Source organism: Malus domestica, chromosome 10 (assembly GCF_042453785.1).
Source record: "Malus domestica chromosome 10, GDT2T_hap1".
Lineage (NCBI taxonomy): Eukaryota > Viridiplantae > Streptophyta > Magnoliopsida > Rosales > Rosaceae > Malus > Malus domestica.
Genome location: NC_091670.1, coordinates 12,612,201 through 12,681,047, shown reverse-complemented (window position 1 = coordinate 12,681,047; position 68,847 = coordinate 12,612,201). Strand labels below are relative to the sequence as shown.

At 36.5% G+C, this 68,847-nt stretch overlaps 5 protein-coding genes and 1 long non-coding RNA gene across 14 annotated transcripts; 2 read left to right on the top strand and 4 right to left on the bottom strand.

The window, feature by feature from the left end:
- The first annotated feature begins 18,068 nt into the window (after positions 1 to 18,068).
- On the top strand, positions 18,069 to 20,059 carry LOC114827270 (uncharacterized). Its single transcript, XR_003776469.2, has 4 exons — positions 18,069 to 18,168; positions 18,302 to 18,465; positions 18,914 to 18,980; positions 19,843 to 20,059. It is a non-coding gene; the product is annotated as an uncharacterized lncRNA (long non-coding RNA).
- An 8,924-nt stretch (positions 20,060 to 28,983) lies between these two features.
- On the top strand, positions 28,984 to 34,413 carry LOC114827565 (mediator of RNA polymerase II transcription subunit 11). Of its 9 annotated transcripts, none has more exons than XM_070806768.1 (6): positions 29,007 to 29,262; positions 29,351 to 29,398; positions 31,581 to 31,939; positions 33,011 to 33,242; positions 33,335 to 33,451; positions 34,022 to 34,413. In XM_070806768.1, the coding sequence occupies exons 4-6, from the start codon at positions 33,189 to 33,191 to the stop codon at positions 34,196 to 34,198; spliced, it is 348 nt and encodes a 115-aa protein (XP_070662869.1). In that variant the 5' UTR covers positions 29,007 to 29,262; positions 29,351 to 29,398; positions 31,581 to 31,939; positions 33,011 to 33,188; the 3' UTR covers positions 34,199 to 34,413. The 9 variants fall into 9 exon arrangements, with proteins under 9 accessions (XP_070662867.1, XP_070662866.1, XP_028965442.1 ...); XM_070806767.1 differs by having other exon boundaries at positions 29,033 to 29,262; positions 32,996 to 33,242; XM_070806770.1 differs by having other exon boundaries at positions 29,048 to 29,262; positions 29,356 to 29,398.
- Positions 34,414 to 35,357: 944 nt separating this feature from the next.
- On the bottom strand, positions 35,358 to 36,068 carry LOC139188555 (gibberellin 20 oxidase 2-like). Its single transcript, XM_070806163.1, has 2 exons — positions 35,881 to 36,068; positions 35,358 to 35,721 (listed from the first exon to the last, which is right to left on the bottom strand). The coding sequence occupies exons 1-2, from the start codon at positions 36,066 to 36,068 to the stop codon at positions 35,358 to 35,360; spliced, it is 552 nt and encodes a 183-aa protein (XP_070662264.1).
- Positions 36,069 to 36,701: 633 nt separating this feature from the next.
- LOC114827563 (protein LATERAL BRANCHING OXIDOREDUCTASE 1-like) lies at positions 36,702 to 39,164 on the bottom strand. Its single transcript, XM_029109607.2, has 3 exons — positions 38,433 to 39,164; positions 37,676 to 38,006; positions 36,702 to 37,268 (listed from the first exon to the last, which is right to left on the bottom strand). Exons 1-3 carry the CDS (start codon positions 38,939 to 38,941, stop codon positions 37,008 to 37,010), a joined length of 1,101 nt encoding a protein of 366 aa, XP_028965440.1. The 5' UTR covers positions 38,942 to 39,164; the 3' UTR covers positions 36,702 to 37,007.
- Positions 39,165 to 40,351: 1,187 nt separating this feature from the next.
- LOC114827562 (uncharacterized) lies at positions 40,352 to 44,825 on the bottom strand. The gene is made up of 9 exons (XM_029109606.2): positions 44,396 to 44,825; positions 43,862 to 44,065; positions 43,402 to 43,499; positions 43,071 to 43,152; positions 42,797 to 43,000; positions 42,458 to 42,714; positions 41,526 to 41,616; positions 41,228 to 41,444; positions 40,352 to 40,750 (listed from the first exon to the last, which is right to left on the bottom strand). Exons 1-9 carry the CDS (start codon positions 44,582 to 44,584, stop codon positions 40,539 to 40,541), a joined length of 1,554 nt encoding a protein of 517 aa, XP_028965439.1. The 5' UTR covers positions 44,585 to 44,825; the 3' UTR covers positions 40,352 to 40,538.
- Positions 44,826 to 64,779: 19,954 nt separating this feature from the next.
- LOC139188554 (uncharacterized) lies at positions 64,780 to 68,186 on the bottom strand. Its single transcript, XM_070806162.1, has 7 exons — positions 68,075 to 68,186; positions 67,895 to 67,990; positions 66,830 to 67,074; positions 66,154 to 66,204; positions 65,943 to 66,070; positions 65,544 to 65,852; positions 64,780 to 65,131 (listed from the first exon to the last, which is right to left on the bottom strand). Exons 1-7 carry the CDS (start codon positions 68,184 to 68,186, stop codon positions 64,780 to 64,782), a joined length of 1,293 nt encoding a protein of 430 aa, XP_070662263.1.
- Between the last annotated feature and the right edge of the window lie 661 nt (positions 68,187 to 68,847).

Below are 68,847 nucleotides of genomic sequence, written 5' to 3'. Positions count from 1 at the left end.
ATGATATTTGGCTAATATGTAGATCTAGCATTCACATCGTGTTTTTTGTGTTCGTGTAATACCCGATATCTTAACGGATCGTGTCGTGTAACACCCGTTAAAATAAACGGGTAATATGAATAGGTAATATGACCCGACCCGAAATCGATCCGATAATATTAACAGGTAATATGACCCGACCCATTACCTGTTAAAGAAAATATATTTTAAACCAATAAATAATCAAATGAAAAACATAATACTAAATAAGTATATACATACCATATTGTCACATCTAAAACATAAAAACACAATTTTCTTTTAAGTATATTTTCACTTACCTAAAGTCTTTAATAGTTTTTTAATTAATGTAGAAGTGTAAAAAAATATAGAAAAAATATATAAACGCTCGTATTGACAAGCTTTATAACTTTCATGAAGAGCTTAACTTCGAAATTTGCCACTATAATCATATAAATCATAGATCAAAATTTAACCGTTGATTGTTGTTTACATTTACGCTTCATTGTTCTCATCAAATTTTGTTTTTTCAGATTTTATTTTTTGAAAACTTGATCTATTAGAGGATGCAGGAAGATGAATTGTTTGGATTGTTGATATTATATTCAGAGTTTTACGGTTAGTGAAAATATTGCTTGATGTTTATAAAGTTCTACAAACTATATGACATCGACTCATATTTCAGTTAACCGTAAATATCGAAACGTGATATCAAAGATCTGAACCGTTCATCTTCTTACATCCGCCAGATGATCATGTTTTCAAAAAAGAAAATTTTAAAAATGAAATTTAGTAAGAAGAATAAAGCGTAAATGACAATCGATTGTTAAATATAAATTTAAGGTTTATGAATTATAGTGTTGGATTTCAAAGCTGACCCCTTCATGAAAGTTGTAAAGTTTGTCACTATGAGTGATTATATATATTTTTTACATTTTTTACACTTCTACAATAATGATTATTAATTTTATTAATTTTGCTGTCAAATAAAAAACATTATTCTTGAAGGTTTGGAGGATTTTAAAAATCTAAACGATAATGTAAGTGTAACCATTATCTACTCGTGGATGAATAATGATGAATCACGAGTGTTTATATATTCTTTCCATTTTTCATACTTGTATGTATGTCTTCTTAGTTCTTGCCTATACAAATACTATATTAGCTTATTTTAATTTTGGACGACATGTTAAGTAAAATTTATCCTAGTAATGATAATAAGGAACTCTCATAATAAAAATAAATAAAGACCAAAACTTTTTTTTTAAACCTTATATAGAATAATAATACAAAACTATATATTTAATATAGAATATATTGTATATATTAATATGGCTATTGTATTTTATAATAAATTTTTTAGTAATTAAACTTTAAAATTATCAAAATAATTTTTTTTCTTAACAGGTCGAAACGGGTTACCCACGTGTTACCCGCGTGTATACCCGTTAAGAACCCATCACCCGATAATGACTCGATAAGTTATCGTGTTGACCCAAAACCCGTTATTTTCGTGTCGTGTAAAAAACTGCCGGGTCTACTAATATGTTCGCCTTAATCTAGGAATTGAATCCACTGTAATTTTGTGTCCGTAACTTAGGGATCCACAAATTTAAGCCACATAAATTGAATTCGATAGTTCTTATTAACTTATTTTGATGACTCACTTCCCACAAACCAACAATTTTAATTTTTTCCATACAAATATATGGCTCAAATTTGTGAACCTCTAAGCTCTGAATAATAAGATTCAGAGTAGATTTAATTCCCTTAATCAGGATATTAATCAAGATATCTCCTGTGGGTTTCAGACACTGGGATTACATATATACATATACATTCGGTTGGAGATAGAGAGATACTGGTGTCTTTTTTTTTTTTGGTTGAAAGAACAATTCATAGAAACAAAATGGCACCAGGCCAAACAATAAACAGAGAGCTTCCCTGAAAGCCTAGGGAGCAAAGACGAAGATAAATAGGACACAATGTGACGCCATCCTGCAAGACACCAGCGTCGTCCCATCTACCCGTGCAAAAAGAAACCCCACCCTTACAAAGGAGGACAAGGAATACCGTCTTTGTTCAAAATACCTACAAGCGAAGATGGAGGTCTAACAACCCAACCGAAGGCGCACATCTCCAGAGATATATTCCTCTCGACTAAATCCACCGCCCTATTTGCTGCTCACGGAACCCACGACCAAGAGCATGATTGAAAACTCCTCCCAATCTCCAGAACACAGCTAAGAATTAGGAGAAGGTCCCAATCACAACTCAGAGAAGGAGAATTAAGGGGTAGCATAATAACTTGCACATCCGATTCAATCACCACTTTCTGCAGTTGTAAATTTTTTGCCAGTAAACACTCTTCCAGAACGGCAAGAGCCTTCGCCATCTCAACAAAAGATGCATGCACCCTCACACTTCACACAACGTTACAACCTGAATAGCTGTCTCCGACCACAATCCCAATATTACCGCATAGAGAGTTTCTCTTCCAACAAGTATCAACATTTATCTTCCTCCAGTTAACAGGGGGTGGAGACCACCGAACAGGTTGATACACACCACGAGCAAGGGTGATTCTGTCAGTAGCTGACGGTCGAATAAACGAAGAGGCCAACATAAAATAATCCATGGCAGTGACAATAGCCCGAATAATTCTGAAAACTCATTGAAAATTGCATCACATTTGGCCATCCAGATAAACTAACATGAAAAGACAAGATAGGACATAGTATGTTCGAGGTCCACCTTACTGCCCATATTTTGGTTTCCAACTGAGTACAACAATTCACCCAAAGTTGTGACAAAGCTTTGATCAATCTAGAGGCTTAAAGGACCATTTTTCCACACCCTAGATGCCCACGAGAAAGCAGAAGAAAATGCTCCACAGTTTCCTTGTGTTCTGCGTAAATGGGGCAAAGTAGGGAAATAGCACACCGACGTCGATACAGGTTGAGTTTGGTGGCACAAGCATCACGAAGAGCCCTTTACAAAAAGTTTCTCATTTTTGGAAGGGCTTTACAACTCCAAACCCAAACCCACACCCGAGGATTCATATGATCATTGTTCACCGTAGGGTGGCAGTTGTAACACCACCTATAACCAGACTTTACCGAAAATGAGCCATTCCTTTCAAACGGCCAAATAAGTTTATCCGATCTCCTAGCTGGCCCCATATGAATGTGTGAGATGGCCATCTGCTCATTCACAGAAACAAGATTAGACAGGAGATCAATATTCCACTCCCTTGATATTGGATCAATAAACTCAACAACCATGCACTTTCTGTTTATATCCGTGTAAATGGGAGAGGTAGGGTGCCCTTTAGGGATGCCTGGGACCCAATTATCCATCCAAAACCTAACCTCATGCCCTCCCAAAACCTGCCATTTAACACCCTGTAAAATGATATCCCTCATTTCTAAAAGACTCGCCCACACCCAATAGGCTCTACCGCCTTTCTTTGCTTCAAGGAAAGAAACATTTGGGAAATACCTTGCCTTAAGAACACGCGCCCATAGAGTCGTGGTCATGAATCAATCGCCAACATTGTTTTATGAGCAAGTAAATGTTAAAATCTTTGAAGTTTCGAAATCGCATACCTCCTTCCCTTTTGGATCGACCCAGATCCTTCCAATTAATCCAGTGTATCCCACGAGCCTTGTCAGTCCCTGCCCACCAAAACCTTGCCACAGCCACGTCAATTTCATTGCATAACGTAATCGGCAGTCGAAATACACTCATAGGATACATATGAATAGCCTGAACAACTGCTTTGATAAGAACTTCCTTCCCCGCTTGAGATAAGAATCGCCTTTTCCAGCCATCAATTTTAGCCAAAACCCGATCTTTGATATATTGTAAAGTCTCCTGATTCGATCTCTCCCAAATTATTGGAATTCCCAGATACTTACAAGGATCCTTTACCTTAGGCATATTTAAAATATCACATAGCTCTAACGCCAATTAGGGTGAGATATTTGCTCCAAAATACACAACTAATTTATAGAGACTAACATGTTGACTAAAAACACAACAATACAACTGAAGAAGGGAAGACAAGTTTGTGCAATTTTGCTTAGTAGCCATAAGGAACATCAAGGTATCATCAGCAAACAGAATATGAGAGAGCACAAGTCCTGAATCTGAAATCCTTATTCCTTCTAAATAGCCTTGTTGAACCGCCCTATTAATCACAATAGAGAGAACTTCACTTATAGTGAGGAACAAATAAGGGGATAGGGGATCTCCCTGTCTGAGACCCCTAGTTGGCTTAAAAGTTTTCCCCGGCCTCCCATTGATTAGAATAGCAAACTCCACCGTTTTGACATAGCGCATTACCATATCAATCCATCTTTGTTGGAACCCAAGTTGTCCCATGACAGCCTCAAGGAAATCCCACTCAACCCGGTCATAAGCCTTGTTCATATCAATTTTGATCCCTATTTCGAACTTATGCTTAGTTTTCCTCAACTTAAGAAAATGAAAAATTTTATGGGCCAAAATAATATTATCCTAGATTTGCCGACCTTGAATAAACGCATTTCGACATGGCGAAATTATTTTCTCCAACATAGGTTTCAATCGATTTGCCAAAATCTTAGATGGTACCTTATAGGCATAGTTACAAAGACTAATTGGCCTGAACTGACTAACACTTTTCGGGTTGGGGACCTTGGGGATCAGCGCAATATTGGTGAAATTTATCACAGAAGGGCAGCCATTGTCCTTTAGGCACTCATCGACAATACCATGGACTTCCGCCGCAATAATATCCCAGTACGATTGGAAGAATATGCCTTGGAACCCATCTGGACCAGGTGCCTTTGCCCCTTCCATATTGAACATTGCATCTTTTATCTCAATGTCGAAGATAGGACTGCACATCACTTCATTCATGTCAATAGTAACCACCGGATCCATACATCCGAGAATATCCCCCTAATCGCGAAAACCATTAGATGTAAATAATTTTTTGAAGTGATCTTACACTGTCAATCTAACCCCGGTAGGACCCTTCATCTAGGAACCATCATTATTCCGGATTTGATTTAACTTGTTCCGACGGTGCCTAATGATAGTAGACTGATGAAAAAAGCCCATGTTCGAATCACCGGCCTGTAATCATCTGATTCTTAATCTAGCTGCCCAATATGCTTCCTCTTGAGCTTCAAGAAGGTTAATAGTTTGCGCGAGCACTCCCATTTCAGTACTATTTTCCATCCAATTTCGTTGGAGATGCCCAAGCTGCGAGTTCAACCTTTAAAGCTCAAACTTTCTGTTTTTGAATTTGGCATAGCTCCATTTCATCAGACCTTTTCTAGTGAAGTTCAACTTCAGTTGCCATTTTCTCACTCCCCTCTCGACACAACCCACATTCCAGCACCTTTCGATTGTCTCTCTACATCCCTCCTCCTTGCACTAAAAGGCCTCGAACCGAAATAGTGGTTAATTTTGGAACTAGAGGGTCAATGTTAAGAATCAAAGGGCAATGATCAGACGCCCTAGCACTTTCATGGATAATCACTGAGTTTGGCCATCGAATCTGCCATCCTCCATTAATCAACCCACGATCCAACCTTTCTTGCACCAAACTTCCATTTCTAGTTCCCCTCCAAGTAAATTTAGGCCCTGAGAACCCAAGATCCACCACTTCCATATTGTTCATAAAAGATTGCAGAAATGTAGTCGCTGTATAGTGTATTTGGCTCCCTCAAGATTTCTTATCATCTGTTAGTATTTCATTAAAGTCGCCAACGCAAATCCATGGAACATCCGTCAGACTCAGCTCCTCCAAGATCCATTACCAAAATTCAATTTTCTCATTTCTATAGGGTGTACCGTAAATCCACGAGGCATGAAACCACTCATCACCTGCGATCTGCATCTTTGTATGAATCAAATGCTTAGTAGACGACACCACTTTGACCTTCATACTATCGTCCCACCACAGACTCAGCCCTCCCGCTATTCCAACCGGAGGCACGTCATACCCATTTACAAACCCCAACTGTTTGCGAACTTTAATAATTATGTGGTTCTTCATTTTTGTTTAAGATAAGAAAACCACAGAGGGTCTATATCGTCTAATGAGCCCATGTAAGGCTCGAACTACCGTGTCCAACCCAAGACCACTGAGTTCCACACTATGTGTATCATGGATGATTTGCGGCTGTTCCAGGCCAGCCGCCACCGCCACTGCCACAACATTTATTTGCTAACCTCTGTCCTATCTTTTTTGCCTCTCCGTCCAAAATGTCCTTAAGATAAGGCCAAATGTTTTCTTCCTAAACTAGGACCTCTAACAAATTGTCCTCCAATAGAGCGCTTGCATCTTTCACCAGTTCATTATTCAAACCACTAGTCACAGCAGCATTTCCTCTACATGCCCCCTCCTAGCATGTACACGGGCCCCTGTCGGTCTTTTTGTCCTTTTAGTCGGCCTTTAGGCTCTATTGCTACTCGCATTCCTCTTTAGGCCCATCCTTTGGAAAAGACCATCACCCTCCGTTTGACCCAATGAAAGGTTGCTTGGTTGCTGCACCACAGCTAGATGCTGGCTCATCACCTGCTCTATTCTCACCACAGGGTTTTGTGATGTAGCCCCCTCACTATTGCCCCTCGTCATAACCTTCGTCCCGAACCCCCCACTTCTGCTACCTACCTTTCTCCCACCCATCTGCTCCCATTCACCTTCATTACTCATCCCCGTCATCTGCAATCCCTTAGTGTTGCGATCTCCTGACCCTCCACCCGAAGCATGAAAGGGGATATTTGCCGAAACCGGCATCACTTCAATTGACGACCCTCCCCCACTTCCAATAAAAACCCCCTTCTTCCACTTCCAACCGCCGCCATGCCTTCCTCTCCTATATTGTTGTTTCCCCTCCTAATCTGAGTCATAGTCCCTCCATCTCTACTAACCCCTGCATGTCTCCTCCTTTCTTGAATAACATTTATCACCCTCGGGGTCTCCGGGACATCACGAATCATCCTAGTTCTAGTCCAATCACCATAGCCTGCCACATCTCCATTACCATCATTCCCTACTATTTGACACCCTTTTTTTTAGCCTAACTAACTTTTCTAAGAAAGTACTCAAAATCTAATTGCCTAAATTGATAAACTCTCAATACATACAACTAATCACAAATCATACGGGTCAAGTAATAATGTAATATTATAAATTAAATATTGTTGCAGTCATATTTAGAATAGGAATGTGATGAATATGGATAGGGAAGTTGTATAAGGGGAGAATAGAAAGAGCAAGAAAGAAGCAAAAGTAAAGAGAGAAAAATTGCAAACTTCATGACAAAATACTCAAAAATTCAATTGCTTAAAATAATAAAGTTCTGACTACATACTATTACTCGTAGATTATTCATATCAAATAATAGTATAGATTCTGTGATATAAATTTGGATAATACTTGTTTTTACCCCTTGGAGGGATCAGCTTGTTCCTCCTCTTTGACATGGAGCAATTATATCTTGTTTAATCTTTCAAAATGAAAAAAAAAAAAAAAAAAAAAAAAAAAAAAAAAAAAAAAAAAACTTCCTATCTAAGAGATAGTTTTTATGCCACTTAGTACTACGACTTAGTGATATTCTTCTTCACTTGTAAGTGAGAGTTCTTAGGTTCAATTCTCATTAAAGGCGAATTTGAACCATATTATTGCTAACCTATTGTGAGGCTAAACCCACCCCTCCCCACTTAATGTAGATAATATCGTTTGTTCAAAAAAAAGAAAAAAAAGATAGACTTTAATTCTAATTGAAATGTTTATATCTTCAGCCAAAATATTAAAAAAGAATTCTCGACCAATACGATCCCAGCTAAAAGAACCTCCATTTTTTTGGATAAACCCTGTAATAAAATGTGCCGCTCATTGCCTTCTCGACGAACAAATTAGATAGGAGTTTGAGCGTGAGGAATTTATATAAATTAAGGCTTTTATTTATTCCTTTTCTTTTAAAAAATTAAACACGTTTAAAGATATGATTTATGCATATTAAAGAGAGGAATGATTTCATCCCCTTGGTGAGAACACAAATATTATCTTACAAATTTAGTGATCTATATATATATAATAGATAGCACAAACATTAAGATCTCATAATTCAATGATGTATATTATATATTATATATATCTTTTCTAACAAAAATACTACTCGTACCACTTATTTGTACTATCTTTATATCCACATGCGTTGGCGAGCCCTAATTGACACACCTCGATCCTAGAATCAAGGCGTGCTGGCCGTCACGTGAGCGTGACGTAGCCAAAAGTGCGACACGGAAGCAAGATATAATAGAAATATGAAGGAATTTAAAACAACCACTAGCAGTAATAAGTTATTAAAACAACTACTAGCATAAAAGAGTGAGTTATAAAGTAAGACACACGAATTCAGAGCGTAGGTATCAAGTGCAGTCAAGTAGGACTATAATTAAAAGTGCAACATCCGCAGGTGAGTCCTACATGCAGAACGTTTGTCAGAACGCCGAAAAAGACCTCGTGAGCCACCAACTGCTAACTATAACCTGGAGGGGCGCAAAACAAAGATGAGTGGGTCAGTAAAACCAAAGATTTTCCAAAACATTTCATTTAAAACGTTTCTAACCCCTCACCGTAAAACCTGTATACTTTCCCAGAAATTTATTATAAAACATATATACATATATCATCAAACTCAGCTCACAATCTTTCAACGCTTTTCAGAAAGAATATGCCATGCCATGCCACGCCAAAATATAATATGAATGCATCGATATAAATCAGGTGAAATAATAAATCAACCGGAGACCCTACAGTGGTCCTGTACGGCTGATTCTATAGCTCAATATCCCACTCAGCCGGAGTCACCACAGTGACCTATACGGCCCAACTCTGCACGTCACTCGGAACTACGTAAGGTAGTCTGTACGATGAAAGGTGTAAGAATACGCTCTAGTGCTTCTCTCATCAATCATCGGCGCGCATAACTAAGGTCACCCACTAGTTGGAATCACATCTAGCGATCTATATGACTAGCATGTCGGAACCCTCACATGATCTGTACGACATTCACCTACTTGGATCCAAGGCGAGCGTGTAGTGTGGTGAATAATATAAGCACTAACACCTAGGGTGTAGGTTATGAGCTTTCAATGCAATTCACATAATAAATCGTATGAATAATGTAAAAACTCACCTGTGTGTCCACCGCGCCAATTCATATATATATGCATCAATTATCAATTCAAATATCTCATCGATTGCATGCATGGCACTTTAAAACATATTTTCATATAAATGCATTTTCTGGGAAAAACAGTAGTATATAGGTAATACGAAAACAAACTGCCCACTCACTGGTAAGTTGATGGGTCGTAACCCCCGTGACGTCCCTGGATGCGCTCGTCCTCGGGATAGGTGTCACCTATATGCGAAACAACTATAAAAACGTTAATTAAAACACATAACCAACAATTCGAAATAACTTCTCATACGGTGCTCAATTTGGGTATATGAATATACCACAACGACCTACTCGACGTCACGGACGTCGAGGAATTTTTAGAAAAAATTTTGGGCTTGTCACGTGCCCCCACGCGCCGTGGGTGGCACGGACCTACGCGCCCCCACGCGCGTCTTCTTCCTCAGCCAGTCGTCGGACTGGTTTTTCCGGTGGCCGGATTCTGGCGAATTTTGTAATTGCTTGTTCTCTTTTGTTTCTCAACCGTTTTCTTCGAATTTTATATCAAAATGAAGCCCTAAACATGTAGTTTCACGCTATACTACTTTAAGGCTCTAAAAATCACGAAATCTCACCGGAGAAATCCCACGAAAATCGGCCAACTTTGAACGTGGTGATCCCGACGTCCAAAACTTCCAAATGAACGTCCCCGAGCTTCCTTAGGACCTCACTAAGCTCACTATAAGCTTGGATTGTCCTAAAAATCAACATACACAAAGTTCATGAATAGTGCCACATTCGGTCCTCGAGTTTTCAACGTGAAAACGAAGGATTTCTTACCTGAAAATGGTATCTTTGAGTTCGTAGGACACTCACGAACACGATGATGCTAATCTCCACGTCGATCCATGAAGTTTCAGGGGTTTTTGACGTTGGTCCGTACGTTTCGAGGGTGAGAGAGAGTGAGAGAGTCGTGAGGGAGGAGAGAGAGAGGCACGGGGAAGAGAATGAGAGCAGGGAGTGTGTGTGTGTGTGATTGTGTGGTCCAACACAACCCTCACCATCCGTTTTCATCCTAGCTCCCTAACAACACAAACAATCCAACATACCAATTTTATATCCAACTTAAATAATATTTGCAATAGTTTAGGAAAATATGAAATATTCAAAACATATCACACACACACCTTAGTAACGTCAAGGGTACTTTCGTCCTTTTACGTCCTTAATGAGAAAATCTCAGAATGGGCTGTGACACTAATTCTATTAGAAATATAGTACAAATGATGATATAAATACGTGGTTAGTGTAACATTACTCATTTTCTACTGACGGAAAAGGGTCTTTTCAAAAACTCCATTTTTCTATATATTAATCAAAAAGAAAAGAAAAAGTTAATCATAGAACGTTTATCTATTAATGGTATTTTTATATTCTTCCTAATTAATTAATTTATTTGTAGGATATAAATACAAGTAGGTCTGTCAAGAATATGGATAGGAAAGTGATATAAGGGGAGAACAGAAAGAGCAAAAAAGAAGATAAAGAAAGAGAAAGTCTTTACCTAGCAATACAGCAACATAGCAATGGTGATTCAGAGACTGGAAATGTGCATGGATCTACTGAAACTGGCGTTCGAGCTCGTCCTCGTTATCGCTCAGGCAGTCGAGGTAGCTCTTCAGCACAACTTCTCTCCACAGCTAACAAGTTATTCATCTCACTATTCCACAGCTCCAGTTAATTTCGTTGGTTTTCTTCCTTAAATATATTCACCATTTGATTTCATCTCTTATTTCTGTAAAAAGATTCAGGTTGGCACGATATATATATATATATATATATATTTGTTCTTTTGGTTCATTTAATTGCTCCATTTCCTTTTTCCAGTGGAGGTTTGTAATATTATTAAGATTTTGGCTCACTTTGTTATTAATTAGCCTAATTAAGTTGTGAGAGATGTAATCCATCCGGCCATTTATATATTTGCGATTCTTTTTTCTTTTAAGGCAGAACGATAAAGATTTTTATTCAAGATATCAATATATGCGAATTTAATCAGGAATTTTGTTGGTTATATGATTTATAAACCCAGCTGCTAGCTAGCTCCTGCTGGGAACCTTTAGCGTGATCATACTGTTTGCTTCAATGTTCATATAGTCTTCCTAGTTAATTTGGTTGTTCATAACTCATTCTACCCAAGAGGTGATTCTATTTTCTCTCAACTCTAATTCAAAATTTGTGTCCACTTCATTTTTTTGTTTTTGTTTGGACAAACAATAAGATAATTACATTGAATTCATCGACACGAGGGATTCAAACTTGTGTGAAGAAGCACGTTACTTTAACCAACTGACTCAACCCACATCTGAATTGTATCCCAAGTTGGAATTTGTTATTTTTTCAATTGATAGAAAAGGGGATAATTTAATTGTAAGGTCTTTATAGTTAGTAGTAAAGAGAATAGATGGATAAGTTGAAAAGAATGAATAACTTCTAAGTTAAGTGCCATTACACAACTTGGTGTTATCAAGAATGAGTAACCTTTTTAATTGATGTTGACATCACAATATGGCGGTATCAATTTATTTATCTATGTTAACATTAACCATGAAATTTAACTATGGCGTTCGCTGATATTGTAATATATGAATTAGTAACACTATGAAATAATATAACAGTAATAAAAAATTGGTCAATCATTATAAGCAGACTTGGCAATTTCATGCATAACACGTTAAATCGTCATGAAGTGACGTGAAAAAAAAAAAAGTTTCGAGTTGAGACTTAACAGATCATGTGTTTTATTGTGTCAATCTGTTAAGCACTCGTTAAATAACAAGTTGCTTCAGGTCTACCCACGAGTAACCCGTTTCAACCCGTTTTAACCCGTTAAATTAAAGTCCTAGCTCTATCAGTTTCTCTCTCAATTTATTTTAACCCGTTAATCTAAAGTCCTAACTCTCTATCATTTCTTTCTCAATTTATGTGGCATGTAGATGTAGTGCTTAATGAAATGATTATAGTTGTATTGCTGAATCAAAGGGAACTTATGAATTCATATGTTAATGTTTAGTAATATAGTATGCAGTTTTTTTTCATTAGATTATTTATTGAAGTAAATATTGTCCTCAACGGGTAAAATGGGCGGGTCGAGTAACTTAACAGATCATGTGTTTTATTGTGTCAATCTGTTAAGCACTCGTTAAATAACAAGTTGCTTCAGGTCTACCCACGAGTAACCCATTTCAACCCGTTTTAACCCGTTAAATTAAAGTCCTAGCTCTATCAGTTTCTCTCTCAATTTATTTTAACCCGTTAATCTAAAGTCCTAACTCTCTATCATTTCTTTCTCAATTTATGTGGCATGTAGATGTAGTGCTTAATGAAATGATTATAGTTGTATTGCTGAATCAAAGGGAACTTATGAATTCATATGTTAATGTTTAGTAATATAGTATGCAGTTTTTTTTTCATTAGATTATTTATTGAAGTAAATATTGTCCTCAACGGGTAAAATGGGCGGGTCGAGTAACTTGTCAATTTTAACGGGTCAAATTTGTGTTTGAAGTTTAGAACCTATTAAAATAACAGATTTGACACACACAAAAGAAATGAACACAACTAAATTTAACAAGCATCAACAACTTGGTGTTATAAGAATGGTGCAATTTGTCACAAATGTTATATAATTTAAAAGGTCACACATCCACTAAACTCCAAGGCTTTATTTGTGGAAATGAATAACATTGGATGCTTCTCAATTATTGATTTAAGACAAATGCTTTACCGTCTGGTTGGATATCTTGCAGACAATGAACGTGTTATGTTTTCTGTTACAATACGAGACGTGTTTTGAAGAAAAGAAAGCCCACACAAAGATTCTGGTTCTGGTTTTATCAATTATAATCCAAATTAGTGTAAATTATTACTACGAAATCAGATGCTCAATTTTTTTGTTACTTGCATAAAGTTATATAGTAGTAAATCTGAAAGTAATAATTTGAAGTAAGAAAAAAAATATAGTCTATTTTTATCGGCTTTTAGCCTTCAAAACTTTCAAAGGAATTATGTGTGGTATGAAAGTTTTAGTTTAGTAATATTGGTTAAAATGATGAGCATATTTTATTAACTCATATTGTCCCTAAAAACATCCCTAAGATTCGGTCTTTTCATTTGCTACAAGGGCGATAATTAAAAATCATAAAATAGCACAAATAACTAGTGTTTTTAAGCTTAAAGAATTGAAACCCTCCCTATGCTATAGCCCACTAGAACCTTGTACTTGCCTCCGCCTGTGTTGAAAGTCCTTTCTGACCAAATCTCCGTGGGACATTACGTAAACCTGATTGATCCACGTATTTCTCATTGCTTAGCTTGAGTTCCTTGGACAAATCCTTTTCACTGAAGGAACGTAATGGTCTCATTAACATCTGCCTAATGTTACATCATGCAGCAAATTATGGTACATTACATGAATAAACTGTCGGATCTTGTAGGTTGGTGGCGATCGGATGGTTGAAATTTCACTTAGTCAGTCGGGCGAAGTTGGTAAATTCTTGATGCCAAGTACAACCAGCCAAATATGAGAGTGGTTGGAGGGTTCTTTGGGGTTTGGGGTTTGGGGCTTGGTCGTATGTGCATCGGCTGTCTAATAAAGAATCTTATCTCCAAACGACTTTTTAATTCCAATTCCAATTAGAATACAACAAAGAAAATTAGACAAAAAATAAAAATAATCGGAAAGAAAAGGACAATTAACTCCCTTTTAGTTTTAAAATACAAAAATATCTCATTGTTCTTAAATTAATATGCGAATGAACTTTTCTAGATATTTAATGACCACTTTGTTTAAATATTTCAATCAGTCTGAAGATATTTTCGTTTGGTCAACAATTGGAGAAGATTTTGAGTATTGATAAATATATATTAGCATATGGGCACACATAAAGTGTGTGAGAATTTTTATTTTTATTTTTATTTTTGGTTTTGAAGTAGAAGGAGAGAGGAAGAGAGTGATAGAGAATGTGATAGCCGAAATTTTTTTTATTTTTTTAATTAGAGATATGTTAGGATTACATGTAGGTAAGGTTTTGAAAAAAAAAACAGCAAAATTTGGTTGTGTAAAATTACATTTCTATTCCATATTTCTTATTCATGTTATGTTTTAATTAGAGGGTTAATCTGGTAATATCATAGGATTTTGGTTGACAATGAGTGTTTTATTAATTAGTAGAGATATATATATATTTTTTATTTTTTATTTATTTATTTATTTTTATTTTGTGATATGTACATTATTCTCTACACATCCACATGAGTGAAGGTGTAAAGGAATAAATTTGCAAGGATCATGTCATATCATGCATTTAAGAAATATATTTTGTAGCAAGTCACCATTTACCACAGTAATGAAAAGGTGTTGAGCTCTTACATGATAATATGAGTTCAAATTCTGTTGGTGGCTCACCTAACAAAATTCGTTGTTTGAAGAAAAAAAAATATTTTGTAAAGAAATGCGTATAATTTTTATTTATGTCATATTGTATGTTTACTACAAACCATGGAATAAATAAATAAGCGGATGTTACCATCAGGTCCGGCCCTGAGAATTTAGGGATCATGTGCAAGATTTAGATAGAGGCCTTTCATCTTTTTTAATATTGTATTTTCTTTGTTATTTTTTTTTCAATCTGTATCTATAAAATTTAAATACTACAAATTAGAGCACCAAATTATGATGACACCCCAACCCGGAACGTCCACTAGGACTCCAAATCGAGTTGTGCTAGTCGACACTTGGAAGATGACGAAGCCATAAAGTGTGATGGTGTGGAAAAATGTGAATAAATTTAAACCTAAGAGAGCCTAAATACCAGAATGCGCTGGTGAGTAGGAATGAACCCACTTCACATGTGACATTAGAGCATAAGTAAGTACAGTAGAGTGAATAAGGATCATACCCTCAAAAGTAGCCACCTATTATGAGATTTGCCAAGAATCCTCGTCGATACGAACTTTTAGCAATTAAAACTTGGAGGGCGCAAAACAGAAAGTGTGAGTGGGCAAAGACAAAGTTTTTCTAAAACCATTTCAATTATCAAAAAAAATAACCCCTCGCCATAAAACCTATATACTTCCCAGAAAACAACATGCATATTTATATCTCAAAACCATATTCGAAATAACAATTCCACAAATATACCATGTCAAATCTAAATAAGTAAGTCGGGTAGAATAAACCAATATGAAATAGTATGCCAGCCGGAGTCACCTAAAGTGACCTGTACGACTGGGACCATAACTCATCAATCAAATCCTGCACACGAGTTGGAACCACCTAATGTGGTCTGTACAACAGATTAGGTGTAAATAAATATGCTTAAGTGCTACGATCATGTGAAGGCTATGCGAAGTATCGCAAGTCACCTACGAGTCGGAACCACTTAATGTGGTCTGTACGACAGGTTGGCACCTACCTTGGATCCAAGGAGAACGTGTGGTGCGGGAGGTGAACGATCACGTGAAGGCTAGGCCTTGTCTTTGAGCAGAGCACTAACACCGGGGTGCAGGATAATAAACTCTAAATACATCTCAACACAATTATACTCACTACCATCACTACCATCAATATACTCACCAGAAGCTTACCTGAGCGTCCACAACGTCAAGCAACAATATATATAACCATACTAATGCATAATCGAACATAGAGAGCATTTGACATGGCATTTCAAAATATAAAACCATTTAATTAAGTTTTCTGGGAAAAATACCAAGTATATATATGTATGCATATATACTGAAAACCAAAAGCCCATTCACTAGTATATAGCTAGGTCGTAGTCCCCAAGTCTTGCCTGGCTATGCTCGTCCTCTGGAAACGTCTCACCTATATGTGAAACAACTAATTTAACGTTAATTCGATAGCACATATACAAAACCTATGATCAATTTCTCATACGTCACTCAATTAGGGTGTTTGAATATACCATTGTGGTTTACTCAACCCCACGAACATCCTCATATTTTTAGAATAGTTTTTGGACTTAATCTAGTTTAAGTGTAAAACCCAACTTAAAACTAAATGGACTTAATCCATTTTGAACATAAGGCCTAAACCAATTAAATGGCTTAGGTCCAATTTGAAATGGTTTAAAGGTTTTTTTTTTTTCCTTCTTCCTCCTTGCAAAAATCTGCACTTTTGCAGTTTGGAACGCAAGACTTCTAGAGTTCATTTTGAGCTCGATTCTCAACCAAAATCCATGATTCAAAAGCCTAAGTAAAGTTAGGAATTCAGGGAATAGATATATACCCATTTGGGGTCTTGACATAGACAGGGTTCGCCGGAAAAGTGGTGTAAAAGTGGCCAAATGGTCACGGGTCCAAGAATTCCAGAAAACTGGAATTTTTTTCCTAACTTTCCTACTAGTTTCTAGTTCCATACTAAACCAAACTTGATGATTCAAAAGCCATTTTGAAGTTAGAAATGTAGAGAAGAGAATCATACCCTTAAGAAACCCAACGGAGAACCGGAGTTGGTTGGAAATCTGGTCTGAAAATGGTCAAATGACCACTGTTCACTTTCCACAAATCTGGGAAAATTCTTCCCCGAGATGAAATCTGTATTAAATCACCCACAAACCTTCTATTTAATATTAAAAACATCACTAGGAGTTCAACGTGAGAAGGATTTGAGGTTGGAAATTCCAAACTTACCTTGGTCAAAAGGTTCAAGATTCCGACGAAGTTACCGTACGAAAACTACACAATTCCAAAGGGTGAGAAAGGGTGAGTATGGGGTGTGAGGAAGAAAGGGAGAAATTTTGATAGTTGCAGTAGGTGCAAATATGTATATGCATGTGTGTGATGCCGGGGACGAGATCACCGAGAGGAGGAGAGGTGCGGAAGAGTGTGAGGGAGAAAAGGAATTTTTTGGAATGTGGGGGGAAAAAGCACGGGTTAAGGGAGTAATAAGGCCCTTAATTGGGCCATTGAGTTAAGGCCCTAAAAATGGGTCCAAAGAAGAAATAACCAACCTGAAAAATAGAATTACACCCATACTCGTTATTAATTCATGTCGACATGTTTGTGACGTCGAGCACCACTTAATTTCGTGAGCGAGGGAATAATTTAAAACTATATTGGACATCCACGTCACTAAATCACGAGGGCATTATTGTCATTTTACATGCTTGGTGATAAAATATATATCTTGATTTAGGATAGGTTGTAACATATAACGTATTATTTGAGTGGACAAGAGTGTTTCCTATCTTGAAAGGTCTAGTTCGAAATATGTTGCATGGTTTTTTGTGTAAAACTTATCAACTTTTTAAATTAATAAATTTGCAAAACTTAAAAATTGCAAAATAGTTCTACAAGGACTCAAACCCAATCCATGTACAAGAAGATTAAAGGCCTACACCACCAGGTACAATAAATATCATTATTTTGCACATTTTAATATATAATATATATCTGTTTACATGTAAAGAAAATTTGGGGGCCCTTCCGAATCGAGGGCCCTGTGCGGTGATACCTTTTGCACACCCTCAGGGCCGGCTTTGGTTACCATCAGTTTTAATAGGGGATACTTAGAAAAATGGGATGACCATGTTTATCCCGTACCCATTACGTACACTTCTCATAACTGTCACAGCCTGTCCCGAAATATTTAGTATCGACGGTGTGAACTGACTATTTTGCCTTTGGATGTTTTGTGTGTTTGTGTGGTTTAAGTTGGGAGTGAACTAATTCCTTAAGTCCCTATTATTTGGAACTAATTAAGACTAAAAGTTGTTATGTTTTTGTGGTTGTTAGAAGTAAAAAACTTTGGACCATACACACATACCCCCCAACTCTCTCTCTCTCCTTCCCGTGCACTCTCTCTCTCATCCCTCTCGATTTTCTCCTGTTTCCATCAACTTTGTATGAATGAACTCCAAGCATTCCATTTCAGGCATGGATCGAGGTTTTAACGGTAACATTCAAACTCTTTGTATGTTTAGGAGTTGATTTATACCTTTATTTGGACTTAAAACATTCGAAAACCCGAGAAACCGAAATCCCAGTTTTAGGTACTGTTCATGCACTAATTATTATGAGGTTTTTAGGAGTTTTTAAGGGCATAGGAAGCTTTGAATCATCCTCACGAAGCTCGGAGAAGAAAAACAAAGTGATTTGGACGTCAGAAAGTTGAGTTTTGACGAGTTGCAGGTTTAGCCGGATTATCGAGGGATTTTCCGTCGAGTTCTGTGGATTTTAGGGCTCTTGAAAGGTATAGTTGTATTATATTCATGTCAAGCTTCAAATTGGTTTAAGTTTCATGAAATTTGATTGAGAAATGGACGAGAAATGAAGGTTTGAAAAATTCTCAGTTTTCTGGCAACGGCGACGGTCGCCGGAGTTCTGGGGGATGACGGAATATTCCTAACGGCATTGGTTAGTTTAACAGATTCTGTTACTATTTAATGGAATATTCCTAATGGGGTTAGGAGATTCCGTTAGGGTCCTTGTGCGTGGCCGCGCGTGTTGCCGTGCCTTTGTAAGCATGTGACGGTGCGTGGGACGTCCAAAAATTATTCTAAAAATATAGGGATGTTCATGAGGTTGTATAGATCATGTTGGTATATTCAAACGCCCCATTTGAGCATTGTATGAGAAGTTATTAGCTAGTATTGGTTAGCTGTTTTAAATTAACCTTTTTATAGTTGTTTCGCATATAGGGGAGACTTATCCCAAGGACGAGCACAGTCAAGGATGACTCGAAGGCTACGACCCTTCAACATACCAGTGAGTGGGCTTTTGGTTTTCAATATATATTTATATACTTCATATTTTCCCAGAAAATACGTTTAAATGAAAGTATGCCTTGAAATGCCATGAATATATATTTATATTCCGTATATGAACTGGTATATGATGCATATTATATAATTGCGGTGCTGTGGACGCTCAGGTAAGCCCAGGTGAGTTATGAATTGTGATTGTGATTAAAGTTGTGATTGAGAAATATTGAGCTCATAAACCTGCACCTAAGGTGATTGTGATTTAGCCGGAGATATGACACATGCCTGTTATTATAATGTCACCTCCCGCACCATATGCTCACATTAGATCCAATTTAGGTGCACAGTCTTGTCGTACAGACCATCATACGTGGTTCCGACTCGTAGGTGACTAGCAATATGACCTATACAGCACTACACTGCACATAAGTCGGAACCACTAAAAGGGTTTGTACGACAAGACTAGGTGTAATATAATTATGCTCAATACTACGCTCTTATGATAGCTGGGCGATAAATTGTAGTGACTCCGGCTAAATTGAATAATGAGCTATGAATTCAGCCGTACAGACTTATGTAGGGGTTCTGGCTAATATGTTATTTTCCATGAATTTATTCTCACATGAGTTACTTATTCTACTTTATGTTTTGGCATGGCATACTTATGAATATGATTATGTGAAGCATGATTTGAATTGAAATATACATATATATATATATATATATATATTTATGCATATGTTTATATTCTATTCTGGGAAAATTATACATGTTTTACAGCGAGGGGTTAGACCATTTTAATGATGAAATGGTTCTGAAAAACATTTGTTTTTGCCCACTCACATTTTATTTTTGCGCTCCTCCAGGTTTTAGGTAGACTTGCTGTTGGTGGCTTTGAGGATCTCGGCGGTTCTGACAGAATAAAATAATTGTAGGACGTCTTTTGGTACTGTGTAATTAGTACTTGTCCTATTGGACTGCACCTAGACTTTCTATGCTCTGATTAGGAGTAATTACACTTGTATCTCACTCCTAGCACTTCCTGTTTATTAGTGCACCTTAGTAGCTTTCAGTTTTTATTTATTCGTATATTTCTTATCTTTATTGCTTCTGCACTGTGCACATGGCTACGTCACCCTCATGTGACGGCCAACATGCTTCAATCTCGGTCGGGGTGTGTCAATAACCATTCGTTGTTTCTCCAACTCCAACTAAGTAAACATTTGTTGGCAATCCATTTTTTATTTATTAAATATAACGATAGATGTATAAGGCTTGTTATATTAAATCTCAAATATTATTAAATATACCTTACATTTGATTTTTTAATAAAAAAATATTTTAATATATCCCATATACTTTCTCATAATACCACACCTCAACTCTCACCATACACTTTACATTTTCTACCTACACCCACGCTTTTCACATCTTATGTGCAAATACATAATGTCATTCTAGGTACTTCCGATGTGCAGCTGAAGCCGGTGTATTTTCAAAATTTTTCTAATTTCTCTATTGGTGATATTCCAATACACCTTTGGTCTGATGGATGCCAAGACCGGAGTGAGTCCGGATCTCTTCCATTTCTCTATCCTTTCATATTGTCCTAAATACTATCATCCTACATTAACAATGTGATGCCAGCAATTGTTTGATCCTATTTGCATGTGTTTATCCCTTCATATTTCTCTATCCATTCAATTGTTTGATCCTATTTGCTCCATGGAAAGAGGTGGAGTGCTACGGGTGTTCGACGTTAGTAGATGAGGAATATGATTTTTACTCAAAAGAGGATGGTGCTGGGTTTTGAATAATTAGATCAACTGAAAGGAACTACAATTAAATAATTGAGTATAATAAAACCAATAATTGAAAGGAACTGCTGATGTTGATGTCGTTGAAATAATTAAAAGAACGAAAAATATGAAGTCTTACTTTATGTGAATCTTCCGAAACGTTGATTTTATGTTTTATGTGTTAAAAATAATTTTTATCAATCTACGTGCTTATAGTTTTATTGGTTAGGGTTTTGTCTACAATGAAGGGTGAGTGATTTTGAGAGTTGAAGGGTGAGTGATTTTGAGAGTTGAAGGGTGAGTGATTTGGGGCGTATTTGAGAATTTTATTTTAAAACTTTATAAGGTCAAAAATGTCATTATGTATTAATTAGAGTATATAAGTCATTTAATATTAAATTTTAATGTGGGGTGTATTCAACATTATCTGGGATGCTAATAAAAAAAGGCCTACCTATAATAACGGGTTAGAGATTTGGGTTTAGTCACACAATGATTCTGCATTAAGAATTTAGTTTGAAGTCACCATTTATGGAATTTGATTAAAAGATCTCATACTTATAAGTAGATAAGACTATCACTAAACCCCAAACTTATGTTTCTCTCCCAGTCGTGTCTTCTTTTCTTCAATTTGTATCTTCAATTTAATTAGTAGTATTGTTTTGGTTGGTGAATCGATGCGGATTCGTATGGGAGGTTGGGATTTGATGCTGGAATTCGGAAGGGGCCCCAAATTTTCATTACATGCATATAAAATAGGTCAGATGCGAAAGACAATATTATTTGTGGTTCTAGTGTTAGAGGTTTAGCTCTTCTACCGTACAGCCCCTGGGCTGGGTTCGAATCTCTATGATATTGCTTTGCTATTTATAAACTTAAAAAGGAGATAACAAAAAACACAACCAACATGTATCGAACTCAAGACCTTTGAAGGTAAGGAAAAAAACCTAGGCAATCAAACAACTTATTTTTGTTGCCGTAACTTGTAATATTTTAATGTCATATATAATAAAATTGAAGAACAAAAAATAATAAAGAAATATAACAATAAAAAAATGAAGGGCCGCCATCTAAGTTTTACACAGGGCACCTAAATACTCAAGCATGGCCCTGCTGATATCTTTTATTTATTTTTGGACAAAAAACAGTACTATATGATATCTGAGGTACAGATTAATGTATACGATTGAAATAGTCAGTACAGCCTAACAAACCAAACGAGGCCTTCAGAAATCTTTCATGGCTTAAGAATGGCCAACTCACCAAGACTATGACTAACAAGGATCACCTTTCCATCAATAGCTTCTATGAAATCCCTCACGAGCTTAAAGTAGTTAGAAATTGATCGCAGATCCCAGTAGCTGTTGGGGATCGACCTTAGTAGCTGTTGGGTCTAGAATAGTGACATTGTGACCAGATCACCTAATTAGGGTTACAATCTTGTACCAAGACCAAGCACCAAAGCATGAGCCATGAACCAACATAAAGTGCTTCTTGCTAAGGTTGGTAGGCAGACTCGATTTCATTTGCTACACAGAGAAGAAGAACGATAAGGAAAGTAGAGACTGATGTGATCAAATTTTGATTTCTTTGATCCATATGTGTTTGTGTTTCTGGTTTTATCACCACCAATTTGATTGGAAAGCGTATTCATTGTTTGTATATTTATACTATTGAGTTTGAAAAGTAAAGAGAGTTTGGGTTATACAAGGAGCTTCGTGCGGGCATATTCATTGTTCCGATATGATATTTATATGTTGAATATACATTATTCGTCAGAAGTTGAGATATGTTTATTCCCCCATAGAGAGGGATGAGAGTATTATTCTTTATAGATGATACTGATGTAATAGTCCGTAGTGCGAGCCTCCTTATAGACACTGTTTTTGCTAGGTGGAAACAAAATGCTTTCCCTAAGGATTCTCTTCATATTCTCCCTTTGATACATTTTTATACTAAAAGAGAGCACACTACTTTAACCAATTTGGCCAAGCCTAGGTAGGAGTGGGTTTGAAAACCGAAAATCGAAAACTGAGCCGAAGATGAAAAAATCGAACCAAAAAAAAAAAATCAAACTGAATTAAAAAAAAAATCAAACAAAACCGAAATCTTTTGGTTCAGTTTCAGTGGTTAGAAAACTATATAGAATCAAATTAATTAAATATATATATATATATATATTATTTATTTATTTATGTTAGATATTTTATTTTTCAAACTCAACTTCAAATAAACCATTAACAATTTTAGGCATTTCTCCCTAACCCTTTTCCCTCTAGTTGTCTATACATATGTAAAAAGGGTCTCACACATCCCTTGTTAATTTCTGTTATTTGATCTTCTTTAATTCATCCAATCCGATAACCAAAAATTAGAAAATATGTGAGAAGTAAAAAATAGTGTGGATATCATACCTCATGTAAAAACCAAGCCACAAACATTAATTTCCTTTCTCAAGAAACAAATTAAATGCAATGTCATTAAGATTTTTGAACAACTAACTTAGCGCAAATACGGAAACCGAACCCCATGCAATCAAAATCTAGAACATTATAATATGTATTTCCAACTGATTAAGAACCTACGGATAATGTTAAGGAAACCAAATTTGCAAACCAAATGATGTGTCACCATCCAATGGAAAATACGCATGGTAATCAATACTTAAGTAATAATCCATTCATTAACATCCACTCCATTTGATTTAAGAGTTTGATCTCCCTACCATTACCCAAAATGTTAAAAATCAAAACCATGAACTTGCATTTCAAGATCCAACTTTGGTTTAGCTTCTATTCTGGAACCAGACCTTAATATGCAATTTCCAAACTGTTGGCGGAAGACCTTTGCCTCATTGGATACCATTGCTTGGACTAGTGATGCTCTATCCTGCAATAGAATTTCGTCATGATCAAACAACCCACAATTTCATTTTTTTTAGGGAGAAAAGAGTCCAGCACAAGGGAACTCAATTCGTCAAAAACCGAACCCATTTTTAAGCTTAGTGTTAGGATATTGGAATATTGGACAGCTGTTGGTCCCTCCTTTATGGTATTTTGTCTTTTCCTTGTAGGAGTTGGTTTCATCTAACGGTAGGGTAAATGGAGATGTGTTCCAATCATGAGCATTTCCCCATCTAGGGTTGTATATAAGCTTTCTTTCACCATTTGGGAAATGTATGAATGAAAATCAAATGTCTTAGTTTATTCATTTTCCTTTTTTCTTCATACTCTCTGCATTGTTTCATCCCTGGGTTTTATCATTTGGTATCAGCGATAAGTTGCTACCATCCATGAGTAAAAGCAAAGCCTCCTGGTGGTGGCCGATGGCATGAAGGCCGACCTCGAACTGAAGTACCAACAACACCAAATCTTGGAGTAGCTTAAAAGGTTTCACGACTAGGTGTCCTTGTTAGCCACTCGCCAAGAATCATTCCAGTCAAATCTGACGGACATTCAGGCTTTATTGGCTAACATTAGCCTAGTCCAGAACCACTTAATGGAGGAGATCCGTGCCTCCAAGCAACAACCGCCCCCATCCACCACTCTTTCCTAGATCTCGATCGGTTCCCTTCACATTCCTCTGGGTTCGACATCCACTCTGATGCCCCCACCATCCCAACCCACTTTCACTGCTTCTCCTCCAACATAGGGCACATATTACTCCCGCTTCCCCTCTCTCTCTCATACCCCGGGCACCGGTTACCCACAATCGTCCCCTATCCATTCAACCTCTACCACTACCCTCCATCCCCACCTTCCATCCTCTTCGTTTCACCTTCCCCAACAGTTGCCCTTCTATCAAGGGCCACCACTTACCTTCAACGGCCCGAAACACATGAAGATTGAGCTTTCTCGATTCTCCGATGATGACCTGTAGAATTGGTTAGCCTTAACAGAGGAGTATATGGATTACCACGGGGTTGACGCCGCCAATTGAGTCATAATCACGAGCCTCCATTTCATTAGTGATGCTGCCGTTTGGTTCAAATGGTACAAGTTACATATTGGGTCTAGGCTTTGGGCCACATTTTTCGAATCATTTCTCCAACGATTTGGGCCTGGCGACCATCTTGACTTCAACATGTCATTTTCCCATGTATCTTATAAATGCTCACTAGAGGCCTACATAAATGATTTCATCTGTTTGTTGTGTAAGGCCCAAGGTTGGTCCGATTCCCAACTACTAGGGGTTTTTCTTAGTTGGCTGAAATTTGAACTTCAGGATGATATCTTAGCCCAGGCTCTTTCCTCTTTAGCATGTGCCATTGACCTGGCCCGTATTTACGACAACAAACAACAACGTCGTAGGGGTCATTTCTGCCCATTCCTCACCAGGTCATCCTTTACCACACATGCTTCATCGTCATCTCATCTACCCCATCTCCCAAACCAGCTCCGCCCTCTACGGCCGGTCACCACTACGCATCTCCTCTGTGGAAGTTCGTGAACACCGTGCCTACGGCCAATGCCTTTATTATCTAGATAAATATTACCCAGGCCACTCCCTACCTGCTACTTATAGACACTGCCACAGTCTCCGAGGTCGCTGCCGAGTCACCTCCTGAAGAACTTTTATCGATGCTTGATGAAGTTCTGACGGAGGACCCCATCCACATCACCCTTAACGCGTTGGCTTCTCCTAAACGCACTTGTGGTCGGGCTACGCCTAGTGGGTCACATTGGGACTTTGACTGTTCGGGTTTTTGTGAACTCCGGGGTTGATCTCAACTTTCTCAACCCCTTCGTAAGGCTTCACCTTGGCCTTCACATCGACACCTCTCACAATGTCTCGGTCCTGTTGCAGAACTATGTTTTTTCTTCGGATATACGACTATTGTCCGTTGTGGGGTGCGGCTTGGTTCTGGGGGCTGAATGGTTGGAAACTTTAAGGTATATTGGCTGGTACTTCAAGAACAAGATCATGGAAGTCCAAATCAATGGCACAAACTTTCGACTGGTGGGCCTGCGTACCACAGATACCTCGCCCCCCTCAATATCTTCACGGGTGGACTTGAGTCCCTTGGTAGCCTCCCTGATGCACACTTTTCCCCTCTTGAAGGCACCCCTACTACCCCACTACCTATCAAGTCGATTATACGTACTTATTTGGACCTTTTCGACCCTCTTACGAGTCTCCCTCCCACACAGACAATTGACCATCGCATCACCTTATTGCCTGACACCCATCCAGTGAATATTCGTCTGTATCGCTATGCTTATGCTTAGAAAATGGAGATTGAACATCAGATCGAAGACAAGCAGGCTGTAGGCGTCATTCGCCACAGCTCGAGTCCCTTTTCTTCACTTGCTTTTTTGGTCCACAAGGCTGATGGATCTTGGCAATTTTATGTGGACTACTGCAGACTCAATTAGGTTATTGTCAAGTTCCTATTCCCGTCCTAATAATTGACAAACTGTTATATGAACTCCAGGGCATTATAGTATTCTCCAACTTGGAACCCTACTTGAGTTTTCACCAAATCTAAATGTATGAGCCCGACTTTCTCAAAATAGTGTTTCGAACACACGATGGACACTTCGAATTTTTGGTGATGCCATTTGGGCTTTGCAACGCACTTTTCACTTTTTAGGCCTTAATGAACTCTATCTTTAAGCCTTTTCTCCGGAAGTTTGTCCTGATTTTCTTCGATGATATTCTCGTCTTCAGTTTGACCTTGTAGACCCACCTCACACATTTGGTTTCGGTGTTTGAGGTCATGCATGTTCACAGCTTGAAACTCAAGGCTTCGAAATGCTATTTTGGTCAAACCACAGTAGCCTATATGGGACACATCATCTTGGCCGAATGAGTAGCGGTCGATTCTTAAAAGGTGTAGTGTATTGTAGATTAGCCTCAACCTCGCAACCTCAAAGGATTAAGGGGATTTTTAGGCCTTGCGAGCTACTACCGCAAATGTGTACGTCACTTCGGTTTACTCGCCCACCCACTTACAAAGCTATTGAAGAAAGATAATTTTAAGTGGTCCTCCACAGCAACTGATGCTTTTTCCACTCTTAAGCGTGCCTTGTTCTCCATCCCTGTGTTGGCTCTCCCTGACTTCACCAAGCCCTTCACAATCAAATGTGACGCGTTCGACGCCGGCATTTGGGCTGTCTTCTTAAAAAACCAACACCTCATTACTTTTCTTAGTAAGTCTATGATGGAGAAACACAAAGCCTTGTTTGTCTATGATAAGGAGATGATGGCCATTGTGTTCGCAGTACAAAGTGGCGCTCTTATTTGCTTGGGCATCCATTCAAAATTATGACAGACCACCAAACCTTGAAATACTTTCTCAACCAGCGGATCACCACACCCTTTCAATAGAAATGGCTCCTTAACTTGTTGGCTATAAATATACACTTGAATATCGCTCAGGTTCCACGTACACAGCTGTTGATGCCTTGTCTCAGCAACATGAATGCTTGGCCCTTATAGGTCTTTCCCAACCTATCTTCGATAGCATCTCAAAGATCTAAGCTGAATACACCCATGATTCGGAGGCTTCTGCCATCCACAATGCCATCTTGGTGGTCATTGATCGCCTCTCCAAGTATGCACACCTTCTCACCATCAAACACCCATATTTGATAGCTAAAGTGGTTGATATTTTCCTTCGTGAGGTGTTCCGCCTTCATGGCATGCTCGCAACAATCGTCAGTGATTGAGACCCTATTTTCATCAGCCACTTCTGGGAATCATTCTTCAAACTCCACGGCTCTCAGTTTTGCTGTAGCTCAGCTTACCACCCCTAGTCGGATCACTAAATAGAGGTTTTGAACACTACTTGCGTAGCTTCGTGGGTGACAAACCGAGTTCTTGGGTTGATTGGCTACCATGGGCAGAATAGTGGTATAATACCACCTTTCATTCGGCCACTAAAATGGTCCCCTTTAAAACCGTCTATGGTTATCCCCCTCTGCGAGTTTCCTCATACTTGTTAGGTTCTTCACCAGTCCATCTAGTGGATACAACCCTTTGTGACCGAGATGCCTTACTTCGCCTCATTCTGAAAAATCTGTAGCTTGCTCAAGATGGAATGCGCCACTATGCTAACAAAAATCGCTCAGAGCGCAAGTTCACAGTGGGAGATTAGATCTTCTACCGCCTAAAACCTTATCACCAACCTTCAGTCAATCATAATAACTGCCCCAAATTGGCACCCTGGTTCTACGGTCCTTACAAGATTCTTGCTCGTGTTGGGAAGGCTGGCTACACCTTGGACTTGCCTTCCGACTTTCTCTTCACCCCACCTTCCATGTTTCACTCCTCAAGCCAAAGCTTGACTCTAATGTGGTTGCTTCCTTTACGCTTCCACCTATGTCTGATAAGGGACTTGTGACCCGGATCCTGGAAACAATATTGCAACGAGGCATATTCAAGCGGGGGAACCATGCTGTCATGCGGTGGCTGATCAAATGGATGGCCTTACCGAAACATGATGCCACTTGGGAGGATGTCGACACCATTCTCGAATGATTTCTTGACTTCAACGCTTGAGGACAAGCTTTTTCTTAGGGGGCAATAGTGTTAGGATATTAGAATATTGGACAGCTGGTGGTCCCTCCTTTATGGTATTTTGTCTTTTCCTTGTAAGAGTTGGTTTCATCCAACGGTTGGGTAAGTAGAGATGTGTTCCAATCGTGAACATTTCCCCCTCTAGGGTTGTATATAAGCTTCCTTTCACCATTTGGGAAAGGTATGAATGAAAATCAAATGTCTTAGTTTATTACTGTTTCATCCTTGGGTTCTATCATCTAGGTTAGCAGAATAAATTAGCACAAAATCACTATTTTGATATTATAAAAAAGAGTTGATTTTCAAACTATTTTTAACCTCACATGCATTCCTTTTTATTCGTAAACATTAGATGAATACATTAAAAAAAAAAAATCGACATGATTAAACATGGGTGTATAAGTATTATTTCCTTTTTCAAAACCAATGACATTTCTTAATGTTTTTAGCTGACAACTGGTCACAAAGTTTTATTTTTAGTTTTGGATTACCATAACGTATTTAAATTCAGAGACAAGTTCATGTGAAATGTCTGATAAGGTTTTTATCGAGGCCTGGTGTTCTTGTAAATGTATTTTTTTTGTCAAACTTGTAATTGTATTTTTGGATGATAGTTTTCTTGCTTGAGCGGGACACTCTTTTTCCCTTCGACCGAGTTAAAATCCCCATCAAATTTTTTATCAAGATGTCATCCTAATTTGTACGTTCTTAGATTATGTTATTACGCCTATGCATTGCCTCTTCGGTTCTCCTCCTGCCGCCGCTCTCTCTAAAACCTGAAAACGCTCTCTTTCCATTTTTATCTTCTTCTCTACTCTCGTTGCTTAGCGTCGTTCTTCCTCTCTTTCTCTCGACATCACGATTCAGACGCCCCACACACCCAAGAACCCGGAAACACCCAAAGCCCCCACCATCTCATCCTTTCGACCTCACAAACTGAAGTCCAAGCTCAGTCTCACTCTCTAGGTCAAGATTTATGCCTTGCATGTACCATTTGATTTGTTGTATCTCTATAACTACTTAAATTTTTCCGACGTTTTTGCTTGGATTCTAGAGAAGGCCGGCGTCGAGGTTGGTCTCAAATGATTGCTCAGAACCTCAGGTACCTTCTTGACCTATTGCGTATAAATATCTGATTCAAATTTGTGATTAAATATAATTGGGTTTTAGTAAATTTTTCATCATTTTGTAGATTTTTTTGTTTGAGTTTCTAGGTTTCGGAGAATTATTCGTTAAAATTCTGGGTTTTTTTTGTGTGATTTTCTCTGGAATTTAGTAACTTTTGTAGGCTTTGTACAGTTTGTCGATTAAATTTCTGAATTTGGTAGTGGGTTTTTGTTTTTATTTTGTGTGCAGTTGATTGAATTTGGTAATTGGTTTTTGATTTTATCAGTTGTTTTCCATCAACCTCTCTACTGAAATCCTGGGAAAAGTGAAAAGTTGTTGAAAGTGAAAAGTTGCAGTTTTCTCATAATGTTTACTACATAACTGCTCAAAAGGATTCGTGTGCATAGTTTTTGTGCTTGATCTTTTGGTGGTGTGGAAAATAATGCATTTTAAGGGTTTTGTTTAGAATGTGGAATTGAAATGATTACATTTTAGGCGATATTTGGCTATCTGCGTAGTTGTGGTCATTTCTGCATTCCAGTTGGGTTTATTTCATATGACATTATGCCAGAATTGTGTTAAAAATGATGCGTTTGGTCATTTGATGGTGTGGAAAGCTCTGCATGTAGGAATTTTGTAAAAAGAATCGAATGTAATTGCAATTTTGGGGTGCGCCCGTGCTTTTTAGTATAACACTGCCCATCAGAGTTTGAAATATTTGAGACAGGATGGTGCTTGGTTAAACTTGGAGTCTTAGGTCTGAGACAAGATGGGGAGTTGAAATTGGTTTTATATGTGGTTTGATCACATTGCATGCTAACTATACTTGAAGTAGTAAGTAGTCTCTGAATCTTATGGTTCATATTTGGTGAGTCATTAAGTGTCATTTATACTTGAAGTGGTATGTTCAGCATACATTTTTTCGTGGAACAATGTCTGTTAATATTGACAACCCCAGTTTGGAATGGATGAAGTACATTTATCAATAACCAGTGAATCAGTAGGTTGTTGCAGTTATAGGGGAAAGACCATACATGTACAAAGTCATGTGCTTGACAACTTTGACGTGTAGCCTAGGAAGTGATTTGATAAATGACATCAGAAAGTGTAAACTAATGAAATTATGTGGATTCTCATTCAACCTGACAGATTGGTCTTCAGATGTAAACAATACACGAATTTAAATGAGATCACAAGAATTGCAAGGCTTAGTTAAATATGACATTGAACTACTTTTGATTAAGTGTAATCTTTAATTACTCAGGAAGTGGAAATTCACTGTCAGGAATATCGAAGTAAGTTTAGTTGCGAGGTTAATGTAGACTACTAGCAATATTGTTATTCAATTGGGCGAGTCCCAATTGAATGTGCGTAACTTTCTTTGTTCATTCAAACTGAAGCTGATCTATTGTTTGAGAGAGCTAGGATAGTATGTGTTGTTTGGTTTGTGTGGTTCCCAGAAGAAGCATTATATGATGCACCCAAAAAGGGTTTTGCTTAACTTGGTAGATAGTTCAATAAATAGTGTTAACAAATCATTTCAAACCTCCAACAACTAAAAATTTGTTTTTACTCACTTTGGTTCTTCTTCATGTAAGTATATAGCAATTGCATCATGAGACTAAGTAGAGTTAGTGAGCTCGAATGTTTCAATTTCATCTTTCAAATAAGCATATAGCAATGGCATATGTTGGTTCTTCTTCATATAAGTCCACAGAAATACAAAAGCTGATGTTCTGTAGGCCGGTTTATTATGTTAAAACCATTGAGTTGAAATTTTCTGTAAACTTAAGTTTTCCAGTTCAGTTCATGTGGTTCGTTTAATGTATTATTATTATTTTTACTTTCAACATCATTTAGATATCTTCTAATTTCTTTGTTTTAAATTAAATATACTTAACTACATTTAAGTTACATGTTGCTGACCCAGTTAATTTTTATCCTCTATTTTCCTTCTCCATAACATGCCTTGAACATTGATAAAGAACAAATGGTTGATATGCTGAGAATCTATGAATGCACGAGAACTAAAGGCATGAGCCTTAGAGTATTGTAATATGTTGTACAAACACAAATCCTTGTTTCTTATTGATCATAAAGATGTAAATAGATTTTGATATAGATGTAAATATACTTGATTATATTTCATACATTTAACACAGATTTTAAACCTGCAGCATTGCATGGGCTAAGTTGCTTGTTATATATAACTAAAGCTCAAAATAGCCTAAAACACTGTTTGAACAATGTTCTTCCGTTTTTGACACTGCCAAATCTGTATTATTACAATTCTGCCGCCTTCCTTTGACACATGGGATCACACTCCTCACTTCTTCCTTCCCGGTTGGCTTCGACTGGAATCAAAATCTCTTGCTCCAAATTTCAGGAGGACTTCACTTCTTACTCAAATTGTTCCAGTTCCTCCCTCACTTCATCCTTCCTGATCACACTCGACATCGTTCCAACCTGAATCTCAAAATCTCAAAAAAAAGTTTCCAACCTGAATCTGACGACTACGGCGGCGCCCTGCATCGAGGTTGGTCTCAAACAATTCCTCATCATCTCAAGTACTTTCTAGACCTATTCATGTCAAAATCTTCTTCAAATTTGTGATTTAATATAATTGGGTTTTAGTAAAATTTTCATGGTTTTGTCGAATTACACGTTTAAATTTCTGGGTTTTGAAAAATTCTTCTTTTGATGGCATTTTATTTGAGCAATGTTGAGCAATCTGGATAGCATCGTTTTGATGAAATTTTGCATTTACTAAGACGTGCTCCTGGGGATTGCAATTTCATCTACTCCAAACAAGTAAATTCTTTTTAATCTGAATTTAGAAAACTATATTCGAATTTGTTTTACATCTTATTTAGTTGGATTTAGGGGTTGTGTTTTAGTGTTTCCTGGCCTGAGTTGTATATAAAGAAAAAAGAGTGATTTTTTGTATCCTAAAGAGATCATCGTGATCATAGACACAAGTCTGATATTTATCAAGTATGATGCCGAGTCCTCTTGCATTCATATAATTACATTTGTGAGTTGCTTTTCTGGGTTTTTGTTGATTTGTTTGCTTATCTGGTATATACACGAAGAGATGATGACACCGCCGCAAACATTATCAATATACATGAAAAACCTAACACTTGGGCCAATCTAACCATTTATTTTGAGCACAACACATCCGCAAAATAATAAAACATATGACAGCAGGGTTTTTTCAAACTTAATTTTTGTTGGCATGTTGTTTTTCATATAAGTATTGATTTGATTAATGCAAGTGCTTTTGGCATTTTATGACAAAGAAGAAGAAGAAGAATACTATGTATGCTATAACATTATGAGTCTGAGAGTTGAGACATGTATGGAGGTAAGCAACAATTATGTGAGACATGTGAATTGTATGGAGGTAAGCAACAATTATGTGACTTTTTTTTGCTAAAAAGATTGTGTGACATTTTGATGTATAACACATTACGAAACAACGAAGAATAGGAAGAAAGTGTAATATATGATCTCTAACTATTCGACTTTGTTCCAAGAGTTGTGTTAAGATGGAGAAAATTAAAAATATTTGAAATTCATTTTTGAGTAGGTTCTCATTCTCCAGGTGAAATCTAGATACCAATTCTCAAGATCAGTGGAGCGACAAAGTGGCATATGAAGCAGGCCTCTTGAGTGTAAAATTATAGAGCCCAAAGCCCACTAAAACCTATCACACTATCTCCTTTCTCTCCTTTTCTCATCTGAAAAAAACACTCTCTAAAGCAAAAATTCAAACAAACTCCATGGATTCGCAGACCCAGAACACCTCGTTGCAGAGACTCCAAAACGTGGAGAATGTAAGCAGTCAACTACTCAATTCCAATTCCACATAGGAGTTTGATACCGACGAGAATTTGAATTTTTATTTAATTTTTGGTTGGTTGCACAGAGAATCGTTAAGGTTTTGGAGCTAGCAGGAGGCGTCATGGATGAGCTTGCAAACCCTAGCGGTCCCAGAAAGGAGTACATCAACAACCATTGCCGCGAGTTCATGCAATTGATCAAGGTCTGTTTTTTACAAGCTCAGAGTAGCAGCAGCTAGGGGTATCGACTGCTTCTGTGTGTGTATATACATATATGTTTATATATAACTTAAAATTTGTGTAAGCATGGAGTTTTCATGGAATTTGGGATTTGGGAACTTTAATTGGACCCATGAATTAAATCCTGCCACGAAGTAGATTGCAAATTTGGAACTTACAAATGTTAGGAGGGGGAAATTTTGGGACTAGAGTTTTTGGGGTCTAGAAGGTTCTGGTTTTTATACTATGAATTGAATTAGGTACTCTTTGATCGAGTTGCTTGAAATGCTTTTTGAATTTTGGATGAATAATCGGAATCTAGTCAATAAGAGTAGTATCTAAAGAATTCAGAAACTTTGTGGAAGAATCAACAAAAATGCCTAATTTTATTTTGGTATGGGAATAGTTTTTTGGTGCAAAAAGTGAGAAATTTTAGGTCTGGTTGAGTAGGTTGGTTGCAAGAGTGGATTATGTACTTGCACTTTCTTATTTTGGCTCAACTGTTTTGTGAATCGAGGATGAGGATTTTGGATTATTTTTCTTTTGTGCATCAGGATATTCAAGTGGCACTACGGGATGAAATTAAAAGTGCATGCGATTACCGTCCATTTGAGAAGTGTGATTACAGTTCAAGAATAGCTAATGAGATCTGTTGCAAGAAGCTCGAGTATGTCATGTCACAATTGGATCGAATGAAAGAAACAATTGATGAGTATCATAATGCAGTTTGAAGATGCATGGTAGACTTTTTGCAATCCATTCTCTTCAGTGTTCCAACTTTTTTGTATCAGACTTCTAGAATATAATCACATGTTCAATTTACTAAATTAGATTGTGGGGAGGAATGAGGGAAACTGGGCTGTCAATTTATAAATGGGCAGATGTTTTTGTGGATTCTAATTACCGTTTAAGGTTCATGCTCAATAGATGCACATGTTCTGTGTCACGTTTGTTTGATTGCGTATAATATAACTTGTGTTATCGTTTTCATTTACCATGAATAGCCTTGCAGGTAATATTACTCCAAAGCTTTTCCAGTTTTACAATAAAATTGATGATCTATGTTATATTATTTATATTTGAGACTTTTGTGAACTGCAATTAAGAAGATTGAAGACGTTCTGTTGTGCTGTTTCTAGTTAAGGGCCTAGTAAGGGTTAGAGTTTAGGGTCCATGAGAGCAAAGAAGCTTATACCTTGCAGATCATTCTCAAAAGGAAAACCAATGAAAAGGGTTTGAAAATTTTGAATTTTGAATTTTAACGATAAGGACAAAATAAAAGGTAAAATGATTAGTATCATAATTGAATTTTTAGTGTAAAAATATGGTTTTTCGTTAAAATGAACAGTACCGGGAGCTTTTCATTAAAGTTCCATTTTTCAAAAGGATCTGGATTGCAAAGACCAAAAATATTGAAGGCGTTCTGTAGTGCCGTTTCTAGTTGAGGAGGGTTTAGGGTTCTAGAGCGCGTGGAAGCTGATACCATACACTTTTACGCATCATTACACCCTTTGCAAAAGGTCTTGGGTGCACAGAACCAAAAATATCGAGGACTTTCTGTTGTGTCGTTTTCAGTTGAGGACCTTATTTAGTTGTCTTACAGATATTCTTTAGTTTTTTTCTTTGTGTTTTGGCTGATTAATCGCCCCCTCTGATCACAAAGGTTGTACATCATCTTTGATCTGATCGAAATAGGATTTGGTTTGTTTATATTTAAATAAATTATATATATAATATGTAATTTTTCATCTTTCTTGGAAGACTGACACACGAGCGATCAGTTCGATCAATTTCTTGGACATAACAGCTTTAGCTAATTCAACATGTTTGATTGAGTTCTACCATGGTAGCCATCTATTAGAAAAGGATCCATTTGGAAAACATCAAAACCTAGAAAGTAGCTTTTAGGTTTTGGTTTGTATTGCTTGGATGAGGATCCTGAAGAATGTCACCAACATTGATGATATAGGCATTTGGGGTTATCCACTCTCCGTCTGCTTTTCTCATCACCTCCAGTCCTCCGACATCATCCTGAGACAGCACGGTTAGAGCACCGCTGTCCTTGTGGCGACCAACACCAATAGCTAACTGAGGGGAAGGGCAAGGTGGATAGTGATTGAGCCTGATAAAGCTTGTCCGGTCTTCGAAGTAGCTGTTGAACCTGTTTTCTGGCAAGCCTAGGCTCAAGGCAATAAGTCCCAACAACTTGAGAGCTAGTTTTTCTACTTCTCGAGCGTATTCATCACACAGCACCCTGGTATTAGATCTTACGAGTCCAATTCCAAATTTGTGTCTAAAGTAATTATGTTCACTCTCCTCTTAGTAATCAACTAATCATTGAGTTACCGTGGTTCTGGAAGTTGCTCAGGCCATTGGTTCGTTGTCCTCAGGATCGGCTGAAACAGGCATTAACATAGGTTTCTCCACTGTGAAATCGAACACCTCCTTCCAGTCTCGTACGTTCTTGGTATGCTCAGTATCGTAGTAACCCAACACAGTTTTTTCATCCCTCCAAATTCGCCTTTTCTCCTCCGAAGGCAGATCAAAAAAACTTCCGAGCAGCAGCCTCAGTCTTTCCGAGCGTATCCAGTTGTACTCCATGGTTATCACTTGGAAGAACCCCCTGTCTTTGCATGCTTGCCGATCTCTCTAACAAGTTTTTCAATGGCTTTCGGGTCAGAAGAGTTGTCTGGGGAGTTTACGGGAGACAGGTCAATCAATGGTATGCCATCAGCTTCGATGATTGACAGTTTTGGTCGGTGCTCGGGATCTTGGATGAAAGCTGGATTAATCTCTCCCATGGATGGCGATTTTGATTTGGAAGGACAAGGCGAATAGTGGTTTGAGTCTGATAAAACTGGTCACTTCTGGCAAACCTAGGCTCAATGCAATCTATCCAATCAACTATAGACCTAGCTTTTCGACCTCTCGAACATACTCTTTTCATCCCTTCTAATCTTCCTCTTCTCCTCCAAGGGCAGCGCAAAGAACTTCCGAGCAGCAGCCTCGATCCTCTGGCGCTTCTCCAACAGAACCCTGTGGTTGATCACTTGGAAGAAACCCCAGTCCTTACATGCATTGCCTATTTGTGCGATAAGCCTTTCGATGGCTTTGGGGTCGGAAACGGAGAGTTTTTAATCACGTTTAGCATGAACTTAACAGTGATCATTACAATGCGAAAGGCTTGCAGTTCAAATTGTTAAGCAAGTTTACCTCTACACCTCAGGTCATGTATTCGGTTCATACTCCTTAGTATCGCTTGTATTAAAAGAAAATTGGTGATTGCTATAGTATATTTACTTCAAGGTTTGATTTTCCTTGAAGATTGCACTTAGATATCTGCCCCAGACTTGCAGAGAGATATAGAAGCTTTAAGTAAAAGTAGGCGATTTTACATGCAACTCACTTATTAGCAGTTACTGAAGCAGATTCCAAAGCCTCCAATCCGGTTACATAGCACGGTAATCACAAGAAGCGAAAAGAACTTTGCGTTGCCAGTTGCTACCGGTGATTAAACGTTCATGCTATACCATCTAGTATCTACTCCGGTAACTTGAAATGATGAATTTGGATGTTCTCCACCTCCTGTTTCTTGAAATCACTGCGGTTTCTGGTAGCGTAAAACTTTCCCCAGTTGTATTCCCTGTATTTGGCAGGATTTCCATCACTCAGTAGCTCCTCCAAGGGCTTCACCATCACATGATGGGCTGGGAAGAAGAAGAATGGAATTGAAAATCTCTCTTTCTCAGAATTCACCACCACACGGTGCTCCACGCTCTCATATTTGTCGTTGCTCCAAACCTGCAATTCACAGAGTGAACATACATATTACATCTCGAATAATTGTAATGATTAAAATTCACTTACAGTTCTTCTTCTTGTGCCAACAGAAATGCTTGTCGAAAATCTGGTTGGTCCAACTAAGAAAGGAATGGGAGAATATAGGAGTATTTCATACGCTTAAAAGTTCAAAACTTTTTCTTCATTTCTTTTGTTGTGCAAAAGGGTATTTTACAAGAACATCATTCATGATTAAGACATAGCGGGATGATTTCATTTCATTGAAACAGTTGTTTCACACATCGAGAACTTTAACTTTGTAGTTCAAAATGGTGATTTTCAAGAACAATCTCATTCGTAATTACAGCTCCATAGATACATATTTAAAGTTGTCATTTCACCGAAACTACATGGTTCATGAGTGGTACCTGAACAATGTCACCAACATTGATGATGTAGGCATTTGGGGTGGGCGTGACTGGACTCCACTCTCCATCTGATTTCCGCCTAACTTCTAGTCCTCCAACGTCATCTTGGGCAAGGATGGTTAAGGCGCCAGCATCCTTGTGCGGGCCAACACCTAGAGCTAGGTGAGGGGAAGGGCATGGAGGATAGTGATTGAGTCTGACCAAGCTCGTTTGGTGGTCTTTGAAGTAGTCATCGAACCTGTTTTTGGGCTGGCCTAAGCTCAGAGCAATTAGTCCTAGCAACTTGTATGCTAGTTTTTCGACCGCTCGAGCATACTCTTGGCAGACCTCTCTGCTCAAGGCAGTCAATTCGAGTACATAAACCACATGCCAAGGTGAAGAAAAACAATTAGCATAATGGAGTAAACTGTACATAAACCACAACAAGATATGCTAAAATTTGGTGGAGTTGGTACTAGACAGGCATCACATGCCAATTTCTAATCGCAAATAGTTTAATCTTCATGAATCCGAACTTGTAACACTTGTGAATCAAGTTCAGACTTGTAGAACTTGAACCGCTCGAGGGGACTCGAGCATTATGGAGTGGTGTTCAAGCACTCTTCGAGTGGCTATATTTCTAAATCTTCGAACCAAAGCAAATCCATAATCAGCCAACTTTACGCAAATCATTCTATAGAAGGTGATACTAAAAACTGAAAAAAAACGGAAATGATTATCAAACGGGCCCTAAAATAAACGAAAACAAATAAATTACCTGAACTCAGGAGGGTACTGAGGCCACTGATTCGTCAACACCCTCAGCTCCTCATCACCTGGCTCATGTGAAGCTGCGACAGCCGTCTGATCTTCCACCAAGAAATCAAACACTTCCTTCCAATCTCTAACATTCTTAGTGTGCTCACCATCATGGTACCCCAAAGCATTCACCATGTCCCTCTTCACCTTCCTCTTCTCCTCACCTGGTAGCTCAAAGAATTTCTTGGCCACATCCTCAATCTTCCTGCCCAGTTCCAGTGGAACCCCATGATTCACAACTTGGAAAAACCCCCAGTTTTTGCATGCATGGCCTATTTCTGAAACCAGTTTAGCATGGCCCGAGACGTCACTTGGCGATGAACCTGTTTCGCGTATGTCATCCTCGGGACCGGTGCGTAGAGCTGAGAGGTCAATTGTGGGGATTTCATCAACAAGTGATGAGTTTTTGGGCTTGGGATTCGGCCTCCTGTCGATGGCTTGGATGAAGGCCGGATCAACCTCTCCCATGGGTAAACCTGAGGTTCAAGGAGAGATGATGGTGGAGTTTAGTGAAATTTTGGGTGGGAGAAAGTGGTGGTGGTGTTCTTGGCATGATTTTGTTGTTGTACAATGAACCTAGACGTTTCTTGAGAGGGAAATAATGGAGACAGTATAGTGGGTAGGTGCTGCTGAATTGACAGGTATTCCTGGTAACATGTGGTTCTTTTTGAATTCGGATTCTGGTTGGATCATCTTGTGAGGATCTCGATAAATCATATTCGTTCATCGTACATTATCAGAAGTCATTTTAAATATATATATATATATATATATATATATATTTGTAAAATTAAATGCAAATAATACAAGACAAAAACTGATCACATGATGTACGATAAACGAACACAATTTATGAATTTCCAGAATCCTTACATAAAGAATTCGGAGAGGATCCGATTGGGCTTTTTTTATATAATGTCTAAATCATAATTATTGCCTTATTGGACAATATTGGTAGCTAAATGGAAAAAGATCATCTCTGAATCCCTTCTTCTTAATCCATCAAATTAGAGAATTCGTATTATTGAAATTTGATCAAATGACTACAAATAGGGAACTACTTTAAAAGTTATAATAAACTCAGTCGTTGGATTAAATTTTAATGGGACGAATTCCCTGATTTAGTGGATTAGAAGGAAGGGATCCGACCCTTTCCGTAGCTAAATAGGAGTGCATAGTTTGCAAGGTAATAGGAACCAGTACCACGTATGCTGATCTTCCTCTTTACTTTGTAAGTAAGATTTTATGTTCAACTTATATGAATGATGGGATGTACTAATAATTGACAGATTAATCTGAGTAAAAGTAAGAAGAGGAGGAGTGTGGAGGATACTAGTGGACACGTGCGAATATCGATGCATTGTGAACCTACATACTTATCAAAATCTAAAAATTACCTAAGCGCTTGTGCAACTGGTCTTATTATTTCTTCTAACGTCATGTCAAATTGCACCAAGCATCCTCGTAGTGGGGTCATATGCCAAATTCAATAATGTCGTGTAGAAAAATCAAAATTATACCAAATGGTTTGTCGTTTACATTAGTGAAAAGATCATTTTAGGCATTCAAGTTTATTTGGCCAAATATCGATTACAAATTCAATGAGAGAGCATAATGACTTACATGGCACGGATGCACCACTATTCTGACATACCGTGTCAATGAAATAAAAACGTATAAATTTTTTTTTTACATGTCTTTGTATCAATGGCATGGAACATCATGTGGTGATATAACCACGGTTTTTGCAATCATCTTCATCAAGCTTTCCATTACTACAAACTCTTGCCATCACAAGCAAACCAAACTAATTTGGACTTTCTTGTATCCGGCGAGTTAACAAAATCTCTTTCATGATTGATAGATTCTTACTAGAAATTAAAGCAACAAAACTTTAATTACTGCAAACGTATAATTTCTACCTTATTGTCACAAGTTGCTGATTGTTTTACAGTTCTAAGAACTTCAATTTCGTATAACACTTGAAACGATGTGAAAACTTAAACTCACTCTAAATGCCGACTATTTACAAAACTAAACAGAGAGCTTAAAGATTTGAGGTTTCTCACGCTGCAGGCATAGAGGTTGAAATGACAACGTACGACAAGTAGTGTAGCCCATCCTGGATTTTGCTCAAAGCTGTGGTCTGGTCATCACGAAGGTGTTTAGAGAAAGAACTTGCTTTTTCTTGGATCGATGTACGTGGGAGCACTTCGTGGGAGTCCTCAGAAGCGCCCTTTATGGCTGCTAGATAAGCTTCTGCAACATCAGATATACCTGAAAAGTTCATCAAAACTCAAACTGTCAACAAAAATATATTTGCTACATAAAAAGACATTGAAGGCCTCAGGAGTGCAGGTTATTGATAGGTTTAATTAATACACTATGAAACGGAATAATTAAGAAGTCAGTGTAAAAGCACAGAGAAAAGACATGAAGCTTTAGGAGTTGGGGAACTTAGGAATTAGGCCCCCAAACAATAATATATTCGGGTTCAAATGTTGCTGTATCTATGTGGATTATCTTCCCAATTGTACAACAAACTAGTCACCTAATAGCTAACCACTCTTCTTGACACGAAGAAGAAAAAAGAAAAAAAAAAAAAAAAATCCTAACCATTCTACCATTGAGCAATTAAGTAACAATAAGTGACTAGATCTGAGAGTACATTAATTGTAATGGCATATTTTCAACTAGGAAAGGGTAGTCAATTATGAGCATAAGCAGCACTAAACAAAGTTCAAGGAAATTAACCTGTGACGAAACTGCTAGACACTGCCTCCACATATCCTGTCATTGTTTGTGTTTTTGATCTGATTATCTTTGCTTTCTCAACAGAATCTTCAGGCCAATCGATATTCTCCAGATCGGCATCCACATCTTCTGCCTGAGTTTTGTTTGCACTAGATATGATGGATTTACCAAGCATCAACAGTTGAGATACTGCTGAACAGCACAATTCTGACAGCCTCTGCAAAAATATGATTACTTCAGAACTAATGAACCCATGTCAATAAGAATGCCATGGAATAATACAGTAACAGAAACGTACATGAACCCCCTCTGAGTGAAGACTCTCCAATCTACCAGTTGTTCTTTGAATTATATCGTTAACAGCTTGTCCTGCTAAGGCACTTGTGAACCTAAAAAGAACATAAGAAGAAAAGTTTAAAAGTCATAGTAACAATGCATGGTGTAAAAATAAACAAAACTAAGGAAGCATAGAAGACCACGCATGTTTTTACAGCAATATGTCAGACAAGATCACAAAATCACGAGGAACAAACGACTCCATTTCTTTTAATTGGACGCTGTTGAAATTGCTAAAAAAAATATGTACAGTGAGAAGGCTGATTAAAATGCAATCCAGTTTTGAAATTGGACATATCAGCACCCAGCAATAACTTTTCATAGGACTCCCCTGCTACCAGTCTCACCTTTAAAAGATATTTATTTTCTGAGAGCATCATGCATGTCAAGTCTGATGCAATGTTGGGAGCGATATGATCTATATGCACATGCACACATCTCTATAAGCACACGATTATAAAGAAATTAATTTTGAAATCATTTAGCGCGAAGCCTCAGATCTCCAATCAATTCAGATTGACAAGGACAGTGGGCGGGGAAAGGACACATCATCAACAGTGGCTTGGCAAAATGTTGTCTCAGTGTAACTCAAGACGGATGCGGCAAGTTTTACAATTGCTGAAATCAGATGATGTTGGCTTTAGTGTACACGTAGTTGTTTGTTTGTAAATTGAGTGGATAAACAGAGGGTAATGGAGCAACAAAGGTATGGCAATAAAAGAATATTGATTGGCCAGTAGATTTATACAAGCTTGAAGATCAGTATATAGTATTTACGAAAATCAGATGAAAGTCAATAAATCAATAGAACTAAACAGCCATTCATGGAAGCAAATAATCTATAAAAAGAAAAAGACAAGACAATAAAAATAGAAATTGAACAAAATATAGTACCCAGCCGCCATATCAGCAGCCTTGCTGACGCTTGAATCATGCAAACTCTTCATCTCATTGCTATTTCCATCATCTCCGGTCTTTTTCTTTTTGCCTTTGTCCAACTCTGCACCACTTCCATCCAACTCAGTATTCAGACTGAAAATCTGTTGCACCTGTTTAAGCTTTCCATCATAAATAGACTTCTGTTCTGATGACAACTTTCCTTTTCTCCGATTAAATAATAGCGCATAATGGCTGGACAAAGCCTCCAGTTCCTGACAGTGTTACAAAGGAACAACTTTAATACATTTTATTCCCTACGATAACAATATTTAACCTCAAAATTAAATAACTGACCTCCAACTGTTCTGGACCTCCATATATGTAGAAACACCGATCAAATCCCACTTCCTCATATAACTGATCCTCTTCAGTTTCCTTTTCAGAAAGTGTAGAATCCTTATCAACTTCTATACCAGTCTCTGTGATCAGTAGATCCAAAGTTTCCTTTCCTACAAGCTCAAGCACTTGCATTCCCTTTGATGTAAAAGCTTTTCCAGTCTGTACACGAAACCAAGATAAGCAATGATGTACCATTAGTTAACCAAAAAAGTAGCAAGGGAACGCAAACCTCTAATAAGGATGGCGCGGTAGAACCAGCACCTCCACCTTGCTGGATAGATCCCGCAAGGTTCACAGCAGAATTCTCAATCCTAAAGAACAAGAAGTTGAAAGTCAGGTCAAGTTTGTGTTTCTAATTTGGATTTCACACTTTGCACAAATATATCAACTGCATAATCTATGTTAGAAGTTGGAACTTAGAATCTTGAGCCCAATATTCCACTATCAGATTACTAATTCGTTAGTTTCCTGAGAAACAAGAGAAATCATGTGGACTGTAGCCATCTGCTAATTACTAAATTTTGGTCCAGAGAAAATCCGCAAAAATACTTGTAACATACTTGTGCACTAGGTCGGTACCCCCTTTCAATGCACTTCCTAATGCTTGCCACGCTCCTGTAGCAAAATTCTCCACGGAACTATCAAGCACTTTCAAACCCTGAAAGTAACGAAAATTAGCATGTTAAGTGGAGAACAAATGGAAGGCATCAGCTTTAGAGGATTGAAGCAAAATTTAAGATACAAACACCTCCAATCTAGTGAAACAGAAGTTGGTGTTAAATTATCCTAAATCAATTTGAGACATGTATAGAAATAGATGTGGTTCTTGTAAAATTTGCATTACCCTAGCGATAGCTAGATGTATGATTCAATAAGTACAACATAAGAAACAAACGGAATAAAAACATAAACAAACTCAGCATAACAAACTTCATGAATATATGATTGGCGTGAATGCATTAACACAAAAGACTTGCAGATATAAAAAAGAGATTTCAACTCCATAAATTTACAACTTGCCTGACCGAAAAGCGAATCCTCACTAGCTTTCTCCAATTTATCAAGAGCAGCCTTTCTTTGCTTTTCATGCTCATCTTGGCTCTCAGTGTCATCTTGGGTTTCCTTTTCAGTATCCCCTTCTTCCTCCTTGGAAGATTCTTCTGAGTCCTCAGCAGCTTGCATGTCGGCAAGGCTCTTCGCTGCCGTCTGAGCAGCCGCAGCCGCCTGCATCCAAAAACCGCCACTTCACAAACCGAACCACAAAATGCAGCAACCCTAAATTCTTCCATTTTAACTACATACATAAATCTCTGCATATTTTATAACTTTCAATTGGATAACGTCACTAAACTCTTAATAGCTTAAACCTACTTTCAGATTCGCAGTCGAAACAGTTAATTAACTCCGATATCATCTAAACCCGCCAGAAAGTATATCCACTAATCAACATTTCCCAAACTTATAAACCCTAATTTTCCAAAACACACCAAATCAGGTAAACTTACACTACAAATGCCGATGTAAATACATTTATGAAACGCTGGAGACACTTACATTGCGGGAGATCTCTTCGGCGGCTTTCTGGAGATCTGAGAAGACGGACGAAAACCCCCAACCTCCCCATCCTCCGCCACTTTTCGCCGGCGACACTTGTGCTTCAGCTGCTCCTCCCTTTGGTTCTTCTTTCTCTTCCTGTTGAGGACCCTTGTCCTCCTTGAGCGGCTGTTTGTCTTCTTCCTCCATTGCCGATTGAATCCACGCGCTTTCGGGAGAATGGAAGTTTGAAAGATTGATCGAAATGAAACCTTACCTCGCCATCTCCTTCATCGGCGTGCTTTCGAACTTTCGAAGGGAATCCAGCAGGTACACGACGTCACACGACGTCGTTTTTGGTGGTTTTGAGAATACGACATCCGTTTGGCACTACCAAAATACCCTGGTCTACCAAAACGGGAGAACCTTAGCCATCTAGTACTGCTGAATTGCTTTATTCAAGCACAAGACATTTTTTAAAGGGAAAATTAGATTTACATCATTCTTTTTATTATTCCATTGATTAAAATCTTATTCATTTTTAATTTTTGATCAAGGTCCTTGGATATTAAGAACATCATTAATTATTTGAATAATAAAATATTTTTTATTTTTAAATATATTCCTTTAGTGTCAAAAATGTTACAATTAGTATATTTATATTTATGGCTAAATTTTTTTATCATATATTTTTAGTTTTTAGTTTGTACCTATTTTTAATTTGCAAATATTTTTTAATTTGTACCAATTTTCTTTTCATTTTTAATTTGTACCCATATATTAGTTTCTTTTTGTTCCCATATTTTTTAAAGTTTTATTTGTGTTTGTACCCATGTGTATACTGTCACGTGACATTGTATATTTAATCAATGATAGAAAAATTACATATGGTATACTTATATTTTATGCCTAAACTTGTATCCTATATTTATATTTTGAGTTTGTACCCACTTTTAATTTGCAACATTTTTTTTTAAATTTGTAGTATTTTCTTTTTAGTTTTATTTTGTACCCATGTATTAATTTCTTTTAGCGCCTATATTTTTTTAAAATTCATTTGTAATCATAATTTTTAATCTTTTATCTGTACCCTAATTTATTTATAATGTACCCATTCTTCTTTATTAATATACCACTTTGTTATATGTGAAATGTACCAATTTTTTTAACACTATGGATACATTCTTTTGCCATTTATTATTTCTTATTTTTACATAGTTTTTATCCATTTATTCAATCAAAATGTTTGAATTTTTTTATTGTTACCGTTTCTAATAGTATTATAATGAGAGAATTTAAATTTATAGGATTATAAATATCATAAAATATCAAACAATTAATGTCAAAACTATAAAAATAAAAATATTAATAGTAATATAATGAGGTGTACAAAGTCAAGGGACCTTGATCAAACTTTGAATACAATTAAGGTTTTAATCAAAGAATGTTAATGATTAGGGATCGCATCCAAAATATCATTTTTTTAATTATGGCGTGTTACGCATGACTTAAACATTTTAAATGTATTTATATGAGTAAATTGACAAAAGGAAAGTCAAATATTTGAAGTAAATGAATAATCTTACATCATGCTAGAAGAAATCCCTCATAAATCAATTAAAGCAGCTGAATTCACATAATAAAATCGGTCTATATAGAATTTACATTAAGAATAGAGAAAATAATATTTAATAAACTATTGATTGAATCACATTATTGCTAGCCCATTGTGAGGCTAAGCCCACCCCCTTTCCCTTAGTGTAGATAATATCGTTTGTTAAAAAAAACAATCATTTGACAACTAATTTAATCACATTATTATCTGGTTGTGAAAGACATTTTTATAACCGGCATTACACGCCTCTTAAGATGTTTTGAACGTGTTTAAAAATAGAGAAAATAATATTTAATAAACAACTGATTGAATCACATTATTGCTAGCTTATTGTGAGGCTAAGCCCACCCCCTCCTCTTTAGTGTAAATAATATTGTTTATTAAAAAAACAATAATTTGATAACTAATTTAATGTAATTTAATCACATTATTATTTGCGTGCAAAAGATCTTTTTCATAACCGGCATTACACGCCTCTTAAGATGTTTTGAACGTGTTTAAAAATAGAGAAAATAATATTTAATAAACAATTGATTGAATCACATTATTGCTAGCCCATTGTGAGGCTAAGATGTTTTAAACGTCTCTTAAGATGTTTTAAAAGTGTTTAAAAATAGAGAAATTGAATCCATTATTGCTAGCCTATTGTGAGACACTAATTAAAAAAAAAACAAACAAACCACAAAAAATAAATATAAAAATACTGTTAAAATGACGAAAACAACTTATTGAATCACATTATTGGTAGCCTATTGTGAGGCTAAGCCCACCCCCTCCCCCTTAGTGTAGATAATATTGTTTGTTAAAAAAAAATCATTTGACAACTAATTTAATGTAATTTAATCACATTATTATCCGTGTGCGAAAAACTTTTTTTTATAGCCGGCATTACACGCCTCTTAAGATGTTTTGAACGTGTTTAAAAATAGAGAAAATAATGTTTAATAATTAACTGATTGAATCACATTATTGCTAGCCTATTGTGAGGCTAAGCTCACCCTAAGCTCACCCATTCTCCTTTAGTGTAGATAATATCATTTGCTAAAAAAGAAAAACAATCATTTGACAACGAATTTAATCACATTATTATCCGTGTGCGAAAGACTTTTTTTATAACCGGCATTACATGCCTATTGACACACCCCGACCCGGAATGTCCACTAAGACTTCGAATCGAGCTGCGCTGGCCGACACCTGGAAGGTGACGAAGCCATAAAGTGCGATGATGTGGAAAAATATGAATAAATTTAAACTTAAGAGTGCCTAAATACCAGAGTGCGCTGGTGAGCGGGAAGGAACCCACTTCACGCGCGATACAGAGCATATGTATAGTACAATAAGGTGAGATAATGATTATACCATCATAAGATACATCTGTGCTGAAAAGTGCCACGAATCTTCGTCAATACGGAACTCTACTGCTAGAACCTGGAGGGGTACAAAAAACAGAAAATGTGAGTGAGTGAAATAAAACTCTTCAAACCAATTCCAACTACCAAAGATAGTAGCCCCTCACCGTAATACCTGTTTAATTTCCTAGAAAATAACAGGTGTGACTATAAATCAAAACCATAACCAAAATGATAGTCTTACCGTTATGCTACATCAAATATCTTAACAGGAATGAGTAACCCAGGTGAAATAAACCAATAGGAAATGGCATGTTAGCCAGATCCACCCATCATGTACGGTTGAATCAATATCTCATCCCATATATGCTAGCATCTCATCACATATCTCATCATAAATATATACCAGCATTTCATCATATATCATCACATATATGCTAGCATCTCATCATAAATATATATGTTAGCATCTCATCACATATCTCATTATAAATATATGCTAGCATCTCATCATATATGCTAGCTCATAACATATCTCATCCTATATGCTAGCATCTCATAAGTCGGAGTCACCGGTAGTGACCTGTACGACATATTCATATCTCATCGCATATGCAATTAATATGTCAGCTGGATTCACCTATTGTGGCCTGTACAACTAAGTCCATAGCTCATATCTCAATTTGGCTGAAGTCATTTCTAGTAACCTATACGACACTATGCTTGCACACGAGTCGGAACCACTGTAGTGGTCTGTACGACAGGACTGGGTGAAAATGAATATGCTCAAGTACTACGATCAAGTGAAGAGTCACCTACGAGTCGGAACCACCTATAGTGGTATGTACGACAGGCCTGTGCACTTACCTTGAATTCAAGGTGAGTGTATGGTGCGGGAGGTGAACATTATGTGAAGGACTGTGCCCTGGCCACGGGCGGGAGCACTAACACCGGGGTGCAGGTTTATGAGCTTTAAATGCATCTAACACTACAAAAAAAGTAGTCATTACTGACGAATATTTTCTGAGGGCCCCAAAAAACCGTCGTAAACAACACATTTTGCGACCATAAAATATGGGTCGTCGGTAACATGACATGAAACAAATTTTTATTACCAACGTACATAATGTCCTTGGAAAAAGTCTCAAGTTTCGTCGGAAATGCACTTTTGTTTGGCGGGAAGAATTGGCGCCAATTGTATTAATGACGAGTAAAGTTCTTATCGGAAATAGAATGGTTATTTCCAAAGGTTTACTTATGTTGACGAAATTGATTTAGTATTTTTGAGGGAAAAGAAGTCCTCTCGGTAATGTTTTTATATTTTTGAGGGAAAAATGGTCATCCCAGTAATACTTTTATATTTTCGAGGGTGATTAGTTGTTGTCGAAGTAAACATATTTTTTCCTACAAAATTTTTTCTTTGTCAGAATAAATTTTTAAGGCATATGATTTTGTTGGAATCAATTATTTACCAATGGTCACATGTGTCGTTGGAATATTCTTGAAATAAGTTTGATGCTTAATTTAAATTCTACAATAAATAGATCATATAACTTAGAATACATATGGAGAATATTGGACCATAAAATTAAAATAAAATCGTTGAGCAAAAAGGCATATAATTTAACATAGTATTATATGAGAAAGAAATAATTTGCATGTCTTTGTTAACTCGTAACATTTATCCTGGACACTAAACAAAGTATAACCACATCACTTCCACAACTAAATTGTGAGTTTTTTTTTATAACCGTTGAAAAGTTTTGTCCTGTTACTTAATATTTGAATGTCAGTTTTTTGTGATTTTTATGTATGCGATCTTGGAGCATATACAAAACAGTTTGACGGTTGGATTGTTGAAACTAGTTTTGTAAAATGTGTATTCCTTCAAAACGATAGATTCAACAAACACTTGGAGTTTATTTTATACTTCCATTAGGTAGAACATAATATTGTGTGGTATCCATTAGTGCAAAATTTTTAAATTGAAGATCGAATTGATTCATCGTACTCTTATAGGGTCGAGTTTGATATTACGAGCGATTATATATATTTACATTTTTTGCACTTCTTCAACAACGGTTAAATTTTATTCTATGGTTTATGAGATTATAGTGACAAATTTCGGAATTGACCTCTTCTCAAAAGTTGTCAAGCTTGATATTACGAGTGTTTGTATATTTTTTTTGTACTTCTACATTAATTAAAAACTATTAAAATCTTAACTACAATAATAACCATAAGATTTAATCTTACATATGTGAGATTAAATCCTTACCGTTGAATTTAATCTAGCAATTAAATCATAAAAGTGTTTTTGGCGGGCTGCCAAAATTTTGGCATGGCGCCCAAAAACTAAACTATATTTCCAAAGAGAACGCCATTTAGCGCTCTCCTCATTTTCATTTCTTTCTTACGACTTCTTTGCCTTTCCTCTTTCAGAAACAAAACCCTAGCCTCCATCCTTCATTTCTCAAAGTCTATCGCAACTTCTCTCTCTCCATCGCTCAGTCGCAATCCATGGCATCCTCTCCAAAATCTCACTCCCTGTACATTTTTCTTTGCCTTGTTTGCTTACACTATGTGAACCCTAATTTTTCTATTTCTTTGGGCATCTCAGGTACTCCCAATACTGGATCTTCGTCTTCTTCTCCAACCATGAGATCTCACCAGCGTATGTCTCGGTGGATGAGATTTCAGAGGCGGTGGCGGTTTTGGCATAATTGCCATTGCCAGTCGAAATGGGAATCGATCTCCAAGATCGATTGAATTATGGGGGGCGAATGTCCACCAGTGATGGCGGAAAGAGGATTCATCCAACCTAGATTCTTTTGTTTGATATTTTCCTAATTATCGTATTGATTTATTCATAATGTTTCTGTTCTAGAAATTGGTCGGTGATTTTATAAATTGGTATAAAGAATAACATTTAGTTATGTATGATGATTAAAATTCTGGTTTTTTCTTTCAGCAGGTTCAGTAGTAATTACTAGTTGTTTTGTTTGTTTTACAACCCTTTTTTACTGTTTCATTAGCTAGGAAGAATCAAATGGGTTCCAGTTAATTGACTAATCAATTTACTAAGAGTAATTTCAACTGGGATTTTAATCTAACCATTGGTGGGTGGAAATCCCTGCCAAATATGGTATGTATGTATGCATGATTGTCTTTGGCCAAGCTCAATGGTTTTGTGATGAGATGTTTCAATTCTCTACATTGTTTCAAGTACTAAATCCCCATAGGAGATCTCTGGATTCAACGCTGGACATGTCGATTTTTCTTTTAGGAAACACCGTGAGATGAAATACTGATGTTTGACAATTTTAATATAAATTTTGAGTGATGTTTCATTCTTAAGCTTTGCAGTTTCTAGTTATATTTGAGCAAAGGACTTGCAGACATGGTAAACATTTGATATTAATTTTTGGGCTAATGATTGATTTGGTTTATCGCATTGGTTTGGTTAATTTATATTTGCAAAAATATATGTATTCAGTAGGTTCATAATCTAATCATGTGCTTATCTTTTTTTAAAGTGTTGTCCTTAATATAATTTGTCAAGAGTTCAATTGCAAAGGAATACATGCGTAGAAGGTTTAGAGGCAGAAACTGTACATAAAACGCTAGTTTTAGAGGTAGTGCGGTTGAGAAGAATATCTAGAAACTTGATGATTGTAAGTAAGTTCTTGGCTGCATTTACTCCATTCTCTGCATATGCAATGCTAATTTTGCACTATATGCTCTTGTTGGAGTTAATTTTGTATATCTGTGCAAGTCTTCAATGGTTAATTTTTGGCTTCATGTGTGGACTGTTGGAGACTATGCAGATGCTTATGTTTATGCAGATAGAGAGACAACAATTGCTGAGGCTCAAGCATTAGGTGCAGTATTTCACTCTCAAAATCCTTTCTTTGGAGGTGTTCAACTATGCATATAGTTTAACATTATAATTGTTAAACTGTGCATATAGTTTTACTTTCCTTATATTTTTAGATTCTTTGGATTTATAGCATCCTTTGATCATAGGGTGGTACGAGAAAAATTAAAGAATGTATTGGAGGTGTGTTTAATTTTCACTTTAACCACTCACTTGCATTATTTATGGTATAGATTGGTGGTTGCTATGTTCACACCTTGAGCTAAAATTATGCAAGGCTCTTCATTACAGCTTATGTTTATTTTCAGATTTTCATTGTTTGGGTTTCTTACCAATTGACAATTATATTGTGCTTGATATAAGTTTTTTTTTTCTTGTAGAATAAAGATAATAATTGTGGATCAATGTTCATAGCACTACATTCGAACTCCTTGACAGTTGGTTAAAGTGGACATGAAAAAACTAGTGTTATAAGACATATCATAGGATTGTAACAAGTACATGTAAAAATTTTACATTTATTTTTTTTTGTATATGTAGTTGAATATATGATTATTAATATTAAACAATTCTTTCAATAAAAATTGGCATTGAAAATATTATTAAATTAAAAAAATTGTATTTGTATCCTTTTATTTTTGCTGACGAAGTAGGATCAACGGAAATGTATAATTCCAACGACTCTTGACCCTCACAAATATGTTTTTGTGCGTATTTTCGACAATTCTCAATTGTTGGCAATCGTAATTGCAACGATTGTGCACTCTTGTAAACAACATTTTACTGTTGGAAAATCATTTTTTGACATAATGTTTTGGTCGTAAGAAAATCATCGCAAAAAATAGATGTTGTTTGGAAAGTATATTCGACGACCATACAAGTATTTGCGACCACATAGACATGTCGAAAATAAAATAATTTTTCATTTTGAAAAATCAATTCCGACTAAAAGATAACTAGTAACGACAAGCCACAACCGTCGAAAATGCTTCATTTATGACATTTGGTCGAAAAAAAAAGTATTTCCAATGAATCAATTTGCGACGCCCAGCAAGGGCTTTTCCCATCGTAAATAAGTATTTGTGACGGCAAAATACCTTTTCCAACGACATTTGACCCTCGCAAACAACCATTTATTTTGTAGTGTAATACCACATGTACGACTCATAAGCAACCTGTATGACAATGCTGCTTACTATTGCAACCTGTACGACTGTGTTAGAGTTGCTTAAAACATAACTATAGTTATACCATAACCCCATCAGTTCAACTAATACCGTATACTTACCTGAACTTACCTGTGTGTCCTGCGTTCATTCTTGCACTCCAGAGCGTTCACAATAATTACGTGCAAGGGATATACATATGGATGTACCAGGATGTAAATCTGAATTTCAACCATGTCATAATATTTCCAAATATATAAACATATTAACAATTGGCCTAAAATACAATAACTGTAACGCCCCACTCTCGAACAATTTACTTTTGGGAATAATTATTAGTGACAAGCCCAGCAAAACACTAGTTTAAATTAATTATCACTACTTACGATTCTTTACTTCAATCACTAAATTTCTTACATATCGATTTATAATCAACATTTAACCATCAAATTCATAAGGTTAAACCTAGCTTTTTCCACCAACCTTCTTCACATTGTTCAATTCCCCAAACAAAGCTTTTGTCTCAATTATTTAGTCTCATTTATTATATGGTTGCATCTAACGTCTTATTAGACTGCCTACGTACCCTAAACAGGGATCAAGCCGTTCGTAGTTCACTATAATTATTTGTAAGTACATATATAAATCACTTTAGAAACGTTTTTGGAACTATCAATTATATACATATGATAAGGGGAAAAGATCCACTCACCTGGAGTCCACGCTATGATTCTCTAGCACGCACATCAAAAAGTCCCAAATGATTGGCGCATGTGGCCAATTATAGAATCATATCTTAGAACTCTTATCAATAGAATACTTAATTAACATAAAGCACATTCTCAAGGACGTTCTAAAATAGTTTGAGATCCATTGACCACAAGTCAACTGTCGATCAACCCTGCAAAACTTGATCCGGAAGATCCGCATCTTAGATTTCTAATATGAAACCTCCAAAGATACACATTATACTTCTAGAATAACATACTAAAATTTCATCACAATCCAACGGTCGGATCTCCGCCAATTGCCCAAAATCAAGTGGCGGTTAACATTTATTTTACGAACTTACAAAATCCAATTCGGGAAGATCCTTACTTCAGATTCCCGATCCATAATTCCTATGATCCTTAAATATTATGTACTTTAATGTATTAAAGTTTGGTGACGATCTAACGGTCGGATCGTCGATTCATATCTTTACCAAGTAACGTATCCTAATGAGTTTAGGTCCAAACGATCAACCTATGATATACAATTACCAAAACTAAATTCAAGACATCTAATTTAGCCTAAGGATAACATTGACGGTCCCCTGGCCACGCGTCGCCGCGGGTGGCGGTCGGCCGCCTCGACTCGCCGAAAAATCCAACTATTTCCAAAAATTCTAAAAAATTACAGAAATGAAGATCTCAAAGAGTGGAGCAAACTTTATACCTGTGGTCAAGTTCAATTTGGCCTGGAAAAGCCCAAATTTTGCTCAAACCCGCCGGAACCCTAGAAAATGGCGTGCTTCAATTCGACCTTCATACTCACTCTGACGCCTCTACCATCATTTGGGCTTTGTTCCTGTGGTTGAGGGGAGCCTATTGGTAGTGACAATTGACTGAGTTAGCTTCATGATTTGTGGATTGCCGTCGAACACTCACACGCACCATCGGTGCATTTCTCTTGAATAAAAGGCCAAATTGTATGAATTTAGGGGTAGAAATGGTAGAGAGAAGGCTAGGGAGGTGTTTCCAGGTGATGGTTCGGCTTAATTCATCGGAATTTGGCCTGGAAACCATCTTTTTCCATGGTTCCCACCGGCCGGGTCACACGGGTCAAGGAGGACCCGTTTTGGGTTCCCTCATTTTCTTCTTCTCTCCTTTCCCTCTTGATTCTTCTCTCCCATTCGTCACTCTCCCTCTGTCCTCTTTTTTGATTGGGTAGTGCCCATCTCCTTCCTCTCCCTCTCCTTCGCTGCCATCAAGCAGCCCTCATTTTCTTCTTTTTTCTTCCTCTTTTATTAAATCTCCATCAACCCATTACATAAAAGAAAAATTAATAATAAGAAATGACTAAGATAATAAATAACAATCTTTACCAACGTATTTTTGGAATACAGTAAGGTAATAGTTCATACGCGTCATGAACTAACGACCAACGAAAATCAATACCCTTGCCTTTAGGGTATTCTCGTAAATTTCACCTTCTATGATTTATAAAATACTAAAATTTTGGGACGGGTTGTCACACCTCTTAAGATGTTTTGAAAGTGTTTAAAATAGAGAAAATAATATTTAATAAATAACTAATTGAATCACATTATTGTTAGCCAATTGTGAGGCTAAGCTCACCCCATGCCCCTTAGTATAGATAATATCGTTTGTTAAAAAAAAAACAATCATTTTACAACTAATTTAATCATATTATTATCCGTGTGCGAATGACCTTTTTATAACTAACATTCCACGTCTCTTAAGATGTTTTGAACGTGTTTAAAAATATAGAAATTGAATCGCATTATTGCTAGCCTATTATGAGGTACTACTTAAAAATAAATAAATAAAAACCACAAAAAATTAATTATTAAAAAAATAATGTTAAAATGACAAAAATGCCCATGCATTATTTGATGCATTATTTTGGGATGCTTTGAAGTTTTTTGTCTTGGGGGTATTTTTGTTGAAGCTTGGTGACACCAAAATCACTATTCACCTTTTCCATTGGCTTTATATATATAAGCTTGATAGGTATTTACCTTGAATTTGAGGTGCTCAATGAATTGATCTGGAGTTAAAATCTTATGCCATTCAAAATCAGTAGTTATGAAAATATTCTTCATAATGAAAATAATGAATTAAAAATACTGATGCAGATAGATATTGAAGATAGATTTATTGAAAATCAAATGTAGACCTGCAATTTTTGTCTAATGACAATTGTTGAGAATGGAAAATGAAATGGTGCTCGCAGGCATCCTTGATATGTTTTGAAAATAAAAGTGTTTACAAATTTGGACTGGATAATTCTCAATTGAGTATGGCTTTTGTTCTGGTTCTAGAGAATACGCAGAAGTTTCAGCCTCTTGAGAAAGGGAAATGAGCTTGAAAGATATAGCCGAGAGGCCTTGAGATGTCATCATTGAAGATTGAAGTGAGAATCCCACTCTACATGTGTTGTGGGTTGGAAAGGTGCCAAAGACTGATAATGTTGTCAGAACACTGTGGAATCACGCGTCTTCTTTTCTGAAATGAAATGATGGCTACTGCTAATGAATAGTGAAAAAAGTGATTTTACTATTCAAGAATAGTAAACTGTCTGGAATCATTGTTGATGATGACTACTGCCTTTTGGTGTCGTCTATTAGCAATTATTACATGGTAAAACTGTTTATTCACATGCGTTCACATGTCGATTACACATCAAAGGGGTTTTGAGAATCTTGATAATCTGCCCATAGGGGTCTTCTGGCTGGCTGGATTGATTGGATGTTGTGATGATACATCTGATGAATTTGAATCTGAGTCTTCTTCTTTATTGTGAAGTAGAGCTGCTTCTGCCATTAGCTGTTGAGCCAAATCTTTAAGTTGAGAGGATTTTTCTTTCTTTTTTTGAACTTGTAGATTTGGACGATTTGGTAATGCCTTTAAGAGATGATGACGGACTAATGTTTGATAAAGATTGTTCTGGAATATTTGGCAATGCCTTCTTTGATTGTGCTGGAATAACTTGGATTGGTTGTGCCAGAATGGCTGCTTGAACTGAAATGGGAGGAAATTCTGATTGGACCAAACTGATGATCTTTTAGAGGTTGAATTTGTCCCACCATTTGACTGCCAGTTTCAACTTCATAATTCCACTTCATTATCCACGGGATCTTGTACTTGGCCATGAATAATAGGAGTAGTGTAATCCTATAGTTGAATATGCTACGATCAAATTTTCGTTGGAAACCATTTGAAAGAACTGGCATTAATTCTTCGGGTAGCAAACTAGCTGTTAGACCGTGAACTGACCACCATTTGGGAAACCATGCTGGAAAATTCAATTTGAAATTTCTGTCAAAAGTTATGAACCATGAATGACTAAAGTCTGCTGTCTGGTGAAGAAAAATATTAGTCTATGCTTGGATATAATCAAAATAATTATAAGTGTTATTGGGTAGTGATGTATTTTGAGAATGAAGGGGTTTTAGCTGGTAAAGGGGGAGTCCTCATTCTGTTTTAGTGAGGAATTTTCCAATGTGAAGGGAATGGTAAATGATTTTATTTTCATGGGTTTTACTAAATATTAGTTTGATAGAGATGAATTTTGTCTCCATGAGAATGGCTTGGTAATATTTGAGTGTTTTATATGATTCTGTGGGTTGGTAATGGAAGTTTGGTGGAAACACTGTTTTGGCTATTTTCTCGGGGGCTTGTTCTTGGTTGATATTGAAAGGGATATTAAAAAGGTATTACATTGGATTTTTATTAACATATGGGGATGTTTTGGTATAACTGGTAGACTGGGATGAAGTGGGATAAGTTGGAGATGAATATGGATCATAAGGGCTGGCTAATGCCGTTTGATAATTTGGTCTAGGTGTTTGGTAATTTGGTCGAAAGCTGCCAACCGTGGATCCTAATGGTGTGAAACGGTTGGTAATGGCTAGGGCTGATGAGGAACCAGGAATATATTTCTGTTTTACTGGTGGTGGTGGTGGTGGTACAGTGGCCGGAAGCCTCCTCTGGCTATTGCTTTTGTTGGTTGACATTCTTCCCTTGCAAAAATTCTCTGGTTAGGAAATCGGGGATGCAATTTTGGCTGCCTTTAATGTATTCAATATCAAAATAAAAAATACTTAATATGGCTTGCCATCGTGCAAAAATCTGTTTTGATGTAATGTTTTGAACATCTTTTTGTAAAACATGTTTTGCGGATTTGCAATCGACACTGACTAAATTTTTTTGATTTAATAGATCATCTTGAAATTTGCTAATGCATAATACAATAGATAATATTTCTTTCTTAATAGTACTATAATAACTCTGTGCAGAATTTCATAGTCCTGAATGGAAACGAACAATTTGTTCATGAGAGTTGGAAGAAGTTGACTGCTTGAGGATACCTCCAAACCCAATGATCATAATGACTGTAGTCTTGACTGTTGTCCCCATAATTTCTATCATCGTCAGTAGATATAGCTTCCGCACCCATTGGTATTAGAGCCAAGTTGGTGGTAATTGTATTGCTTCTTTGTATTTTACAAGTAAGGTTCATTTTCAACCCTTCAATTTACAGTCTATCTTATTTGTCAGTCCTCATAGTCGTTTGTTCAATTCTCCCACCAAACAGTAAAACGTGTTCCAAACAATAAGTCCCAGGAGAGGCATGAGTGGATCGCATGAGCATGGAAGAAGTTTAGCTAACGCACGAGGAAGGTGAATCAGTATAAGTTTTCTGTATTTTGCTTGTTTGATTTGTGAACTTTATGAGTAGACTATTTAGATCTAATTCAATGGCCAACACTAGCTCTAGATCAAGTTAGGTGTTATTCCAGACATTGTTAATGAAGAACAAAAACTTGATTTTCAAACTGATGATAGTGTCGATTTTGGAGATTGGAATATCCCCAAGATTTCAAGTAAAAATATTTACAAAAAGAAATGGTCAGTAGCCTTATTCAGAAGTGAACATCATGTTAAAACTGTAGAAAAAGCTTATGCTCTTAATAAAGAACATGAAACTTGTCAATTATTTTCTCCATAACAAATTAAATCCCATAGGAAGGATGGTCATAATTATATTCATATCAGCTTAGTTCAAATAGCCGTAAAACCTCTAACCCGTAGAGGCCTTAACACCGTTATTTTGTTATATCTCCGAGATGCTAGATTCACTGATTTTAGTGATAGTATACTTAGACTGATTGAATCCAATCTTTACAACGGACCTATCCATTTTGATTGCTTTCCAGACCTTACCATAAGTCTTTCAGACCCCCATATGCTGAAAGCACTCACCCTAAATATCAAAACTTTAGGATACCAAGTCCTTGAAGGAACACAACCCTTGGCACTAATATACCGAGTCTATTACAAAGTCACTGGCACAAACATGAATTTTCAAGCTTTAACCAAAAGTCCTAGAGACCATACACTTTTAATCCAAACAAATCAAGAAAATGCAAACATTAAAGTTCCCATAACCATTAGGTGGTCAGATATCAGTCTACCTTCAGATTGGTGTTTGATTAATGAAAGCAAACCTGTAGCAATCCAAAACAGTCTAGTTAATCTAGATAACATAGAACAATATTTCAACGGAACTGTTAAAATTAATTTTGACCGACCAGCAAGAAGATCTTGTGAGTCAATTCATTCACATAAATCATTTGCTCCTAGCAGAAATTCTTTTTCAGGATCCATACCAACCGATAGGATGGGTCAAGATCAAGAATTAATCAATTCATTAGCCAATAGGCAATTAAAAAATGTAGAAACAAGTTCTTCTGTTACTCAGCAAGAATTAATCAATGACTTGATTAACATCAAGTTAAAGTCAGTAGAAACCACATCTCAGGTTACACACCCAAGATATCAACCTCATACCCAAGATCAAGGAGAACAGACTTCTCCTACAGAATTCGATTTTGAAGAAAGTCAGATTAATCATCAACTTCTAGTTTTAAATAAACCTTCAAAAACTGAACCTTTTAAATGGGATAGGAAAAAGATTAGTGCTGATATTGAATCTATTGAAAATATTCCCAGAAGAAATATCTTTAGAAACAAATATACAAAAGAACAGAAATTGGAAATTTACAAAGAATGGACCGGTTTTATGAAATCCCACAAAGTTGAAGTATTTTTCTTCGATTATGTCGAAAAGTACTACGAGTCTGACAAAAAATTAGAAGTAATAACTAAAGAAAATTGGCTTAAAAAAGACAAAACTATTGTCTCTTCTAGTCATCCTCCACAAGAAACCATTCTTATCAAAACTGCCAATACGCAAATTCCAGCTACTCCTTTTAAGCTTCCTAAGGAAGATGCGGGAGTAAAACCAGTCATTGAACAAAATAACTTCACTAATCAGAGTCTTCATACCATTGGTAAACAATTAGATAAAATAGAAACAAAAATCGATAGGCTTTCCCAGGCAAAGTCTGAAATCAGGGAAAAACCCCTGGTTAACTTCCCATACTCTTCTTCAAAGGTAGTAGCCTTAAAAACAACCTCCATAACTCAAAAAATAGAACAAATGTTATTAGAATTAAAAAAAGGAAAAAACATTTCATGTTTTAAACCATCCAGAAGAATCCTCTTATGAAATATCTTCAACATCCTCGGAGTCAACCAATGCTTCAAATTCTATTCGAAAAGTTGAACACGCTTTTCAAAATCTTGAACTTAAAAGAATTACCAACAGATGAGTCAATTCAACATCTCTTACCAAGAATTGGTATCCCAGACCATCACCTCTCGACATTCAATTTGAAGAACGAAATATCCAAAACCAATTCTCTGTCTCTTCTGATAAATTCTATGAATGGAATATAGATGGTTTGTTAGAACAAGAGCTTCTTAATAAGCTCCAACACATCTTTATGGTTGCTAATAGCTATATTACCAATCATAATCTTAGCGAACCTCATGTTGTCGACCTTTTGATCACTGGATTTACGGGAATGCTCCATTCCTGGTGGGAGAAACATCTCACTGAACAATCCAGAAACAGGATAAAAAATGCTGTTAAGAAGGATGAAGAAGGAATACCTATTTTTGATGAGCACATTGGACAAGGGGTCCCAGACGCAGTAAATACATTACCCTTCACAATTATAGAACACTTCATAGGAACACCTAGTAATGTTACTTCTAGAATTCATGATCAACTCAGCAATCTGAGATGTCCAACTCTAAGCGACTTTAGATGGTACAAAGATGTGTTCATGTCTAAAGTCATGCTTAGAGAAGACAGTAATCAACCATTTTGGAAAGAAAAATTTATAAATGGATTACCAAATCTTTTTGCACACAAAATTAGAAATGTCTTAGTAAATGAAGATGGTATCATACCATATCATAACCTTACTTATGGAAATATAATTAATATTATCCAAAAAGAAGGCTTGAAAATGTGTATCAATATGAAAATTTCAAAACAAGTTAACAAAGATAAAACCATCGCTAAATACGAATTAGGCACGTTCTGTGAACAATACAGATTACCTCCAATTGCTCCTTCTAATAAGAAGAAAAAATCACAAGTCTATCAAAAGTACTTCAACAAGTACTCAGGTAGACAATACCTTAAATACAATAAATATAAAACTAAAAATAAACATTTTGAAACCAATAAATTTTATGAAAAACCTAAATCCCACTACTACAAATGGGGATATTACTGTCGGATTAAAAACGACAGGAAATACCACTTACTGTCGGATTATTAGGCAAAATCCGACATTAAATCGTGCAATGTCAGATATAGGAACCGACACCAACGCTACCGTCACAAAAAGGGTATTGACGTCACTTAGGCACCTTAAACTGACACCATGAAGCAAAGTAATATAAAATAAAAAGGAACAAAGGCGTCGCTTAAAAGCGACATTACCATTGACGTCGCTTATAAGCGACGTAGAAACGCGACAAGATGTTGATTCAAACCCACATTAAGTAGTAAATAAATAATTAAAATATCACACTTGGTGTTGCTTCCAACCGACATCAATTGAGCTAAAATAATAAAATACGCAAGTTAACGTCGCTTACAATCGACACTACACATATTAAAAATAAAAAATTTTACAAATCCTCACGTCAGATTGTAATTGTTATATTTTAATATATTTTTTCAAGTCTTCACATCAGTTTTTAATTAATAACAATTACAAAAATTTATATGAAAATAGTTCCAACCAATATATCATTTATAGGCCAAGTCTTAGTCAACCATGAACAAAAACTCATAACAAATATTTTATATTTCAAATAACATACAAAAACTCATCTGTCATAACAAACACCAAATCCGACATTACAAATACAACATACAAAAAACAGAAATAGAAACTATAAACGCCAGCAGAAGTGTCATACATAGTCAACAAGAAAGCGAACCACACTATTTAGCAGAACCAGAGCCCAAATGTGACCCTGTCCTTTTCGAGATGCTTCTCGAGTTCCTTCTTGAGATGCTTGTTGAGATCCTCCTTGTGATCCAATAAACCTTGTCATGTCCACATCTAATGGACCACCTGCAAGCATTCCAGAAAAACCTTCAATTGGAACATCCAGGTAAATCCTATCATGAGAAGCCATCTCTGGTCGATATACAGGCATTTGATATGGCGGCTGCTGCATGTATGACATGGGTGGCTACTACTGCATGCAAGCCATGGGTGGCTGCTGCATGTATGCCATGAGATGTGTCGGATACATCAGATATAGAGGTTGCTGATTATAGCCTGTATACGGATATACAGGTGCACCAGGAGGCTGATTTTGGGGTGACTGTTGGGTTCCTTGTGGGTATGGATATGGAGGAGGCGGCTGACCCTGGCCTGATTGTTTGGTTCTTGGGCTATACGGTGATATTATCTGAATTTTTTGCAGTAACAACTTAAATAGCTGATTCTGTTCCTGCTGCTGGCTGCGTGTTTCTGCAAGCAAAAATTCTAGATCTGCCATTCGTTTAGCATGAGCTTCTTCCTTCCTTTTCAATTCATTGTTCTCGGCCAACAAAACTACCACTGAACTCTTGGATGATCTTCTGGAAGAATTAGAAGAAGTTGAGGAAGATGCATACGACACCATATCCGGAGTCACCCCATGTCCATACCCTCGTACTCTATTATGACGCTCAGGACCCATCGTCTCCACATAAACCTGGGTCCTAAGCTCATCACCATCTTCATGCCCAGACTCAATCATAGTTTGAATATTCCCCTCCATAGTTGCCTTGCAATAAAATTTTTAAAAATAAGAATTCAACTATAGATAATAAAATTTAATAACAATGATATGCTACAAAGAAAAAATCAATTACCCCAGTGCGCTCCGACGTTTCATCAATCTAAGTGCGATCCTTTCGAGTATGACAGTGACGAAAAAACGAAACAGGATCTGCCTCCTCATGCTTTTTCCGCTATAATTATAAGTCAACAACAAAACAAAAAAAAAACAATTTTCACCAACCATCAAATTATAAATAAATTTCTACCAATAATATATTAAATTTAAAAATATCTACAATTCTTGAAAATGAACAACCCTTACAAGTTATGCCTTAACTCTTGCAAAAGACTTTGCACCAGTTGTGTGGTTCATCGTTTTCAACTGCCGATTATACTTATTTTTTGCAGCAATCTCCTAGAAAAAAATAATTTATTAAAAACGTTACAAACTTTAATAAAATAAATAATAAAAAGTTTACCTTCGTTTTTTCTTTGTTCCAGTAGGAGATCAATTCAGCCCACAGTTGAGGATCCACATTAGGAGGAGTTTTCTGGTACTCCTCGACTGGTTTATCAGTATAATTTTTTTTTTCAATTTATTTCTATACTCCTTATGCGCATGCTCCGCAATATGAAGTGTCATGTGCCGGATCATTGGCATTTTCGCCATATCCTCTTCTTGAAAAATAATAGTTTCCTGTACGCATAAAAAAAAATCAAGCAAATTAATTATTACTACAAACATTGACTAATTATACTCTCTTCTAGTAACAAAAAAAATAATTCTACCTTTATTCTTATCCAAAAAGCTTCTCTGCGATCTTCCTTTATTTGACGCCAATCACTCACCAACGGCATATGTCTAGAATCTCTTACCTCTGCCGCTACATGTTTTGAAAATGCATTGGAATTTTCACTAATGCATTTTCCCGATGCATCAAAACAACAAACTTGTTCCTTCCAGTTAGGAATCAAGGGTCCCTGTCCTCGTTGAGTTGTTCCTTATAAACAAAGAAAAAACAATTAAAAACCATGGACCAAAACAAAAAAACTAAAACTAAAAACCATAATAAATTAAAAATGAACAACCTTCGACTTCTTCCTCTTCGAAATGGGGTTGGTCAGCAAGTTCATCTTCAAAATGATCCATAACAAAACAATTTGCAAGAAGTAAAAAACTAAAAAGTGAAATGAGAGAAGAAGTGGAAAACGGAAGAAATTGGGAAGGAGATGGACATACTGAATTTTGGGAAGAAAAGAAAGCGCGGGCGAAATGGGGGGGGGGGGAATAAGGGAATTAAATATGGATGCTAACTTGGCGTCGGTTAAAACCGACATTAAACCACTGACATCGCTTTAAAACCTACTAGCGTCGAAATAACTGAGTAATAGTGTCGGTTTAAACCGACAATACCACTGACATTTACTGATAAAATTAAACCCACCTACTTTCTGACAAAATTTAATGAACCAAATGTTGCGTCAGTTTAGCTACACTTGGTGTCAGTTCAATCCGACACCATCACTGACACATTTACTGCTATTATTAAATCCATAGACTTCTGACAAAATTTAATGAACCAGCGACGGCGTCACTTTAGCTTAACTTGGTGTTGGTTTAAACTGACACCATTACTGACACATTTACTACCTTCCACACACTTTTGACAAAAGTTAATAAACCAGCATCGCTTTAACTAAACTTCGTGTCGGTTTAAACCGACACCATCACAGACACATTTACTGCTGCATCTAATAAGACAACAACTTTCTGACATAGTTATTTGAAATTTACATGGCGTCGCTTTAGTTAATCTGGATGTCGCTTAAAACCGACACTATTGTCTGACAAGCTTTAATGATGTGGCTGTTGCGTCGGTTTAGTTATATTTAGTGTCGGTTTAAACTGACACTACCATTGACACACTTTACTGCCGCATTAAATCATACAACCACTTTATGACCCACTTTACATACGAAGTGACTAATTGAAAATGGTCTTCCCAAGTCCACTTCATGTCGGTTTTAGCCGACACTACCTCATCCATGCCGTCGCCTAAAGCGACAGCAAAATAGTTTTAAAAAAAATGTTTAGCCCATAAAAATAAATATCGAGTTTTTTTTTTTTTTTGGTTATCTCATATAACATTTTAAGATTTTAATAAATAAAATTGAACTTAAACCATATACGTAATAGAAAACAAAAATATTGTCTAATTAATACTTAAAACACAAAAAACAGTTAATATATTTATTCCATGTCATCATATGTCGTGTCGTCGTCAGCATTGGCATTACTAGCGAACTGGGTAGGCAACGGTAATGATTCATGAAAAGAAGTCTCTTCCACGCCAATCCTTGTATGGAAATTTTCATGGTCAAGTATCTAATCATCCAAATTTGGTACCACATAATCTTCAATTGTATCACTATGCTCTAATATGTCAAACAAATCCCTTGGCTGTGTTCAAACAACTACGTGCCAATCTTTTTCAACTGTGTCCTCGACGTAAAATGCTTGTAATGCTAATATGAAAGGATCCTCTTTAAATCCTAGTCGATTGAAGTTCACCATAGTGAATCCATATTGATCAGTCTTCATTCCTCGTGGACTTTCACTATTAACCCATTCGCACTTAAATAACATCACAACTTGACCCCTATCTCCTGGCTCAGCATGACCATAATATTTAACCTCGAACATATCTACAACTCTGCCATAACAATTCACTTGCCCAATTGCACCAGGAACATTTGCAAGTACAAAGACACCACAATTTTGATTCTTATGCTTGTCATCCACAGATTTTATACGAAATCTGAACCTATGAACAATGTGACTTTTATATCTACTCACAACCCTGCTAGGATAATTAGCTAGTCAACGCAAGTCTTGAGATATCAACGTGTCATTAGGATGACATATTGAATTCATCTGTAATAAAATGATGATAAAAGTTGACATGATAACTAAAATCATGTTATAATTAAAATGTAAAAATATAAATTAATAATGTGATTGTTCTATCAACTCACATGTTGCTTGAACCATTCTCGAAATTCTTTCTTGCTTAGCTCCTGAATTTGTCGCATAGTTAACCTTTCTCGATGATGTTTCATTTTCAAGAATTTCTCATGTTGCCTGGGCATTTATGTCCAAATTTAGATAATTAATTTTTCAAAGTTAAGAAAACCAATAAAACATTAAGACATAAGATTAAACGTTCTTACCTTCTAAATGGGTGAACTTCATCACAATTATTTAGAATGTATCTATGGCACCGATCAAGAACATTTAGATCGAGCATCACATTTTCTCCTGAACCCATATAACATCCTTTGGAGTCAAAAATTGATAACCCACCAAACACTCCACGTCCAATACCATCTTCATTTCGGCCTTTACGGGTGCGACGAGACTCAACATCTCTAAGATACATGGAACAGAAGGACAAGCATTCATCCACCAAATATGCTTCAGCAATAGAACCTTCAGGACGACCCTTATTACGAACATAGTGCTTCAACATTTGCAAATACCTACAATTATAAACGAATCACAAATTATTATAATTATAAATTAAAGCTATGACTACAATTGTAAAAAATTTATAAAAATTTATTAATTACTGTTCAATTGGATACATCCATCTATATTCAATAGGCCCTGCAAGAGCTGCTTCATCTGCCAAGTGAACTGGAAGGTGCACTATTATATCAAAAAATGCAGGAGGGAATATTTTTTCAAGTAGGCAATTCTTGAATTCAGTTGCTTGAATCCTTCATTAAACTCATTCTTACTACACAACTGTCTGAAAATTGCACTCAACTCTAATAATACCATAGGAACAGCTTTAGGCAAAACCGGGCATATTGCAAGCGGGAGTAACTGCTGCATTAAAACATGACAATCGTGACTTTTCAACCCATATATTTTTCGTTCATTCACGTGCACACATCTCGATAAATTTGAAGAATATCCATCGAGGACCCGAATGGTAGACAACACTTTGCAAAACGCAGTTTTTTCTACTCTTTTCAACGTGAACAATGCTGGAGGTAGAAATGTTCTATTTCCTTCTCTATGTGGGTGTTGACTACGCCTTATGTTCAAGACTTCAAGATCTGCACGTGCAACTAATCCATCTTTAGACTTTTCTATATCTAGCAATGTTCCCACCACACTTCACATATATTCTTCTCGATATGCACAACATCGAGATTGTGTCTAATCAACAGATGCCTCAAATAAGGTAGTTCATAAAAAATAGATTTTTTCTTCCACTGACTATTACTACTTGTACTGCCCGAAGTTCTTTTTCTGCATTGCCCAACAGAAGCATCTTTCTTTGGTTTTCCAAAAGTAATAGAAAGTTCTTCAGACACTATAAACCAGTCCACTACCTTGGTGCACTACGATGCTCTCGATGACCATTAAAATTTATGGTTTGCCTTCGAAACCTATGATTATCTTCAAGAAAACATCGATGCCCCATATAACAAATCTTACGACTCACCGGCAAGTATATAGATTCTTTATCATGCATGCAATGTGAACAGGCTTTATAGCCATGTGTACTCCATCCTGACAACATTTCATAAGCTGGAAAATCATTTATAGTCCATAAGACGACATCCTTCATTGTAAAACTTTGGTTGGAATATGCATCATAAGTGGGAGTGCCCACCTCCCACAACTCATTCAACTTGTCAATTAGTGGATGCATGTATACATCAATCTCTTTACCAGGACTGCGCGGTCCTAGTATTAATAGAGACAACAACAAATTTGGTTGCTTTATGCACATCCAAGGCAACAAATTGTAAACAGAAAGCACCACAGGCCATGTGCTATGGTCATGCCTCATTTTCCCAAAAGGATTAAATCCATCACTGGCCAACCTTAATCTGACATTTCAAATTTCTGACGCAAAATCTGGTTATAAATTATCCAAATGCTTCCATGCTAGAGAATCTGAAGGATGCCTCATAAACTCATCCTTAGGACATTCAGTTGCGTGCCACCTTATATATTCAGCAGTATGCTTCGACATAAAAAATCGTTGCAATCGTGGTTTTAAAGGAAAATACCACATAACCTTAGCTGCGATCTTTTTTCTTAAGCTATCATCTGCATTGGTAATTTTATATCTTGATTCACCACAAACCAAGCACACGGTCAACTCCGAAGTATCTTTCTAATAGATCATGCAATCATTGGGACATGCATCAATTTTCACATACTTCAGACCCAAGTCATTTATCAGTTTTTTTTGCTTTATAACAGGATTCAGACAAACAATCCCCTTTAGGCAACATTCTTTTAATTAACTATAGTAAAGCGGTGAACATCTCGTCTGGCATTCCCGCTAAACACTTGATTTGATACAGTCTTACAACTGCTTCCAATTTATTAAACTCTTTAAATCATGGCCACAAATCTTGATCTGCCTCTTCAAGCAATCTAAAAAAAGTCTCCACCTCTTCTGGACGCCTTTCCCCAATAGGGGGTTCAGTAGACGGCCCAACACCTTCTTCTATAAATGGTTGGACAAATACATCATTAAGAAAATCATGCATACCAGCCACCTCATCTCCTATTTCTTCTTCTCCGATTGCCACATTTTGCTCTCCAATGTTTTTCTCACCATGATGTCGCCACCAAGCGTTTTTATAATCTTTATCCATATCAAACAATATGAGATGTTCAACAACAGTGTTCCTAACAAAATTATATCAATTACAAGATCTTTTGCAAGGACATCTAAACGTATCAGGGCAAACACCATTTGCAACTGCTTGGTCCAAAAACAAATTAATTCCAGTTGTATAAGCTTCCAAATTTCGAGCTATCGTCAACCAACTCCTATCCATGTTTTACCGCTTTACGAGGGCAAAATATTACGTTGACACTATGATGCCTACAATCTTTCAATCCCTATCATGTAGGCATAACTATTAGAATTTTCAATTTCTATCTTTCAACCCTCAAACTCTATCACGATTGCAATCTTTTAATTTTCAACACTTGTTATAGTAAAAACAAATTAAAATAACAACAAAAAGTTATCAAAATTATGCTCATCTAATCCATTCTAGTAAATAACAACCAAAAGTTATCAAAGTTATCAAAATAACAACAAAAACAAATTAAAATAACAATTAGAGTGCAAAACAAATTAATTTAACATAATATATTCTTATATTACTAAATATTATAAGTTTATGTTAATTTAATATGTCAATTTCACATAAATGCTTATAAATATTATTCATTTCCTTTTTCTCATAACAATTCAAGTGACAAAATTAATTAATTCGACTAAATATTTATTAATTTAACAAAAATAGTATAAATTTATCTAAGTACTTAAATTAGAACTTTTAAATAAATAAACTTGTGTATTATACAATATAAAAATTAAAGAATTTAGTGATAGAAACTTGAATTATGGAAGAATTCCGTCGTCGATCAAATCTTTATGTACTCAACCAACTCAAATAAATTCCCTACAAAAAGAAATTGAAATTAAAA

What these genes read in the sequence shown, in the direction of transcription:
- LOC114827565 (XM_070806766.1), top strand. Translation starts at nt 33,189, where the DNA reads ATGGATTCGCAGACCCAGAACACCTCGTTGCAGAGACTCCAAAACGTG. An exon ending in GACTCCAAAACGTGGAGAAT is followed by an intron (nt 33,243 to 33,334) that starts GTAAGCAGTCAA and finishes TTGGTTGCACAG; the next exon opens with AGAATCGTTAAGGTTTTGGA. An exon ending in AGTTCATGCAATTGATCAAG is followed by an intron (nt 33,452 to 34,021) that starts GTCTGTTTTTTA and finishes TTTGTGCATCAG; the next exon opens with GATATTCAAGTGGCACTACG.
- LOC139188555 (XM_070806163.1), bottom strand. Translation starts at nt 36,068, where the DNA reads ATGGAGTACAACTGGATACGCTCGGAAAGACTGAGGCTGCTGCTCGGA. An exon ending in TTCACAGTGGAGAAACCTAT is followed by an intron (nt 35,722 to 35,880) that starts GTTAATGCCTGT and finishes ATCTAATACCAG; the next exon opens with GGTGCTGTGTGATGAATACG.
- LOC114827563 (XM_029109607.2), bottom strand. Translation starts at nt 38,941, where the DNA reads ATGGGAGAGGTTGATCCGGCCTTCATCCAAGCCATCGACAGGAGGCCG. An exon ending in CAGTACCCTCCTGAGTTCAG is followed by an intron (nt 38,007 to 38,432) that starts GTAATTTATTTG and finishes TGCCTTGAGCAG; the next exon opens with AGAGGTCTGCCAAGAGTATG. An exon ending in ATGTTGGTGACATTGTTCAG is followed by an intron (nt 37,269 to 37,675) that starts GTACCACTCATG and finishes TGTGAATTGCAG; the next exon opens with GTTTGGAGCAACGACAAATA.
- LOC114827562 (XM_029109606.2), bottom strand. Translation starts at nt 44,584, where the DNA reads ATGGAGGAAGAAGACAAACAGCCGCTCAAGGAGGACAAGGGTCCTCAA. An exon ending in GGTACCGACCTAGTGCACAA is followed by an intron (nt 43,153 to 43,401) that starts GTATGTTACAAG and finishes CTTGTTCTTTAG; the next exon opens with GATTGAGAATTCTGCTGTGA. An exon ending in TTCACTCAGAGGGGGTTCAT is followed by an intron (nt 41,445 to 41,525) that starts GTACGTTTCTGT and finishes ATATTTTTGCAG; the next exon opens with AGGCTGTCAGAATTGTGCTG.
- LOC139188554 (XM_070806162.1), bottom strand. Translation starts at nt 68,186, where the DNA reads ATGGATAGGAGTTGGTTGACGATAGCTCGAAATTTGGAAGCTTATACA. An exon ending in TTGCCCTGATACGTTTAGAT is followed by an intron (nt 67,991 to 68,074) that starts GTCCTTGCAAAA and finishes ATATGGATAAAG; the next exon opens with ATTATAAAAACGCTTGGTGG. An exon ending in AATAGGAGATGAGGTGGCTG is followed by an intron (nt 67,075 to 67,894) that starts GTATGCATGATT and finishes TATTAATACTAG; the next exon opens with GACCGCGCAGTCCTGGTAAA.